The sequence below is a fragment of the Phocoena phocoena genome, chromosome 1 (assembly GCF_963924675.1).
Source record: "Phocoena phocoena chromosome 1, mPhoPho1.1, whole genome shotgun sequence".
Classification (NCBI taxonomy): Eukaryota; Metazoa; Chordata; class Mammalia; order Artiodactyla; family Phocoenidae; genus Phocoena; species Phocoena phocoena.
In genome coordinates, this window is record NC_089219.1 from 173,540,482 (window position 1) to 173,612,570 (window position 72,089).

The following is a 72,089-nucleotide window of genomic DNA, read 5'->3' on the forward strand; positions in this document are numbered from 1 at the left end:
TGCTGTGTAGAGTAGGCTTGATTGTATTTTTTTCCCTTTCATCACTTTAATTATGTCCTGCCCCTCCCTTCTGGCTTGTAGAGTTTCTGCTGAAAAATATGCTGTTAACCTTATGGTGATTCCCTTGTATGTTATTTGTTGCTTTTCCCTTGCTGCTTTTAATATTTTTTCTTTGTATTTAATTTTTGATTGTTTGATTAATATGTGTCTTCATGTGTTTCTCTTAGGTTTATTCTGTGTGATATTCTCTGTGCTTCCTGGACTTGATTGACTATTCCCTTTCCTATGTTAGGGAAGTTCTCATCTATAATCTCTTCAAATATTTTCTCAGACCCTTTCTTTTTCTCTTCTCCTTCTGGGACCCCTCTAATTCAAATATTTGTGCATTTAATGTTGTCCCAGAGGTTTCTGAGACTGTCCTCAATTCTTTTCTTTTTTTTTTTTTTTTTCTGCTCCCTGGCAGTTATTTCCACCATTTTATCTTCCAGCTCACTTATCCGTTCTTCTGCCTCAGTTATTCTGTTATTGATTCCTTGTAGAGTATTTTTAGTTTCAGTAATTGTGTTGGTCATCACTGTTGTTTGCTTTTTAGTTCTTCTAGATCATTGTTAAATGTTTCTTGTATTTTCTCCATTCTGTTTTCGAGATTTGGGATCATCTTTACTATCATTACTCTGAATTCTTTTTCACATAGGTTGCCTTTTTCTTCTTCATTTATTTGGTCTTGTAGGTTTTTACCTTGTTCCTTCATCTGTAACATATTGTTTTTTCGTTTCCTTTTTGTTTTTTTTGAAGGGTGGTGCTCTATTCCTGTCTTACTGGTTGTTTGGCCTGAGACGTCCAGCAGTGGAGTTTGCAGGCAGTTGTATAGAGCTGCATCTTGGTGCTGAGATGAGAACCTCTGGGAGGTCTCACTCTGATTGATATTCCCTGGGGTCTGAGGTTCTCTGTTAGTCCAAAGGTTTGGATTCAGAGCTCCCACCACAGGAGTCGAGCCCAACCTCCTGCATGGGAACCAAGATCACACAAGCTTTGTTACACAGTAAACAAACAAATAAATAAATAAAAAAGGAATAAAGAAAGAAAAAAAAGGAGCAGTATAATATCAAAGAATAAAAAACAAAATAAAATTAGAAAGGTAAAAAATATATTAGGAAAAATAAACCTATAATTGAAACAACTGCAACAAGGTAAAATAAAACCACAAAAGAAAAAGGGGGGGTGGGGTGGGGACAAGCTAAAAGGAGAGATCACTAAGAAATTATAAAGAGTAAAATAATATTAGAAAAATCAGAGATTTATTAGGAAAAATAAAAATATAAAAGAATCAACAACAATGAATCAACAAGGTAAGACAGAACCCCAATCTAAAAGAGGAAGAAAGAAAAGGAAAAAAAAAAAAAGCCTTTGCTCTAGGGGCAGAGTTTAAGCAAGGGGATGGAACTTAGGCAGGGGTGGCGTTTAGGGTGGGGTGGGACCTAGGCGGGTTGGGGGGTGATGTTTGAGTGTGGGGTGTTGCCTAGTCTCAGGACACACACAGCCAGAAAAGGCCTTGGGGGTGGGGCCTAGGTGGGCCTCTGCTTAGGACCTGTGGGGAAGGGGAGAGGCAGCAAGTGGAAAGGAGGGAGTCTGGAGTGTGGAGTTCCGGAGTTTGGAGGTAGGGCCCTGGGTGAGGGTGTGTGGCTGGAGGTTAGGCCCAGCGTGGTTGGAGGGGGTCTCAGAGGGGGTCTCCAAGTGTAGAGGTAGGGCCCTGGGTGGGGGTGTAGGGGTGGGGCTTGGGCTCTGTGTGGCAGGAGGGAGGCTCCGAGAGCAGAAGATTAGGCCTAAGTGGACAAGGAAAGCACTGGCTCTGTTCCCTTCTGTTCCTTTGCACCCCTCCCCAACCATCTCCCCCAGGGTCTCCCCTGTCGCCGCTGGACCCCTAACAGTGGGTGGGTCCTGCTGGGTGTAGGAACTCCTCCCCTCCCCCAGCCACCACTCAGGGGTGCCAGTCCTGGTGGCCCATCCTTTAAGGGGAGACTTTTGCTCCCCCTTCCCTCCCTCCCACTCCCTCAGGACCCATGAGGCCAGAGGGAGCCTAGGTAGGCAGAGGATCAGACCTGGGATCTCAACAGCTTCCTGGGGGCCCAAGTGGGCAGGGGAAGCCTGGCCACACTCTCTTTTGATCCTCTGCCCTCCCACTTGTTCCCATTTCCCTCTTCAGGCGTGGAATCCCTTCCCCTCCTCCAGCAACCCCCCAGGGGAGCCAGTCCCATCCTGCCTCCACTTCTCCTTCACTCCCTTCACTTCCTCCACATCCCACGTCCTACCCAGTCACTGGGGGTTCCTCCCATCCCCTTAGGTGTCCATGGTCCCCCACTGGTGCCTGGTAGGTGCCCTAGTTGTGAGGAGATGCAAATTCCACATTCTCCTAGTATGCCATCTTCTTCCTTCCTTTTTAAGGCTGGGTAATATTCCACTGTACATGCATATACCACATTTTGTTTATCCATTTTATTCACTGAAGGACATTTGCTTTCACCTTTTGGTTACGTGAATAATACTGCTCTGAACACGGGGGAGCAAATACCTGTTTGAGTTACTGCCTTTACTTCTTTTGTGTATACACCCAGAAGTGGAATTGCTGAATCATGTGACAATTCTGTTAAACTTTTTGAGGAATTGCTGTACTGTTTTCCACAGTGGCTGCACCATTTTACATTCCCCCCAAATATGCGCAAGGGTTTTAATTTCTTTACCTTATTAGGCTTTTAGTTAGGGTTCTCCTGAGAAGCAGAACTGATAGAATGTGTACACATATATCTAAATGTATATTTTTTTCTTCATTTTTTGTTTATTTTAAGGAAATGTCCCATGTAATTGTGGAGGTCGGCAAGTCCAAAATCTACAAGATAGGCCAGCAGACTGGAGACCCAGGGAAGAGTTGGTGCTGCAGTTTGAGTCCAAAGGCAACTCTGGAGGAATTCACTTTTCCTTGAGGGAGGTCAGTCTTTTTTCCGTCAAGGTCTTCAACTGATTAGATGATGTCCACCCACGTTAGGGAGGGTAATCTGCTTTAAGTCTACTGATTTAAATGTTAATATCATCTAAAAACATACCTTCAGTGAAACGTCTAGAATAATGTCTTACCAAATATCTAGGTACCATGGCCTAGCCAAATTGACACATAAAATTAACCACCATATTTGCTAACATTTGTTATGTTCTGCTTGAAGTTGTTTTCGTTTTTGATAATAGCCATCCTTATGGGTGTGAAGTGGTATCATTGTGGTTACACTGCTCCCTTTTAGTAGAGTTTACAACCAACGGACAAGAATAGACCATAACTAAGTTTATGACCCTTTCCCCGTCATTTTCACACTAATATTTATGTCGGTAACATTTATTTCTATTATAATAATTCAGGAGATATAGCTCTGCTCATTTTTAAATTGAGTTTTGTTGCTGCTGCTGTTGTTGTTTTTGTTACACTGTAGGAGTTATTTATATATTATAGAAATTAACCCCTAGTCAGATATATGATTTGCAAATATTCACTCCCATTCTATGGTTTGCCTTTTAAATTCGTGAAGTGTCTTTTTTTAAAATAAATTTATTTATTTATTTATTTATTGTTTTTTGGCTGTGTTGGTTCTTCATTGCTGCATGCAGGCTTTCTCTAGTTGTGGCAAGTGGAGCCTACTCTTCGTTGTGGTGCGCGGGCTTCTCATTGCAGTGACTTCTCTTGTTGTGGAGGATAGGCTCTAGGCACGTGGGCTTCAGTAGTTGTGGCACACAGACTTAGTTGCTCCGTGGCGTGTGGGATCTTCCCAGACCAGAGCTCAAACCCATGTCCCCTGCACTGGCAGGCAGATTCTTTTTTTTTTTTTTTTTTTCTATTATTTATTTTTTGGCTGCGTTGGGTCTTTGTTGCTGCATGCAGTTTTCTCTAGTTGCAGCAAGTGAGGGCTACTCTTCGTTGCGGTGCGTGGGCTTCTCATTGTGGTGGCTTCTCTTGTTGCAGAGCTCGACTTCTAGGCACGTGGGCTTCAGTAGTTGTGGCTCGTGGGCTCTAGAGTGCAGGCTCAGTAGTTGTGGTGCATGGGCTTAGTTGCTCCACGGCATGTGGGATCCTCCCGGACCAGAGCTCAAACCCATGTCCCCTGCATTGGCAGGCGGATTCTTAATCGCTGCACCACCACGGAAGCCCATGGCAGGCAGATTCTTAACCACGGCACCACCAGGGAAGTTCCGTGAACAGTGTCCTTTGATGCGCAAAAGTTTTAAATATTGCTGTAGGCCTATTTATCTTTGTGCTTTTGGTGTCATATCCAAGAAATCACTGCCAAATGCAACGTCATGCAACTTTTGCTCTATGTTTTCTTCTAAGAGTTTTATACTTTTAACCCTTCCATTTAGATATTTGATCCAGATATATCTATTTTAATTATTTATTTATAAATCTGTTTTCCACACCACACTCTTAGTGATGGCAGCAAAGTGGGATGCTCTTTATTTTTATATTCCCCAAGCTTGAAATGCTATGCCTGATATTTTATAAGTTCTTAATAAATGTTTGAGGACTTCAAAATAAAGGAATGATTAATAATAGAAATGAAAATAACAACTTCTTCCTGTATCAGGTACAATTCTCAGCAATTTACATGTATTCAACTTATTTAATCCTCACAAAACACCTATTACTGAAGAAACTGAAGCACCGAGATGTTAATCTACTTGGCCAAGATTACATCAATACTGGGTGACAAACCTTGGAATTCATGAGCATATATATTAAATGTTGAAGCAATTCAGAACAGTATGATCTAGATGGCAGAGTGTAGCCTAGGTTCATAAATTTGGCTTAGCATCAGAATTACTTGAAAGAGCTTTAAAAAAAAAACAGATTCTTGGACTACACCCAAGACCTACTGAGATACTGAGAACTAATGTTTTAAAAATCATCTTGGGGAGTTTTCATGCAGTCAGCCTGACATCTGCCTAAGCAAAATGCTTTGTGAATCACTGAACACTGAACTTTCCTGTTTGGGCCGATACGTGAAATGAGCAGAAAGCACTTGGAAATATATCCTTGCTGCTATTACCAGCTATTCAGACTATTTCCTGAGAATTGATGTTATTTGACTAAATAAGAAATACTTTGGGGATTTGTAGGGCTCGGTTTGCTGGACTGGGAAGCATTATTGCCATTAGGAGATAAAAATGGGTATGAAAGCAATGTAGAACCTAAGCTTGTGTAGTAAGACCTATAGTAGGTGAGTGTGTAAATTTATCTATGCAAATCATATAGAAAGGAAATGTAAAGAAGAGCATCTGCCGATGTTCTACTCCAAGTTACTCATCTATAAATAAACAACCTTCAGATAGCAGGCAAACTTTTTTTGAATGAGCAAAGGAAAAATTTGAGTGAATCAATTAATGACTAAATAAAGAACAAACAAATTAACCCTACATCTGTAAATATGACACATGTAACGTCTCAACAAGCAATGCAGTGACTCCAAATTAAACTCTCAAGTATCTTTCCTTACCAAGGATTATTCTGCCTATAAAGCCCAGAAAACTTTTCAAAATGTTGGGGAATACCAACCTTTAATTTCAGTTAGTGCAGAGAATCCATGTGTGTAACTACAACAGAAAAAACCTCTTCTCTCTAGAACTTGAACATGAAGTGGACCCCTAAGAACTGGACTTGTATTATTATAGATAATTGCACATTTAGCCGAAGTAATAGCCACCTATTTCCCAGCAATGTGCCTCATTCTTATCTCTGATAGACTCTAAAGTGCCTCATTTGAAAGCCAGGAATAGAAGAATCAAACTGACAATACTTACATACTAATAATATATCTATTGTTTTGAGTCTTTGGAGTATGAGATAGTCAGAAAGCCATTTCCTTACTTCCTCACGTGGGTTTGGATTGCACTGCTTCTGAAAATTAATATTTTTCACTGAGCAGGTGTGTGTAAGAGAGAGAGAAAAACTCAACAATTCCAATCTGGATAACTAATATGTGTGTGTATGACTACAAATCAGTAGAGAGACAGACTCAAAGATCAAAAATTCCACTCAGGGAAATCAGGAGGATGTAAAGATGAAGATGCTTGAACCACAGCAGAGGAGTGCTCTGAAAGAAGGGATACAGAACAGTATACTGCAGGACTTAGAGTGCCATGAGGGATGGTTAATGGTCCTGCTATAACATACTCTCCTTTCCCAGCTGTTGGACTTAAGGAATATATTCTAGGAGGAGAACACATGATATGGTGTGAGATGGGAGACTTAAAACAAATTTTTTTTTTATAAAAGGTGAGTAAAGCTTTGAGTATTAGAAGAAAAATTCACATTGGAAAGCAGATAAGATCTGAGGATAAAAAGTCAGATTCAAACAGAAGTGAACTCACAAAGGACCCACTTGTGAAAAATTTTAAGATTTTTTGTATTTGTCTCTGAGTATGGGGAAAGCCATATTCTTGTGCATCTTTAAGTTTCCTGCCTCTGGTATTGTGATCTATTTTATTTGATCTGTATGTCTTGTATAAAGACAGTATGTAATTCAATGAAATGTTTTGACTGGGTCATCTGAGCAACTTTAGTTCACAAACAAGATAAAACTTTTAATATATTTTAAGTTCTGACCTCAAACCCCACCAAAGATATGTAGGCAAATCTCTGAAATTGTGTCTTCTAATGTTCCATATAATATGTTATCATATTAAAATTACTATGATTACCAGAAAAAATGTATATTTTTATAGCAATAAAAAGATGGATAAAGGTGGTATTGATGCATTACATAGACGATTGATTCCTATTTATTTTTATAATAGCAAGATATTTTTTCATCCTCAAATATCGATGCAGGGATGTTAAGTATACAGAGAGTCTCCTTATCCACTGAACAATTCTACGATTGCATTACATTTGCCTTATATAAAAGAAGCTGTACACTGATAAGAGTCTATAATCTACTCACTATCTTATTTCTCTTACAATTCACCTTTAAATTTTATTATTTTAGTCTTTCTGAAAAGATACAGATGTAATCTCTGCATTAAAAATAGACATGGATGAGGGAATAATCCACCCAAACTGATTTGCTTTGGCATACTTCTTCTGTCTTGGAACCTAATATGCATATGTTGTCACTTCCATGAAAATGCTCCTGATTACTAATCAACCGTTTTTATTAATAATAAGTTAATACCTCTCCTAATTTTACATTTTAATGAAAGTGTAAATGCTAGACGGAATGCTAGACATAGGAGTTTGTGAGCCTATTGCAGAAGGCTCACTGAGTTTGCTGAAGTGAACTATTGGGAATGGTAAAACTTCAGACACAATATTATTGTTTTCTGGTTTTCTTAAGGAAAATAGTCCAGTTGACCCTTGAATAACATAGGTTTAAACTGCACAGGTCCACTTATATGGATGTTTTTCAGTAAATGTATTGGAAATTTTTTGGAGATTTGAAAAACTTGCAAAATGAACCACGAAGCCTGGAAATATTGAAAAATTAATATAAAGTTAGTTATGTCATGAATGCATAAAATGTATGTATGTGTATGTATATATATAACATACAGAATGTGTATTAATTGACTGTTTATGTTATCAGTAAGGCTTCTGATTAACAGTATGCTATTAGTAGTTAAGCTCTGGGGGAGTAAAAAGTTATATGCCAATTTTCGACTGTGGATGTTCAGCACCCCTAACCCCCCCTCATTGTTCAGGGGTCAGTGGTAATCCTGTGTATCTGTTTAACTCTGCTTTTTTAGTTCCAAGTGGTGTATTACATTTGACTGGTAATAGACTTTCCCCACAAGTAGGATGAAATGTTTCCTTAGAGTGGGATCAGAAGTCAAAGAAGAGGTTTCAGTCCTCATCATAAAAAGGCTCAGAACACTCTTTGACACTATGAGCCATGCTCTTCTATTTGAAACACTCACTTCACTAGTTTTTTCTTCTCACTCTCTGGCCTCCCTTCATTCACCATATGGACCCATCCTTCTCTACCATTAATTAGCCATTAAAGCTAGGTTTCTGTGAGACTCAATTCTAGGTATCTCCTTCTTATGTTCTCCTCTATAGGTCATTCTGTTCAAGCTCTCAACATACCAATAATTACCGAATTTGTATCTTTTGGCGAAACCTTTTTATTTTTTTTTTGAGCTTAGATATATCAACATTTCCATTTGGATTTCTCAAAAATTCCTTAATCTCAACTTGTCCAAAACTGCTCTCATAATATCCACCCCCTCCTCTCTTACCCCAGACCTGTTCATTTTCCAATGATCCATATATCAGAGAATGGAATCACCAAACTTCTAGCCACACAAGACAGAGACCTTGTTGTTTTCCATTTCCTTAAATCTTACACAGTAACTCAGTGCCAGATCTTTTCCTTATTGTTATCTTAATATCTCTTGAATTCCAACAATAATCTGTCATCACATCCCATGTCCAAATTACCATCTTTGGAATAGCCACCTAATCATTTTGCCTCTACCCGATACACTCTTTCCTCAATGCCATTCTCTATATCATATCCACAGTAATCTGTTCAAAATGAACATCTTATCATGAAATTCAATGCCCACCTCCCCACCTACCTGTCCAAACTTTTCCAATTTAAAAAATTCAATGATTCAATTGCAATATTCTATTGCGTTTTTGTTTACAAACACATTAATGTTTTAGAGCAGTTTTAGGTGTACAGCAAACTTGAGGGGAAAACACAGAGTCCCCACATGCTGCTTGTTCCCATATATGAATAGTCTCCCACATTATCAACATCTCCCACCAAAATGGTACATCTCTTACACTTGGTGGACCTAAATTGACACATAATGATCACTCAAAGTCCATAGTTTACATTAAGGTTCACTCCTGGTGTTATACATTCTATGGATTTGGACAGATGAATAATGGCATGTATCCATCATTGTGCTAGGGGAGATGAACAGGTAGAGCACATGGGATTTTCACTGCCCTGAAAATCCCATGTGCTCTACCTGTCCATCCCCCCTTCCCCACCCCCTGTCAATCACTGTTCTTTTTACTATATCAGTAGATTTGCTTTTCCAGAATGTCATAGAGTTGTCACACCATATGTAGCCTTTTTAGGTTGGCTTCTTCCACGTCATAACATGCATTTAAGCTTCCTCCATTTCTTTTTATGGCTTAATAGGTGATTTCTTTTTAGCACTGAATAATATTACATTATCTGGATGTACCACAGTTTATGTACCCATTCACCTGCTGCAGCACACCTTGGTTGCTTCCGAGATTTGACAATTATGAATAAAGATCCTATAAACATGCATGTGCAGGTTTTTGTGTGGACCTAAGTATGGATCTTGTTTGGATAAATGCCAAGGAGTGCTATTACTGGATTGTGTGGTAAGAATGTGTTTAGTTTTGTAAGAAACTGCCACACTGTCTTCCAAAGTGGCTGAACCATTTTGCATTCCCACCCGCAATGAATGAGAATGTCTATTACTCCACATCCTTTCTAGAATTTGGTGTTGTCCTTGTTCTGAATTTTGGCCATTCTAATAGGTGGATAGTGGTATCTTGTTGCTTTGCATTTCCCTGATGACATATAATATGAAGCATCTTTTTATATGCTATTTGTCATCTTTTCTGGTGAGGTGTCTGTTAAAATCTTTGGCCCAGAAGTGGAGTCAAGATGGCGGTGTGGGAAGATGCAGAGTTAGCATCTCCCCACAACTAGAGCACCTGCCAGCCGCTGGTCGGGGACTCTGACACACAAGGAGACAGGAGGAACCCTAAAGTGAACCAGTAGGATGTAGCGGGACTGAGCGGGGAGAAGTGGAGGCCAGACAGGATCGGCATCCCTGAAGCTGGGGAGATCAGGAGAGGCAGGCAGGAGGGACTCTCCAGGAAGAGTGGGAGAGAAGCGGAGGGCGATCGCCTGGTCCACTCGGGCCAGAGGGCCTGCTGAGCTCCCAGGCTGGTCCCCTGCCCTCCAAACACCCCTCCAGGACACATGGGTCCTTGGGGGCATAGGAGGGAGGCCAGAGAAATCAGGAGAGGCGGGTGGGAGGGGCCCTCCCAGACTGGAGGAGCAAGAGAGGAGAGAAGAGCGGTTGCCCCACCCACCTGAGCCCAGGAAGCCTGCTGGGCTCCCAGGTGAGGTCCCCTGCCCTCTGAGACCAGGGGTGGGGGGCAGGCCTGGGCACCTTCTGTTCCTTGAGCCTAAGCCCCACCCCCAACAGCCCACTGGGCCTTTTCCAACCCTGTGGGTCCTGAGCATTGGCCATGCCCACCATCCAAACCTCACCCATGCTTAGACCCCACACTCCACAGCCAGGGCTTCCCCCTGCCCTATTTTTTTTTTTTTCTTTTCCCTCCTCCTCTTTTTTACTCTTGTGGTACTGATGTACCTTCCAGTTGTTGATTCATCTAAATTTTTATATTCTTCCTAACATACCTAATAGTTTCCTAGTCTAATTTTATTTTTTATTTTGTTATTGATCTTTTTTTCTTTTTTTGCTGCCCCATGTGGCTTGTGGGATCTTGGTTCACAAGCCCAGGGTCAGGCTGAAGTTCCTGCAGTGGGAGCTCAGAGTCCGAACCACTGGACTAACAAAGTACCTCAGACCCCAAGGAATATTCATCAGAGTGAGGTTTCAGGGAGTACCTCATCGCTGCATCAAGACCCAGTTCTACAAAATAGCCTACAAAGTCCAGTGTTGGAAGCCTCAGGCCAAACAACCAGTAAGACAGGAACACAATCCACATAAAACAAAAAAAAGATGGCAAAAAAAAATGTCACAGATTAAGGATCAAGGTAAAACCTACAAGACCGAATAAATGAAGAGGAACTAAGAAATCTACCTGGAAAAGAATTCAGAGTAAAGATAGTAAAGATGATCCAGAATCTCAGAAATAGAATGGAGGCACGGATTGAGAAAATACAAGAAATGTTTAACAAAGATCTAGAAGAAATAAAGAATGAACAAACAGAGATGAACAGCACAATAACTGAAATGAAAAACACACTAGAGGGAATTAATAACAGAATAACTGAGGCAGAAGAACGAATAAATGAGCTGGAAGACAAAATGGTGGAAAAAACTGCCGAGGAGCTGAATAAAGAAAAAGGAATGAAAAGAATTGAAGACAATCTCAGAGACCTCTGGGACAACACTAAGTGCACTGACAGAATTATAGGAGTCCCAGAAGAAGAGAAAGTCTGAGAAAATTTTTGAAGAGATTATAGTGGAAAACTTCACTAACATGGGAAAGGAAATATTCACCAAAGTCCAGGAAGCACAGAGAGTTCCATACATGATCAACTCTAGGAAAAACACAACAAGACATACATTAATCAAATAACAGAAATTAAATTCAAAGAAAAATGACTAAAAGCAGCAAGGGAAAATCAAAAAATAACATACAAAGGAATCCCCATAGTTATCAGCTGATTTTTCAGTGGAAAATCTGCAGGCCAGATGGGAGTGGCAGGATATACTTAAAGTGATGAAAGAGAAAAACCTACAACCAAGATTACTCTACCCAGCAAGGATCTCATTCACATTCAATTGAGAAGTCAAAAGCTTTTCAGACAAGCAAAAGCTAAGAGAATTCAGCATCACCAAACCACCTTTATAACAAATGCTAAAGAAACTCCTCTAGGCAGGAAACACAAGAGGAGAAAATGACTCACAAAAACAAACCCAAAACAATTAAGAAAATGGTAATAGGAACATACATATCGATAATAACCTTGAATGTAAATGGATTAAATGTCCCAACCAAAAGACACAGAATGGCTGAATGGATACAAAAACAAGGCCCATATATATGCTGTCTATAAGAGACCCACTTCAGACCTAGGGACACATACAGACTGAAAGTGAGGGGTTGGAAAAAGATATTCCATGCAAACGGAAATCAAAAGAAAGCTGGAGTAACAATACTCCTATCAGATAAAATAGACTTTAAAATAAAGACTGTTACAAGAGATAAAGAGGGACACTACCTAATGATCAAGAGATCAATCCAAGAAGAAGATATAACAATTATAAATGTTTATGCACCCAACATAGGAGCACTCAATACATAGGGAAATGCTAACAACCATGAAAGGAGAAATCAACAGTAACACAATAATAGTAGGGGACTTTAACACCTCACTTACACCAATGGACAGATCATTCAAACAGAAAATAAATAAGGAAACACAAGCTTTAAATGGCACAATAGACCAGATAGATCTAACTGATATTTATAGAACATTCCACACAAAAGTGACAGAATACACTTTCTTCTCAAGTGCACATGGAACATTCTCCAGGATAGATCAAATCTTGGGTCACAAATGAAGCCTCGGAAAATTTAAGAAAATTGAAATTGTATCAAGCATCTTTTTGGACAGCAATGCTATGAGATTGGAAATCAGTTACAGGGAAAAAACTGTAAAAAACACAAATACATGGAGGCTAAACAGTGCTTTACTAAATAACCAAGAGATCACTGAAGAAATCAAATAAGAAATTAAAAAGTACATAGAAACAAATGACAATGAAAACATGATGACCCAAAACCTATGGGACACAGCAGCAAAAGCAGTTCTAAGAGGGAGGTTTATAGCAATACAATCTCATCTCAAGAAACAAGAAACATCTCAAATAAACAATCTAACCCTACACTTAAAACAACTAGAGAAAATAAAAAAACAACTAGAGATAGAAGAACAAAGCAAACCAAAAGTCAGTAGAAGGGAAAGAAATCATAAATATCAGAGCAGAAATAAATGAAATAGAAACAAAGAAAATAGTAGCAAGGATCAATAAAACTAATAGTTGGTTCTTTGAGAAGATAAACAAAATTTATAAACTCTTAGCCAGACTCATCAAGAAAAAAATGGAGAGGACACAAATCAATAAAATTAGAAATGAAAAAGGAGGAACCATAACTGACACTGCAGAAATACAAGGATTATAAGAGACTACTACAAACAACTATATGGAGAAACACTCCCAAATTCATTCTACAAAGCCACCATCACCTGAATACCAAAACCACAAAAAGATATCACAAAGAAAGAATAATATAGACCAATATCACTGATGAACATAGATGCAAAAATCCTCAACAAAATACTAGCAAATAGAATCTGACAGCACATTGAAAGGATCAAACACCATGATCAAGTGGGATTTATCCCAGGATTCTTCAAAATATGCAAATTAATCAATGTGATACACCACATTAACAAATTAAGGAATAAAAACCATATGATCATCTCAATAGATGCAGAAAATGCTTTTGACAAAATTCAACACCCATTTCTGATAAAAACTCTCCAGAAAATGGGCATATAGGGAACCTACCTCAACATAATAAAGGCCATATATGACAAACCCACAGCAAGCATCATACTCAATGGTGAAAAACTGAAAGCATTTCACTAAGTTCAGGAAAAAGACAAGGATGTCCACTCTCCCCACTCTTATTCAACATAGTTATGGAAGTCCTAGCCATGGCAATGAGAGAAGAAAAAGAAATAAAAGAAATCCAAATTGGAAAAGAAGAAGTAAAACTGTCAAAGAAAATCCTACGGATGCCACCAGAAAGCTACTAGAACTAATGAATGAATTTGGTAAGGTAACAGGATACAAAATTAATGCACAGTAATCGCTGGCATTCCTATACACCAACAATGAAAAATCAGAAAGGGAAATTAAGGAAACACTCCCATTTACCATTGCAACAAAAGAATAAAATATCTAGGAATAAACCTGCTTAAGGAGGCAAAAGACTTGTACTCAGAAAACTATAAAACACTGATGAAAGAAATCAAAGATAACATAAGAAGATGGAGAAATATACCATGTTCTTGGAATGAAAGAATCAGCATTGTGAAAATGACTATACTACCCAAATCAACCTACATATTCAATACAATCCCTATCAAATTACCAATGGCATTCTTCACAGAATTAGAACAAAAAAATGTACAATTCGTATGGAAACACAAAAGACCCTGAATAGCCAAAGCAATCTTGAGAAAGTAAAACAGAGTTGGAGGAATCAGTCGTCCTGACTTCAAACTATACCACAAAGCTATAGTAATCAAGACAGTATGGTACTGGCACAAAAACAGAAATATAGATCAGTGTACAGGATAAAAAGCCCAAAGATAAATCCATGCACATGTGGGCACCAAACTTATGACAAAGGAGGCGAGAACATACAATGGAGAAAATACAGCCTCTTCAATAAATGGTTTTGGGGAAACTGGACAGCTACATGTAAAAGACTGAAATTATAACAATTCCTAACACCATATACAAAAGTAAACTCCAAATAGGTTAAAGACTTAAATATAAGGCCAGACCCTATAAAACTCTTAGAGGAAAACATAGGAAAAACACACTTTGACATAAACTACAGCAAGATCTTTTTTGACCCACCTCCTAGAGTAACGGAAATAAAACCAAAAATAAACAAATGGGACTTAATGAAATTTAAAAGCTTTTGCACAGCAAAGGAAACCATAAATAAGACAAAAGGAGAACCCTCAGAATGGGAGAAAATATTTGCAAATGAAACAACAGACAAAGGATTAAGCTCCAAAATATACAAACAGCTCATGAAGCTCAATATCAAAAAAACAAACAATCCATTTAAAAAATAGGTGGAAGACGTAAGTAAACATTTCACCAAGGAAGACATACAGATGGCCAAGAGGCACATGAAAAGATGCTCAACATCACTAATTATTAGAGAAATGCAAATCAAAACTACAGTGAGGTATCACCTCACACCGGTCAGAATGGCCATTATCAAAAAATCTAGAAACGGTAAATGCTGAAAGGGTGTGGTGAAAAGGGAGCTCTCTTACACTGTTGGTGGGAATGTAAATTGATACAACCACTATGGGAAACAGTATGGAGGTTCCTTAGAAAACTAAACATAGAACTACCATATGACCCAGCAATTCCACTCCTGGTCTTATACTCTGAGAAAATCATAATTCAGAAAGAGACATGTACCACAATATTCATGCATCACTATTTACAATAGCCAGGACATGAAACCAACCTAAATGTCCATCGACAGATGAATGGATAAAGAAGATGTGGCACATGTAGACAATGGAATATTACTCAGCCAATTTCTCAATTTTAAGAAACGAAATTGAGTCATTTGTAGTGAGGTGGATGGACCTAGAGTCTGTCATACAGAGTGAAGTAAGTAAGAAAAACAAATACCGTATGCTAACACATATATATGGAATCTAAAATAAAAAACCAAAATTGTTTCTGATGAACCTAGTTGCAGGGCAGAAATAAAGAGGTAGACATAGAGAATGGGCTTGAGGACATGAGGTGGGAGGGCAAAGCTGGGGCGACGTGACTGCAATAGTGGCATATGTAAACTACCAAATAAAAATAGTTGGCTGCTTGGAAGCAGCAGCATAGCACAGAGAGATCACCTCGGTGCTTTGCGATGACCTAGAGGGATGGGATAGGAAGGATGGGAGGGAGGCTTAAGAGGGAGTGGATATGGGGACATGTGTATGCATATGGCTGATTCGCTTTGTTGTGCAACAGAAACTAATACAGTATTGTGAAGCAATTATACTCCAATAAAGATCTACTAAAACAATATAATCTTTGGCCCATTTTTCAAACGGGTTGGTTGTTTTCTTATTTTTTACTTTAATAGTTCTTTGTATATCTTATACAACAGTTTTTATCAGATAAGTCTTTGACAGATATTTTCTCCCAGTCGGTGGCTTGTCTTCTCAAACACTTGACATTGTGTTTTTCAGAGCAGATTTTTAAAATTTTAATGAAGTCCAACTTCTCAATTATTTATTTCATGGATTGTGCCTTTGGTGTTGTATCTAAAAAGTCCTTGCCATACCCATAGTAATCTAGATTTTCTCTATGTTATCATCTGAGAGTTTTATAGTTTTACATTGTACATTTAGGTTTATGATCATTTTAAGTTAATTTTTGTGAAGACTATAAGGTCTGTATCTATACTTTGGTTTTTGTTTTTTGTGTTTGTTTTTTTGAATGTAGGTGTTCAGTTGTTCCAGCACCATTTGTTGTAAAGACTATTATGCTGTATTTAGTTGCCTTTACTCCTTTGATCATGATTAATTAACTATATTTAAGGAGATCTATTTCTGGGTATTCTGTTATATTGATCTATTCTTTCACCAGTATCATGCTTCTTTAACTGCTATAGCTTTATAGTAGGTCTCAAAATGTGGTAGTTCAGTCCTCCAACTTTGTTCTTATCTTCAATATCGTATTGGCCAATCTTGGTCTTTTCCATCTTCACATCAACTGTAGAATCAGTTTGTTAGTATCCATGAAATAACTTGCTGGGATTTTGATTGGGATAGCTGAATCTATAGATCAAGTTGGGAAGAACTGACATCTTGGTGATATTTCTATTTATGAACATGAAGGAGCTCTTCATTTATATAGCTCTTTTCTGGATTTTCTTTATCAGAGGATTATAGTTTTCTTCATATAGATCATGTACATATCTTGTTAGATTTATACCTATGCGTTAACTTTTAGGGATGCTAATGTAAATAGTATTGTGTTTTTAACTTCAAATTCCACTTTTCTTTGCTGTATACTGGAAAGCAATTGACTTTTGATTATTAACCTTGTATCCTGCAACCTTGCTCTAACTGCTTATTAGTTCCAGGAGTCATTTTTTTTCAGATTTTCTACATATATGATTATATCATTTGCACACAAAGACAAAATTATTTATTTCTTCCCAATCTGTAATCTTTTATAGCTTTTTTTGTCTTACTGCATTAGCCAGTGCTAGCAGTACAATGTTGAAAAGTGGCAAGAGGGGACATCCTTGTCTGTTTTGGATCTTAGTGGGAAAGTTTCAAGCTTCTCACCATTAAGTAAGATGTTAGCTGTGGGTTTTTTGTAGATTTTTAAATCAAATTGAGGAAATTTCTCTATATTCCTCATTGAGAATTTTTATCATGAAAGGGTGTTGGATATTGTCAAAAGCTTTTTTCTCCATCTATTGAAATTATCAAGTAATTTTTCTTTTTTAGCCTTTGGATATGACATATTACATTAATAGATTTTTGGATGTTGAATCTGCCTTGCCTATCTGGGATATATCCCATTTAGTTGTGGTGTATAATTCTTCTTATACTTCGAAGGTTCAACTTGCCAATATTTTGTTGGGGATTTTTACATCTATGTTCATGTGAGATGTTGGTCTGAAGTTTTCTTTTCTTGTAATGTCTCTGTCCAGTTTTGGTATTAGGGTAATGCTAACCTCATAAAATGAGTTAGTATTCGCTTAGCTTCTATCCTCTGAAATAGATTGTAGAAAATTTATATAATTTCTTTCTTAAACGTTTGGTAGAATTCATCAGTGAATTCATTTGAGTTTGATGCTTTCTCTTTGGGAAGTCTATTATTGATTGAATTTCTTTATAGAGATAGGCCTCTTTGGGTTGTCTGTTTCTTCTTGTGTGAGTTTTGGAAGATTGTGTTTTTAAGGAATTGATCCATGTCATGTAGATTATCAAATTTGTGGTCATAGAGTTGTTCATAGTATTCATTAATTATTCTTATAATGTGCATGGGAAAGTATCTCTCCTTCACTTTTGAAGGATGATTTTGCAGAGTACAGAATTCTAGTTTGGTGTGTTGTTGTTGTTTTTCTCGCAACACTTTATTTTACACAATTCTGTTCTTGCTTGCACGTTTGTCTGAGAAACAGAAAGAACACTATTATGGCTTGAGCAGAGGGTACCAGTGAAGAGCAGTAGGAAGTATATTTAAAGAGGTTGCCCAGGGTCACACCATGTAGAGAACACCAAATTCAAATTTTATTATTATGAGAAATTATCAAAAGATAATGACCAGGGTGATGACACACTTTGTAGGTATGTATTTTGAAGAGATGACATGAGTTGTTGTATAAACTGTAGGTGAAGAGAGAAAGCAGAATAAGGCCAGGAAGTTTTGCAGTGGTCTCTAGGGAGACCAATTTGGCTTGGATTATGGAAGAAGGAAAAGAGACGGCGGACATTCCTCACAGCAGAGATGGGATGAGAAAATCCTCAGGGCTGCCTCCCATCACCTCAGCACCAGAAGTCCCAAGATAGGCAGCTGAACATCCTGGTCTATAAGCGGAGAGGGTAACTTTCATCATTGACTGTGTTTCCCTTCAACAGACTGCCTTTCCTCCAGCATTAGTGTAATGGGATCTGGGAACTCTGTGCGGGGAAATGGCAGAAAAACAGGCTGATCAATGTGAGGTCTAGCCTGTACCTATCATAATGTTTGTATGTCATAGCCTCATTCATTAGGAATCTGCAGTGCGCTTTGGAAACAAAATTTTACCAGTAATACATTACCCTGTCTTCATTTATCTGCTATGGTTGTTTGTGCATACATGAACACCAAGAAACTATTTATGGGGTCGTGGTTGATGAATGGCAGATACTTGGGTGCCACTATGTGCTCTGGTCAAAGAACATATTAATGTTATTCCTTTAACATAAAATATCCTTTTACATAATTTTTGGCCACAAAATTTATGCTATAACCTTCATATATGAATGCTGCTAATGTTTGAAAGAAGAAACTCCCAAGGTGATTGAATTATCAATCAATTGTTGAGTAACTAATGCTCTCTCCGTATAAAGTATGAAAGATAAAAGGATGTCTCACTTCAGGAAAAGGAAACAGAAGAAGTAAGTCAGTAAAGAAGTTCAAGAAGTACCATTTTTTTGGAATGTAAATTGATACAACCACTATGGAGAACAGTGTGGAGGTTCCTTAAAAAACTAAAAATAGTACTACCATACGACCCAGCAATCCCACTACTGGGCATATGCCCTGAGAAAACCATAATTCAAAAAGAGACATGTACCACAATGTTCATTACAGCACTATTTACAATAGCCAGAACATGGAAGCAACCTAAGTGTCCATCGACAGATGAATGGAGAAAGAAGGTGTGCCACATATATACAATGGAATATTACTCAGCCATAAAAAGAAACAAAATTGAGATATTTGTAGTGAGGTGGATGGACATAGAGTCTGTCATACAGAGTGGAGTAAGTCAGAAAGAGAAAAACAAATACTGTATGCTAACCCATATATATGGAATCTTAAAAAATAAAAGTTCTGAAGAACCTAGGACCAGGACAGGAATAAAGATGCAGACATAGAGAATGGACTTGAGGACAGGAGGAGGAAGGGTAAGCTGGGATGAAGTGAGAAAGTGGCATTGACATATGTACACTACCAAATGTAAAACAGGTAACTAGTGGGAAGCAGCCTCATAGCACAGGGAGATCAGCTCTGTGCTTTGTGTCCACCTAGAGGAGTGGGATAGGGAGGATGGCAGGGAGACACAAGAGGTAGGAGATATGGGGATATACGTATACGTATAGCTGATTCACTTTGTTATACAGCAGAAACTAACACAGCATTTTAAAGCAATTATACTCCAATAAAGGTGTAAACAAAAATTTTGGTCACAGAAGTGTACCTGGAAACTTGGGAGAACACTAGGTATTTCTATGCCTTAAGCCTGAATATTCTTCTACTAATTGTAGCAAAAGATAAGTTCCTAATATACAGCTTTACTTAGTAACCACCAGTATGAAATATAATTCTTAATATGTGATTGACAGCCAATTTTCAAACTCTGAGAACAGTTATTGAGTTTAATAAATATCATAGAAAGTCAGATGACATAATCTATATTTCTTACCTTCCTTTGGTCTTCATTGCTCATAGCATTAATATTATAAACTACCTTTATTCGCCAAAGAATTATCTCTTTCAAGACGTTCATCACTACCTCTGCCACATTACTTATGCATATTTTATTACTTAACAAAAAAAGAAATTAAATATCCAAAATGAAATTTGTATCATTTTAAGGATTAAATCTTTAAAACAAGGACATTCAGATCAAGGTCTGAGTTTATAGTCCCTATTTTCTGGTCTATCTAGGCACTGTCCTGAATTTCAATCATGAAATACACGATATTCTAGCTATCATACTTTAGTTTTTGACACCAAGTTACATAATTAATTATATGTAGAAAGCTTTAGAGATAACCACAGGGGGATTTTTTATTAATTTAATTAATATATTAAATTTTAACTGATAAAAGTTTCAAGTATTGTAAAAATCATATGTTTATGTATGAAAATTATTTGCAAAAGGATGCTGACTTCATCGTGAATATTTGAAAAATTATGCTGCTTGATTATGTCTTCCTAATCTTTACAGGAAAATAACCATGAAAATATAGAAGCTTGCAACAATGTATGATCCTAGTAAAGTTGTTATCATGTGATGTAGTATCAGAGAGGTGTTCCCATAAAAATGTTAATTCTTTACTTGTATCACTCAACAACCATGATGGGACAGAGTCTGTAGTGACTCTACTGCCCTTCATCTCCCATGACTCCCACAGTGCAGCTCTTCCCATGTCACTTTCCTAGACGCCCAGGGCTTTTCCTCTTTGGTTCTGTACTATAAACTTGTAAGACCCTTCTCCTTCTACCCTTCCCACTTTTACCACAATTTTGCTTTTCAAAACCACAGAAGGATGTGTACAGGTAGAGAAAAATAGGTCAATAACCATGTTAGGGGTAGTTGCAATAATGATTATTGCCTAATTCTAAACTGGGAATATTGGTGGAGTATATTTTTAATCTCTGAAGGAAATTCTGTTACCAAAGCATTTAAAAAAAAGAGAAAAACCCCAAAAAACAAAGCTTGAGATTGAATAGCAGGGCCAGATACTGAGAAACAGGGGGAGTCCAGAGAGTTTATTCATTCTCCCTCTATACCCCTACCACATTATATGGGGGTAGACAGTGCAGGTTGGGGATTGAGAACCCACTCCTACAATTTACAACATATCCTGTATAAGGTGGCCATCACCATTGGATTCTCAGTGTAACATGTTATTAACCCAGATGCTAGAAATACATATGGTCTACAATTTCCAATAATACAGCATATTTGGAGTAGAAATGTACTAGCTAAATTACAGTATAGCCCATGGCTTGAAGCTGGTAATATGAAAAGGTTTACAAGAAGGGGTGTGGGACCAAGAGGCTCTGAGAGTTAATATTGCTGAGTGAGAAGCATTATAACTGCTTATAATGATCTAAGATTAAATTATCTGCACAGACAGAGCACCAACTAGTAAAACAAGAGTATCTTTTCTCAATCCAATGGTGGTGACACTAGCTAAATAAAAGATAACAATATCAATCATTGGACTAGGGTCTGCAATTCAGCTTGCCCTGCAACTGAACATCTAAGAGGAAGAAAACTTTCTTAGGGTTTGTCTCAAGCAGGTATACAGTGGGATATCTTCAAACAATATGGAACTTTTTTTTTTTTGGACAAATCAGGGAAATATGATACCACCAAAAGGATCACAATAATCTTCCAGTAAATGAACCCATAGACATGGAGATCTCTGATTTACCATAAGAATTCAAATAGTTGCTTTAAGAAAACTCAATGAGCTATAAAAAAAAAAAGCTGGAAAAGAATAGGACTTAGAAAAGATGCCTCAACCTAAGCTATAAAAAAATTCTCCAGATTTACCAGAAAATCCCATTTATAAAATATTGGAAAAAAACAAATTTTAGAAAGTGTATATTATTTTTAGTAAAATTCAATAACATCTGGACACTGTTAACTACATGAACAAAATTTATATTATGAAGACTAATATGCAAAAAAAAATACAAGTTTGGATGCATTAAATGGGCAGTTAGTATAGATTGGAGGAGGTGACTACTTCAGATGCAAAGGTGGCAAGTCAAAATTCCAAGGAACAGGACAAATCAGGGAAATATGATACCACCAAAAGGATCACAATAATCTTCCAGTAAATGAACCCATAGACATGGAGATCTCTGATTTACCATAAGAATTCAAATAGTTGCTTTAAGAAAACTCAATGAGCTATAAAAAAAAAAAAATTCAACAAAACCAGGAAAACAATACACAAACAAAATGAGATGTCTAATAAAGAGAAATCATAAAAAAAAAAATGAACCAGATAGAAATTCTGGAGCTGAAAAGTACAATGAATGAAATGAAAAATGCAATAGAGAGCAACAGCAGACTTAATCAGGCAAAAGAAAGAACCAATGATATTGAAGACAGGAACTTTGAAATTATCCAATCAGAGAACACAAAAAATAATTTTTAAAGAAGTACAGAGTCACCTGTAATGTGATCTATAGGATAACATAAAAAGGACCAATCTGTGAATCATTGGGGTTTCAGAAGGAAAGGAGAAGGAGAAGGGAGCAAAAAGTTTTCTTAAAGAAATAATGGCTGAGAACTTCCCAAATCTGGGGAGAGGTTTCTATAGCCAAGTTCATGGATCTCATAGGTCACCACATAGAATCAAGAGATTCTCTCTAAGAGACTCTAGGACACATTATCCTAAAACTGGCAAAATTCAGAGACAAAAAAAAGAATCTTAAAAGCAGCAAGAGAGGGCTTCCCTGGTGGCCCAGTGGTTGAGAGTCCGCCTGCCGATGCAGGGGACACGGGTTCGTGCCCCGGTCCGGGAAGATACCACATGCCGCGGAGTGGCTAGGCCCGTGAACCATGGCCTCTGAGCCTACGCATCCGGAGCCTATGCTCCGCAACGGGAGAGGCCACAACAGTGAGACGCCCGAATACTGCAAAAAAAAAAAAAAAAAAAAAAGGCAGCAAGAGAATAAAAGCTTATAAGTTACGAGGAATTCCCATAAGGCTATTAGCAGATTTTTTAGCAGAAACCTTACAGGCCAGGGGAGAGTAGGACAGTATATTCAAAGTGCTGACGGAGAAACTGTCAGCCAAGAGAACTTTACCAGACAAAGCACCCTTCAGAAATGAATGGGGGAGACACTTTCCCAGACAAACTGAGGAAATTCATCACCACTACACCTGCCTTATAAGAAATGATGGGGCTTCCCTGGTGGCGCAGTGGTTGAGAGTCCGCCTGCCGATGCAGGGGACACGGGTTCGTGCCCCGGTCCATGAAGATCCCACATGCCGTGGAGCGGCTGGGCCCGTGAGCCATGGCCGCTGAGCCTGCGCGTCCGGAGCCTGTGCTCCGCAACGGGAGAGGCCACAACAGTGAGAAGCCCGCGTACCGCAAAAAAAAAAAAAAAAAAAAGAAATGATGAAAGGAGTTCTTCGAGCTGAAATGGAAGGATGCTAATTAGTAACATGAAACCATACAACACACTGGTAAAGGTACATGTGTACTCATATCTGAATCCTCTGCTGTAATATGGTGGAGAGTTAAGCACTTAACTCGAGTATAAAGGACATAGGGCAATAACATTAAAAATAATTACAGCTACAATAAGTGTTTGGTGTCCTTGGAAAATGATGCCTGATGGAAGGAATAGTAAAATCCCAGGCTACACAGGATAGATGGAATCAGATCATGGAGAACGTTGGATATTAGTTTTAGGAGCTTGGTGATTGAATACCGCTAAAGACCATTATAGTTGTGTGTAAAAGATCCATTTGGAGGACATGTGTATAGTGTATTTGATGGATTAGCTTGTGATGATTTCTTCATCATAAGCCAAGTTTTTGACAGTTAACTCAATCTCAAATGAAGAGGAAGCTACCCAGCCCTGGTGTTTAATATCAGGAAGTACTTGTTGCCCTTATTCCGACTTGGGTGATGGCCAAGAAACTTTGGCAGCCCAGTAGCTGGCTATGAATATCTAATGTTTAAATCTCAGTTTCATGAAGGGCATCTCCTGAAAATGTTCTTTACCAATAAGAGAGCTGTGGAAAAGTCATTTGAATAAACACAGTCTATTTTATAGGCTGACTTTTCATTCCTTCCTGAGAGTATGGAATGCTTTTTCATTCCCTCCTATTTCCTTTTTGCCTAGTTTCACCTAAGACTTTCAGTTCTCAAACAGTTGTCAAACAGGAGATAAACTTGGGTAAAGAGAAGTTACAGGCAAAAAAAAGTGCACTTCCTTATCTCAAAGATAGCACCAAAACAAGTAGATGCCATTTAATATTCAGGCTTGTGCAAACTCTCTGTGGACAAGGGAGCAGATTTTGTTAGAGCATTTTTTTTTTCATGAAAATAGTTTTATTCTAATTCTGAATGCATATCATGTATTGTTCACTGCATTTGATTTTTTGTTTAGTTCAATTAATCTTATGCTTAAATAAAAATTCTCTGCAAGTTCTGGTTGTGGATTTCCCCCCATGTTAACATATATTTCAACTGAAAATTGTGGAAGATTAGACCAAGGACTGTGAAGCAAACTACATCTACACAGAATATCCTATTTTTATTTGATAAAAGATGCTAATAAATTATATGACTGGCAAATATTTAACTCTGAAGAAATAATCAGGAAGATAATTTTCAGTATGATATTATTATTTATTCTTTTTTATGTAAATATTCAGAAATGATAGAATATTTTCAGTCTATTTTCCTGAGAGGCCATGTATTTTAGAAATACATAATAAAGACTGTATTGTGAGATATGGAGCCACTTAAAAAAAGACAAACTTCTCTTCCCTGCTTTTATGCTCTTGCAATGTAACGTGCTTTATTAAATGTGATATAGGCAGACACTTGAAAAGTACTTGCGCACTGGGACTTGCTGCTCTTGGAACCCTTTATTTGCTGTATAAATAAATCCAAGCTAGCCTTCTGGAAGAGGGTGCCACGTGGAGAAGAAGTGATATACCCAGCTGACAGCCAGTGGCCAAATATAACACGTGAGATGTAAGTGAGACCCATCTAGGTCATCCACCCTCCAGCTGACCTACTGGTCAACCTGACAGCTGACTACATGATTAAAAGAGCCCAGCATAGGTCAGGCCATGCTGGCCAAGGCCAGAAAAATTAGATGTACTAAGAGGAACAGATGTACTCACTCATAACTAAAATGATTTTTCTGTACATAAATTATAACATTTTAATTGAATATATGCATATAAATGAATTATAATTCTGCCCATGCCTTTGTTACTAGTGAAAATTCTCTGTGAACTGACATCTAAGATATCAATTTGAACCAACTCTATTATGACCTATATTTATGTACTTTTTTAAGTTTAGCTATTTTAGTAAAATATCAGATACTGTGTGAGGATGCAAGCATTAATTTCAAAACAATTTTAAATCTTTGCTACATGAGGTAAAATTCTATCAATACTTACTAACTCTGTGCCACAAATACTGATTGCAATGTCTACTAAGTGAAACCTCAAGTTTGGAAAACATACTTAGACATGATTGTCAAAATAGTTTGTTCCCACATTGTAAATCTTAATTAGCTTGTGTCATTTATTGGAAGGGTTACACTCAATGAAGAATTCTGGCAGTCTAGTGAATTTAACAAATGGAAATGATCATATTAGTGTTTGCATCAAATAACTGATATTGAATTCCCTATCTTATACATGTGATCCTTTGGTTATTCTTCTTCCTCACTTTTCAAAATTTCCCAAACTATGAAAGAAATGTACCCAATTTAAAATCATTCAGGCTAGGGACTTCCCTGGTGGTGCACTGGTTAAGAATCCGCCTGCCAATGCAGGGGACACGGGTTCAATCCCTGGTCCAAGAAGATCCCACATGCCGTGGAGCAACTAAGCCCATGCGCCACAACTACTGAGCCTGCGCTCTAGAGCCCGTACGTCACAACTACTGAATCCACGAGCCACAACTACTGAAGTCCGTGTGCCTAGAGCCCGTGCTCTGCAACAAGAGAAGCCACCACAATGAGAAGCCCACACATCACAACAAAGAGTAGCCCCTGCTTGCCGCAACTAGGGAAAGCCTGCATGCAGTGACGAAGACCCAATGCGGCCAAAAAAATATAAATACATCAATTAATTAATTAATTAAAAAAAAACTAAGATGAGAAAATCATTGGGAATAAATCTTTGAAAAAAAATCATTCAGGGTATATTTATACCATGCTATTGATAATTTAATCAAGTTTTTAAGTTTTTAAAGTCTATTACATTCTACACCATATAAGTATATGTCAGGTTATCTGTCATGAATACCTAATGGAAACCTGCCAGGTAAGCTTCACCACCAGACTATCTATACATCAAACCAAATGTACTCACCAATGTTTTATGATACTTCAGTAATCACAGTTATCTTTCTAGGTCCCACAGTATGAGTTTGTCCTATTGAAGAAAATGAAGCAGTATCAAATATTGAACCTCTCATATTTCTTGATAACACTCAGAGGAACTACTCAGTTCTTATCCATCATTTCTACATCTTAAAATTCTGTACATTACCTACAAAGTGATATCTAGGGTTCTGGCAAGCAGAATCTTAATGCTCTAGATATTTAGTGTGAATGTCAAAGTCTGTGATTTCCCCCATAATAAATTTCAATTGACTGGTGTCACTTACTGGAAAGGTTACACGTGATTGAATTTATGACCATTTGCTACTGAACTCAGCTTATAAATTGCTAATGATTCTGGCAGATGATTCAGTTTCTTATGCCAGTGAAATATTTGAGGTTAATTAAATAGCCTCCATTACCTCTTTTCACCAAAATGCCAATGAGCTGCTGAGAAGTTAAATAAATGTACTCCTTGGTACCCAGTGGCCAAAAATCTACCCTAAGTATGTACTTTACTGAGACTATTATAATGATCTTCTAAAACAGACATGAAGGGTTGGATCCTTAAACATTGCTAAATGGAGAAATTATTTGAAATGTAAATGTTTTTTCCAGCACCATTAGACAGAATCCCATCATATCAAAGTAAGAGTAAAATAAATTTAATAATATAGTTATTAGAAAAATGAGTTTTAAATATACAGTGATGAACAAACATAAAATCATAAATAAAATTATTTGCAGATGCAAAACATAATTTTTCAGTTCCCTTAGATGTTTTAAAATAACTTGATTATTAAACAAGTAAATAATTCATTGTTTAAAATAGTTCACATTTAACTTCAAAATTATGCTAAATTACAGTAATTCAGGTAACAAATTTTAAAAATAAAACACAATGGATTTCCTTTATGAAAGCAATATCTTTCAGCTCTTATTATCTCAGGAAATATTCCTATTTTTCCACAGGTATAGTGTTATACATATAAATACTCCTAAAGTGGCATCATTCAAAATCATTAGGATTTATGTGCACGAAATTTTTTCCCATCCTATATCTATTCTTCCTTTCTTAGTTTTTATTAGAACTCTAGTTTGTTTGTTTGTTTATTTTTTTAAGGTGACAAAATTCCTAGCTAGAGGATTACATTTGCCAGTATTCCTTATAGTCAGGAGTCAACATTGAAATGCAAGGAGTTATTGGGTAGTTTCAAGTAAAGCTCCTTTCGACTTTATCTGAGAGGTAAGTCTATTCGCTCTCCTTTCTGTTCTTTTCCTTTTAGGAATTCTCAAGTTCTGGCATCCAACCTAGATCATAGGTGACCTTGAAGTTAGTGAAGCAGAGGGTGCCTAGTGACCTTGAAGATGCCTCCAGACTTATTTTATACAAGAAAGAAGAAAGAAAGTGCTAGATTATTTAGGTCCCTTATTTGGACACTTAGTAACTGAACTTTATCCTAACTTATATAGCTATCAAATAGGTAACGCATTAGGTGGTACACCAAAATGTTTTAATAAGAATATTAGCCATTTGTTAATTGAGCAATAATTTGAAAGATACATGATCAATAATTTTTCTGTAAATTTTTGAGCTTTTCTAAATAACAGTTTACACATATTTACTTATCAGGATAAAAATAGAATGAGTTTTTTTTATTAAATGTTTATTGGTATACATATAATTTTAACCTTATCAGCTCTTGTCTACTCTGATCAAAGAATGGAGGTAAAGTGATCCTCAACCCCTGTATTCATTTGACATTGCATATCTCAAACAAGATCACCCAGTTGTAATATTTTAGGTTTTGTAAGGATGGGTCTAAAGGTCTAACGTCATAATCTCCAGGCCTGACTTTTTCATAGAGCTCCAAAATAATTTGAGTCCCTCTGTGGGGCTGGTGCTGTATGTGAACAAAACAGATTTAGTACCTGCGTTCACAAGAGTTACGAGCTTAATATACATGATAGACAAACAAGAAAATTAGAAATCAGTATATGTATATTTTGTAAAATGCTGGGAATAGCAGTTCAGGATTGTGAAATAGAGAGTGACAGAATGGAAAATAATTTGTTATTCAGGGAAAAGGTAATCGCGAAGAGTCTAGAAGGGAGTGGGGGAGGCATCTAGGAAAAGAAGAGGGAAGCATGTGAAAAGTCCCTAAAGACCTAGTAAAGAAGTCTTTACCAAAAGGATGATACATAAAGGATAGTCAGTTGGAAATCCTTGAAGTTCTTAAAGCAGGTAAATGAGGAAGCGTGACTTATTCCATTGAAAAGATCACTCATGCTACTCTGTTGAGAAAAGATACTAGATTAAGTTGGAATTAGCTCAGTAAGTTTATGAAACTAAGCCAATAGAAAAGTAATAAACATGGATATTTATATGAAAGCCGCTGTAATCAACCGATTGAAAAAAAACTTAAAATGTTTAAACGAGGAATCTTTATTGTCTTACTACAGAGAATTGCTATTCATGATGGCAAAACGCCCTTAAGAATGAAAATATATATCACGGGATGACACATATGACAGTGTTTACGCAGTGTTGGTAAGCACGTGACTTTTTTTTGAGTATTCCTGTGTTGTGTTTTACTCCATAAAATCAAGTGGTAGTATTGAACTATTATTAAGGTATGGGAAAGACATGATCTATCTAAACATTATTTTAAAACATTTCTTAATTATCAATTTGATTTTATTGCATGGATATATATACATGTTTAGCATAGAAAAGAGACTCAAATTTGGTCATAAAAGTCCAAGAATGAACTGTAATTATTTGATAGAAGTTCACTTGTTGCCACTATTACGGAAAATGTGTGCTGAGAGATTTCTATAGTTCAATAGATAGACATGATGAAATGATAGGGCTAGCAAAGGAAAAAAGGGAAATCAAATGATTTAAGAGTTAAGATTACAGTGTCTTAATATCTCCAGGATAATAGCCAGTCAAAGAATAGTAAAATGAATGTATAGCTAACAACCTAAATGATAGGGAAAATGGAATGATAAAAATTCTTGACTAATTAAAAAGAAACCAAGTAATGAGAGAGAAGGGAAATAAAAATAGTTGGAAGAAAAAACCCCACAAAGCAAAATGTAGGTGTAAACCAAAATAGATCAGTGATTACATTACATGTTGATAGAAAAATAATCTAGTTAATGTTGGATATATTAAATGTAAAAATATGCTGCTTACAAGAGAAATCACTTTAAATATAGGGATACATAAAGATTGAAATTAAAAGGATAGATAGATATGTCATACAAAACCCACAAAAGTAAAAAAGCTAATGTACATCAGGTGAAGTAGACTTTTTGTAAAAGCATTCTTTCTAGTAATAGGTAAAGGGGAATGTTCCTACCAGAAGATATAATAATTGTAAATTCATATGTAGCTACTAATATAGTTTCAATATATGTAAAGCAAAAACAGAAGGTAAAGGGAAAATAGACAAACCAATGATCAATATGACATGTTTAAGCCACCTCTCTCAGTAACTGATAGAACCACCAGAGAAAAATTAAAATATAGAAAGTCTGAACTATATGATTAACACACCCGACTGAATTGACATAAATAGAGCACCATACCCAACAATGACAGAATAAGCATTCTTTTCAAGTGTCCATGGAATGTTTACTAAAATTGAACATTTTCTGGACCCTAAAACAAGACTTAAGAAAGTTCAAATGATTGAAAGCATCCAGTGTACTCTCTGACTACAGAAGAATTAAATTAGACATTGATTCTGCAAAGACAACCAGAAAATACATGGAAAGAACCACAATCAGATGAGGTACTTGCTAATGGCAAAGGGGACACGGTATGGGCAGTGGAAGAAGCTTGTTGTAAATATCGGCTATGACCACAGGACCAAGGACTACAAATTGGCAGGAGTCTTTCTTCCTTATTTTATTATAAATGTGTTTGTGTCTGTGTGCGTGTGTGCATTAAGCAAACATCTTTTTCTTTCCACTCTTATCCCCTTATTATATAACGTAAGGTGTATTGACTTTGTATCATTGTATTTAAGTATTGTTAACTTTACATCATAGTATTTAAATTACAGAATATCAAGAACAGTGAACATTACCCAAGGCCCTTGCATTCACTTCTGGGGCAAAGGTTAGTATGTTTTGTTTAAATGCAGAATAGTTGTATCATGTTAGGCAGAAGTATGACCTTTTATTGTCTTTATTTGAAGATTATAGTTTAAGGAGATGTGTAACGGTTAGGACATGCAACACCACTACTAAGTTATAGTTAGGATAGCAGTCCTGCTTAGCTCAACCAACTTGAATGGGAAGGCTTTAGGAGCACATAATTGTTAAATGCTTGGATGTTGGTTTGAGATAAATTTCTTTACCATGTTAAGGAAGTAGTCTTCTATTCCTAGTAGAAGGAGTTATCCAGTATGAATGTCGTATTTTAACCATTATCAGATTTTTTACTTTGGTCTATTAATATATTAGCAGGTTTCCAATTATTGAATAATTGCAGCCTTTCCAGAACAAAACACATTATCTTGGATTATATTTTTAAAGGTACTGCTGAACTGTTCTTATTTATATTTGATTTAGGATTTGCAAAAGTGAGATTGACTAGTTGATTACAACCTTTGACATATTAAAAATATCAGTGTTTGTGGTTTACTCTATACCAAGGAAAACAAATGGATTGCATAGTCCTTTTCTGAATTGCCTGATCTCCTAAATAAACTGGATGAACTGATTCATCGTTTTGTTCATGTGAATGCATGACTCTGGAGTTGTTCGCAACCTTTGACATTGTTGTAAAGGTTGTTGTCAAGGTTTACCTTGACATTTCATTAATGTGATGCAGATTAATGCACGGATAATCGCAATGTAAACAGACACATCCAATTTAGAAAACTGGCAGTATCTTTTAGAGTTGAACACTTGTGTACCTTTTGAACCTACAATTCCATGCGTAGGTGTATAACCAATATAAATCCTAAATTACACACCTCAGAAGTGATATACAGCAATATTCATAGCACCCCTATTTATCAGAGACAAAGGATAGAAATACTCCACGTGTCCATCAGGTGTAGAATGCATAAATAATTTGTGGTATAATTATACAGTATAGTATTCAGTAATATTCAAATTTAGATATTAAAGCTACACAAAACATGGATAAATCTCACAAGCATAATGCTAAGAGAAAGTAGCAACATGCAGAATAGGTCATTCTGCATGGTTCCATTTATATAAATTTCAAAATCAGATAAAACTAATTAATGATATATATGTAAAATTAATGTTTATCTTTGGAAGGGGACTAGAAGTATATATGATGAAGCTTCCTGTCTGCTGATAATATGCTATTTTTCAAAATTTCTTGCTTTGTAAATTTTACCTCATGAAAATTCACGGTGTTGAACACTTCATATTTGGTCACTTTTTTATCTTTATGCTATTGATATTTGTCAATAAAGCTTTACTTGAATACTAGTATTTTATTCTAAAAAGAGAATAGAGAAATCTTTAGTGAATGTGACTATAATATGTAATATTTTATTTGCCCTTTTTCTGTGAGATGTAATTCATTTAAACAAAATTACAGATAAGATAAAATAAAAGAAAGAATCTAATGAAATATTTTAATTTCTTCTGAACAGAAAAAAGGCATATTCCATGTGCCTAAGAGGATAGAACTAATTAAGATAAAATTCAGGCACACAAAAAGAGAAATATTTATAATTGTATTTTATATTAGTCAAACATTAATGTTCTCTTTCATTCTATTAAGCAACAAGACATTAATGTGGAAATTTATTTCAGTGCTAGAACTCATTTTACCTTGTGCTTAATCTTCTATAAAATATAAGATATGTTTGAAACAATAAGATTTTTTGGCCAAGGAGAAATTTACATAGGCATAAATGATTGTGTTGCATATACTTTTTTACTATTGTACTTATAATTTTTAAGGCATTTCCAAACAGAATTACAGCCACAGGCTAAAGATTATATATACAAAGATATATTTAGTTTTATATTTCCAAAACTAAGATTTTCCTCTGCTTCCTCAGTTTGTTTTAGATTTTGGTTTGCTTATATTGAACAAACTTCATAAAACAGATAAATAAGTAAATATATAAATCTGTCATTATAAATTGTGATAAGTAAAATGTATGCAACAAACATCATTTCTGTGATACAGAAGCCAGAACATAACAGGGAATGGGCATGCTTTTGAGAGGAGCTGATGGGTGTGTGACCTCTTTGAGAAGGCGATGTGTAAGCTACTACTGGAAGGATGGAAAGGAGCGGCTGGGAGAGAAGCCAGAGGGATGACTGGGGTCACGTCCTTGAGAGGAAGGGCTAGGCTTGTTAACATTGCAAAAGGCAATGCCCATGTGAATGGGGCTCAGTCACTGGGAAAGTTAGTGTAAGTAGTAAAAAGAAGGTGGACTGAGCTGATCTCCCTGTGCTGTGTGGCTGCTTCCCACTAGCTATCTATTTTGCATTTGGTAGTGTGTATGGGTCCATGCCACTCTCTCATGTTGTCCCATCTTACCCTTAAAAGGAATGTATTTTAATCCTATTGATTGATGTTACTGTTGAAACTTTTTTTCCAATGCAATTTTGATAGTTGATCATTTAATAAAAATTAATAAAAAGCTTAAAAAAAAAGAAGGTGGAAAAATGGAGCCATATCTTGCAGAACATTGTAGGCTTTTAAGGAAGTTTGGAATTCATTCAAAGTGTATTAGGATGATAACAAAGATTTTTAAGCAAGTAACAGGTTGCAATTTAGTTTTGTTGTATTGTAGGTTCTTTAAAAGATTGTTCTAAATTTTATTTATTCATGAAATACATATAGGTGGTCAAGGGTAAAATCTTGGAGGCCAGTAAGGGTGACATTGCACTAGTCCAAGTAAGAGCTGATAGTGATTTGGATTAATGAGTGTGGAGATGCAGAACTGTGAACATATTAGAGAAACATTTAGAGGTAGAATCAAAGTGCCTTCATGATATACTAAATATGGAAAGAAGTGAGGAAGGTGAGGGAATAAAATTTAGTGTTGTTTATTGGAAGAATCACATTTTTAGAGTAATGAATGGGATTGAAGTTGTATTTTGGACTTCTTACATTTGATATAAGTATGAGACATTCAATTGGAGATTTTAAAAAGATGGTAGTTGGGCATAGTACAGGTAAAGGGCAAGGGAAGAAGTGAGATTGTGAGATAAAAAATTGGGAGTCGTAAGCATATTGATGTTTCAACCATGGGAATGAATGGAAAAAAAACTTTAATAAGAGGCAACCACTCAGCTGAGACCTCTTCATTCGCCCCACATAAGCATTAGAAATAAATTAATGGAGAGTAATTTAAATGTATTTTTAAATCAAAATGCTCTCAACATCAACTTCAACAGAAAAGTATTCCTTTATTTTTTTAACTTGAAATTTTGCATGTGTCTGCTTAATGCATCTGGCTTCTCTGCATAGAGGAATCTGAAGGTATATGCAAATGGCTACCAGAAAATCAATTCTATTAGAAAACTCCATTTCAAATGAGCAGGGTCAGATACTTCAGGTGGCCTAGATTTAATAAATTGTATTCTACCTTCTTGAGTGTACTGACCTAATCACAGCCCTGTGTTGATGTTCACACTCAATCTGAAAGCAGAAGCATAGAAGTTCACATTTTTATTAGAGACTATGATGTAATTCTGTCTTATAATGTATTGCTGAACATCGTATTCTTAGACCCAAACTACTTTACGTAATCTCTTTTCTCCGTAAAGGGAACCCCTGCAAATTTTGTACTTCAAACTTATGCTAACTGAGAATTATAAATGGGAAACTTTCAAAATAACACATTTTGATTGAACTGACATAAAAACAATAATCTGAAGTCTGTATCTCTGTCTCATTACCTCCTTTTGCTCTTTACCAGGACTATTTGACCATCGATTTATTTACTGTCTACAGTTTATACCTTTCCCACTGTATCGAACTCCTAATATAATTTTTTTGGTTGTTTTTATTTTCTTAAACTCTGTGGGAAGTTGAAAACATTTAAATGACTTAGAAATATTAAAATACTCCCTCCCCTGCATTTCATTGCTTTAAGAAGTGGCATCTTTTGAACATAAAAACAGTAGCATTAATCTGCATCACATTAATGGAATGTCAAGGAAAATACAACAATGCCAAAGGTTACTAACAACTCCAGACTCATGCATTCATATGAGCAAAATGATAGATCAGTTCATCCAGTTTATTTAGGAGATCAGGCAATTCAGAAAAAGATTACGTAATGTCTTTGCTTTCCTTTGTATACAGGAAATCACAAGCACTGATATTTTTAATATGCCAGAGGTTGTCATGAACTAGTCAATCTCAATTTTGCATAAATCCTAAATCAAATAAAAATAAGAACAGTTCCGCAGTACATTTAAAAGCATAATCCAAGGTAATGTGTGTTTGTTCTGGAAATGCTGCAATTATTTAATATTTGGAAACGTGCTAATACATTGACAGACCAAGGCAAAAAATCTGATAATTGTTACAATACAGCATTCATCCTGGATAACTCTTTCTATTATAAATAAAAGACTACTTCCTTAACACAATAAAGAGGTTTATCTCAAACCAACATTTAACAATTATGTGCTCCTGAAGTCTTCCCATTCAGGTGGGGCGAGCTAAGCAGGACTGCTATCCTCAGTAGCACATAGTGGTGGTGTTGCATGTTCTAACCATTACAATAGGAGAAGAAATAGAAATAAAAAGAGGAAAATAGCAAATAAAATTATCAATTATTATGATCGTCCTCAAGAAGCTAGAAAACCCAAGTAAGTCAACAGACTAATACTATATTAAGAGTAACAGAAGGGTTACATCTTCATTGTTTGTGTTTCCCACAACGGAATGGGTTCATAGATAGTTTTCACATTATATAAAGAATAACGCATTTCTATTACAAAATAGACAAAACGTTGAAATACGTGTTAGAAAGAAAATATTATCAGATATCTCAGTGAATTTGTGCTGTACTTGTAACATACCTGTAAGCCTGTGTAAGAATGTGAATGATTTAGCAGAAGTGGGTTACTGTCACATATTTTCCCCTTTAAGCACTTCCTGTTTTTTCCAATTCTCTTTCAGCCCCCAATCCTCCATCACTCCAGTTTTTTCCCTCCCTCAAGTCATTTCTGCAAGATTACCATTGTTAACCACCTATGTGTATTTCTTTTTTCTACATTCCCTTTCTCCAGTTATACATACATACATACACATATGTATGTATATTATATAGTATATATGGTTTAGTGGACACACACACACACATATGCCTGTGCACAGTTTTTTGCCATTGTTTGCTTAATTAAAAATTAAAGATCACATTAAATAGGGCTGTACAGCTTTCTCTTCTCACCCAGCTGTACATCATCAGTCTCTTCAACACAATTATTATAGCTCTACCTCATTCACTAGAGTAGTTTTATAATATTTCTTACGTAATTTTCTGTAGCTTGTTTAAAAATTTTAAATACGGACATTATGATCTCAGAATTTCAGTTACCATATCAATGTTGAATAAACATTCCTATACATATTTATTTACATATAACCTTTTTGTCTCTAGCTCTGCTATTTACAATCCTGACGAGCCATGGGGAACTTCTTTTCAGCATATGACTCTATATCTTTGTTCACAGAGCCAAAAGTGCTGAATAGAAATTGCCTCAATCTCCAAACACCAAGTATACAGTTGTGTTTGCTTCTGTATTATCTTTACTCTTTCCATCCTGGTAACGTGAAATGGATGTTTACTCTTCTGTTTCAGACCAATTCCTTCCCCATTGAGATGCATCCCATTCCCTTTTACATTCATCAAAATCTTCATTCCCTGTATTCTCCTTCCCATCCCAAATATTCAACTTATTTTTACTTGACACGTCCCATCAGCATTTAAGCATGTGTAAGTCTTCTTCTATTGTAAAAAACAAAACAGGTAAGCATAACCACATCTTTCTTTGACCCCGCATTCTTCTCTGGTTACCACCTGTTTCTCTCCTCTCTTTTACTGACAGACTTCTTACAGTCTCCATTTCCTTGGCCTCCTGATCAACTCTAAGCTCCTGAAATCTAGCTTCTGCCCTCACAGTGCCAAGATCCACAATATCTATTAGATTAAATTAAAAAGAGTTAGCCTTGATCTTTTCTCAGCTTTTCACTTAAACAGTAAACTAAGAATAGCTGCTGTGATGGTTAATTCTGTGTCACCTTGACTGGGCCACAAGATGCCCAGGTATTTGGTCACAAATCATTCTGGGTGTTTCTGTGAGGAAGTTTCTGGATGAGGTTACCATTTGAATCGCTAGACTGAGTAGAGCAGGTTGTTCTCCCCATCGTGGGTGGCCTCATCGAATCTGTTGTATGGCCTGGATAGAACAAAAAGGCTGATATCCTCCTGCCTGACTGCTTTGAGCTGGGACATGGGTCTTTGCTTGCCTTCAGACTCAAACTAAATTATTGGTTTTTCTTGGGTCGCCAGGCTGCTGACTTTCAGATTTGAACTTAGATCATCAGCTCTCCTCGTTCTCAGGCCTCCAGACTCAGACTGAAACTACACATTAGTTCTCCTGGGTCTCCAGCTTGCCAGCTGCAGATCTTGGACTTGTCAGCCTCCATAGTTGTGTGAGTCAATTTATTTTAATAAATCTATCTATCATCTATCTGTCTCTACCTATCATCTATTTATATAATCTCCCAAATTGTTATTAATAGCTATATCCGGGACATGAAATTGTATGCAGTTTTAATTCTCAGTATCTGTGTTTTTCCAAAATGAGTATGATTTATGTTTTTTAGAATTAAAAAGCGATGGTGGTAGTTCTTTTTTGTTTTCTATCTCAAGGAGTAGCATCTATTATTGACTGCACATTTGTGTCCTCTCAAAATTCAGATGTTGAAGCCCTAACCTCCAAGGTGATGTGTTTGGAGGTGGAGGCTTTGGGAGGTGATTAAGTGTCAGTGAGGCCTTGAGGATGGAGCCTCTGTAATGGGATCAGTGTTTTTTAGAAGAAGAGGAAGAGACTGGAGCTTTCTCTCCATCTTTGCCATGTGAGATACCCAGTGAAAAGGCTGCTTTCTACAACCAGGAAGAGAGACCCCACCAAAAGCCCACTGTGCTGGCAACCTGATCTTGGAGAACTTTGAGAAATAAATTTATATTGGGTAAGCCACCCAGTCTGTGGTATTTTGTTATGGCAGCCTGAGCCGACTAAGAAAGCATCATGTTTAAAAATTAACATTTCAGGTAATATTTAGTTTGTTTTTAAGATGAAAGACAGAATGCATAGTGGAAAGTATGTGAGATTTGGAGTGTGACAAACAGGATTTTAGTACCAGTTCTGCCAGTAGAATTTGGATCAGTCCCTCAGCCTCTGAGGGCCAAAGGACCTCAGCCCAATAACACTTATCTCAAAGTTCTGTGAGAAATTCTGAAATAATGACTTTAAGTGGTCGTAGTAGATGATCAATCGATAGAAATTATTATATTTAGGTTGCTCAAAATATATGAAACAGAATTCACTATGTGTTTCTCCCATTAGAACAAAAGCTCCATGATGGTAGATACTGTGTTTGTTTTGTTCATGTCTGATTCCCAGAAAAATACTTGGCACACGGAAAGCATTCAATAAATGTTTTTGAACAGATGCGTGAATGGATTAAAATTAGGTAGGAAAAAAATCCATCTTTATATTTATATCTTAGTCAAAACAATGTTGAGTAATGGCCATGAAAAGATTATTATTTTGGAGTATCAGTATTTTAATTGAAATGCATCTGTTAAAACAATATTAAAAGATTTTAAGGAACTCAGAAAATTGGCTATTATTTAACCTATTAAGAAGCAGTCAGACTTGTTCTTCCATTAACAGGTCAAAGCTTTAAAAAGGCTTTAAAAAGAAAAAAGGTGAAAGAAATAGGAACTAAGGTTAAGGTAATAAATTAATGCCAAAGAACCTTGTGAATACTGATTAAGTTCCTGACATTCCAACTACCCTATTATTTATTATAATTCTAAACTAAGATTTACTTAGCCCTTTCTAAAAGATGAATGACTTCAAAATTATGTCCCAAGACTTATTTCTCTTATTACCTAGCAGTTTTCTCCCTTTGGCTCACTTTGGAAAAAAGAATATCATATATATATATATATGTACATATATATATACATATATATATGTACATATATATATATATTTACATACAGTTTACATATCTATCAATTTAATGGCTGAGTTTAGTTATCAAGGTTCGGTCATCTTAAAAATACATTTTTTAAGCTGTAACTCCATAGTTAAAGCATAGCTTAATTTCTTTTCTCAACAAATAAGTTGCCCTCGGAAGTTCAAGGAGCAGAAAAAGAACATTTAACACTCAAAATTATGTCCTTCTTTAAATCACAGATTTAGAGACACTCAGGGATGGAAAGAACTTAAAAGATCTTTTTTGCCCAATCACTGAAAATAAATTTACTCAACATAAAGAATCACCTGTTACGAATTGTAATTCAGATACTATTTAACTATCTTTGGTGATGAAAGTTCCATGAGGGAATTCTTTTCTCAATGCTGTGTCCTCAAAACCTAGAAAAGGGTTTGCACAAAGTGAGGATTCAGTAAACATTTCTTGAATGAATGGAAGGATGAATGAATAATTACCTTCTGAGGCAAACCCAATTTTTGTTTTTTTTAAAGCTTCAATAGTGATGTTGTAAAAACAAAAAAAAGGAAGAAAAGAAGGTACAATGCCTACACTAGGGGAAAAATACGAATGAAAAAGCAAATACTACTACAAGAACAGTAAGTCATGGATATCTTTTCTCGTCAATAAATATAGATCAATTACATCATGTTTAATAGATACAAGGAATTCTTTGAATGTACACATCATAACTTATCTTACCAATTCTCTTTTGATGAATATTTACATTATATCACATTTTTGTTGTTGCTAATAATATTGTGATAAATATCCTGTCCTTCAATATCCTGTCCTTCTTGTCTATGTGATTTTAAAAAAGGGCTTGATATAAACTGTTAAATTGTACTCTAAAAAGCTCAGATCAATTTATCAATGTAGTCCCGCTGAAAGTGCATTAGAATGCCAACTCTGAGCATTACCTGTGTGTTTTAATCTTTGTATAGCTGATAGGTGAAAAATGGCATTTCATTGTTTGTACTTATACATGTGGTGTAACACAACTGGTCAACAGCATGGGCTTTGGAGTCGGGCTGCCTCGGCTGGAATTCACCATGCAATAGATATGGAGCCTTAGTTAACCCCTCTGAGTCTCAGCTTTTTCACCCATAAAATAGGGATGAAAATAATACATGCTGTATAGGGATCTTGTGAGATTCAAGGTGTAAACTCTTTTGCTTATAGCTTGGAACAGTGCCTGACATGTAGTTGAGTGCTTTTTTCAGGTTGTTTGGTTTTGTTTATTCTATTATTACCCTCATTGAATATAGTTTCTTCTCTTAGGAATAGTATCCTTAGCTAATATTGTGTATTTCAGTTTTTATTTTATGCATATGTATATGTATACTGTCTTTGTCTATCCATCTATCTAGCTATCTATCTATCTACCTACCTGCCTGCCTACTGATCTATCTACCTAAAATATTAGGAAGATTACAGCATACTGGAATCTTTTCCTTTGGTCATTGAACTAATTTGCTAAAGCTGCAAAGAAAATTTATTTTCTCACCGTTCTGGAGGCTGCAAGTCCAAGGTGAAAGTATTGGCAGGTTTGATTTCTCCTGAGGCCTTCTTCCTTGGTTCCCTCAGCTTCTCGCTGTATCTTCGCAAGGCCTTTCCTCTGTGCACACGCATCCCTGATATCTCTGCCTCTTTTGTTAAGGACAACAGTCAGATTGGATTAGCACCCCACCCTTATATCCCATTTGACCTTAATTACCTCTTTAAAAGCCTCATCTTCAAATGGGTTAGAGCTTCAACATATGAATTGGTGTTGGGGCAAGGTTCAGTACATAGCCGTAATTTCTACTAACTATTGTATTCCCTGTAATAGTTTTGCATTAAGGAAGTTTGTCTTAAACCTTTGAATGGAAGTTTAATACACATAAATAAGAGTTCATGAATCATAAGTATGCAGTTCAATAAATTATCAGAAATTGAATGTACCTGAGTTAACGATGCCCAGGTCAGGGAATAGATTATGAGCCGCAACACGGAAGCTCCCGCCCCCTTATCTGTCTTCCTCAACACAGTGCCTCCATTTGCCCTTGTTTTGAACTTCGCATAAATGAATCATATAGTGTGCACTTATTTGTGCCTGATATCTTTTGGTCAATAATCATATTTATGAAAGCTCTCCATGCAATTGCATGAAGTTATCTTTCATTCATTTCCATTGCCGTGTACTCTTTGTTTGAAACTTATAAAACATTTATACATATCGCTATTAATGAACTTTTATATTTCTAGTTTGGAGCTATTAAAAATAACACTGCTATAATAATTCTTATGCGTGTGTTTTGGTACGCTCTTGCACACCTCACTGTTGCGTATATACTTCAAATGAAATTGTTGGGTCAAAGGATATGTATTTGATCAAATATATAAGATCACATCAAGGAGTTTTCCAAAGTAGCTTCATGAACCTACACTCTCACTGGCAATGTCTGAGAGTTCTAATGTGTCTCCATCTGAACCGTTATCGTTGGGCCTTTTTACTTGGGCCATTCTGGTGAGGGTGCAGTGGTGTCTAATTTTGGCTTTAAGTTAATTTTTTCTCTGATTAATAATGAGTTTGAGTGATATTTTACAATATATTTGGCCATTTGAAAAATAAGTAAATTTTAAATGTTTATGTAGTTAAATGCATTTATGATTCCTAGTTTTAAAAACATCTATAAAATCCTCCCACTCTAAAGATTTCTTCTTTAAATTCACCTGTACTATCCTCTAGCATTTTTCTATCTTAATACTTTGTGTTTAAATATTTGATCTTCTTCGGATTAATTCTCTTCTAAGTTTACAGGTAAGAATCAGATTTTTGTTAGTCCATATATTTTATTGGTTGGGCTCTTCTTGGTTGGGTTAATCTTCATCTTCTCATCTACTGACTGAGATTCTGACTTGTCATTGGTGCCAGTTCTTCTTTCTGTGAGCAAATTATGAAGCATTTGCAGAAGGTTGCCATGTCCATGGGATACATGCAAAGAACTTTTCTTCTACTCCTGGAAGTATTTTTCTTGTTAAATAGGGACCGTATCTTCTGCATTGTAAGGTCATGAGTCTTTTCAAGCTAATTCAACCTTGCAGTTTATTTGATCCGTGACTTTATTTTTTCAGAGAGAATCACAGGACGAGCAGGGTGTTCTGGAAATGAGCTTCTCTAATGCCTGCCTATCATATATTAGACACACAGTTGTATCTGCAGCTCTTAAAAATTAGCTGTATTACCTTCTGGTAACACATTTTTTATCTTTCTCACTTCTAGGATCTACCTACTATTTTCTGTCTAATCTAAGTCTCCTATGTTAAAAGTAAGAAAAGCAGGGCACTAGATTTCAAATGTCTTTATGTACAAGATTCTGTAATTAGTTTTATAAATTTATATAATATTCTAGTTTCCATAATCTTAGAGAATGAAATACTTATTTAATAGTCTTACCTAGGAAATATATATATCTTTAATTAGTCATCATAATGTATAATTATGATTCTGAGGTAATGATGGGGAAAACATAGTAGGGATCAGTACATATTTTGGAATGAATGAATGGACTCAGCTTGTACTGGGAAACATACTCATGATCCTTATCAAGAAAGCCAGTAGGGCTTCCCTGGTGGCGCAGTGGTTGAGCGTCCGCCTGCCGATGCAGGGGACACGGGTTCATGCCCGAGTCCGGGAAGATCCCACATGCTGCGGAGCTGCTGGGCCCCGTGAGCCATGGCCGCTGAGCCTGCGCGTCCGGAGCCTGAGCTCCGAACGGGAGAGGCCACAGCAGTGAGAGGCCCGTGTACCGCAAAAAAAAAAAAAAGAAAGAAAAAGAAAGCCATTAATCTAGTTCATAAATATTCATAAGTTTGGTGTATTGCAGGGATTTGGACTATGAAGATAAAAAAAGAAGGAACAGTGCCAAAAACACATAGCAAAAGCCAAGATTGCAATTAGGTTCTTTGGAATGGAATCAACAGTTTAAATATATACTCTTAGACTGGAACAGGTAGTTAACAATGTATGTACCAAAAAAAAAAAAAAATCAATATTATATAAAAATCTTATTTATAGATACTTCAACAGATTCCTTTTGACACTCATTCCTGTGATCTATCTTTTGAAAGACAAAGTATTCATCTCAGCTCTGATAAGATTTCCTTTTATATCTTCTTCCTAATTCCTTTTCCCTCTCAAGCTGAGTCAGAGGTCCTTTCTCTCCTCCCCCAAACCATCTTGTGCCTGTCTCTACAGTTAAAATTACCATGACATTTTCAATACTGAGTATATGCTTTTGTGTCTGCTTTCCACAGAAATCTATGAGGGCGGGGACCACAGTATACTTCTTTGTGTTCTCAGCTCTTTGCATAATACTTGACACATTGTAAATCCACTATACATTATTGTTTAACAGAACCAGCTTTGGAATTGAAAGGCAGAGCAAAGTGACTCCAGTGTAAGTAGACTTGAGTAAAAGACTTTCCCCTTTATTCACATATGGCTCACCTATGTTCTGATGTCCTAAAGATAATTGATAATAGCTAATATTTATTTATCACTTATTATGTCCAGGCCACGTATGAGATGGGGGATTAGTTTCCTTGGGCTCCCATAGCAAACTACCACACACTCAGTGGCTTAGAACAACACAAATTTATCCTGTCACAGTTCTGGAAGCCAGAAGTCCAAAAACAGAGTGTCAGCAGGGCTTCCCTGGTGGCGCAGTGGTTGAGAGTCCGCCTGCCGATGCAGGGGACATGGGTTCGTGTCCTGGTCTGGGAGGATCCCACATGCTGCGGAGCGGCTGGGCCCGTGAGCCATGGCCGCTGGGCTTGCGCGTCCGGAGCTTGTGCTCCTGTGCTCCGCAGCGGGAGAAGCCACAACAGTGAGAGGCCCGCGTACCGGAAAAAAAAAAAAAAAAAAAGTGTCAGCAGATATTTTGGCCACATTCTATGCCTGTGCTAAAGCCTAGAAATGAAACTTTTTTTAAGTTCCCCAGATGATTCTCAATCACAGAAAATCACGCTATACCATGGAACCCTTTTCCATTAAAGAACGAGCTTGTCTCTTGAATTTTAGAGCCCAGATTCGAAAACTTTTAACTTGAGAACCCTCACCTACATTACTTAAACCATGTCTCAGCTTCTTCAAGTTTAAGATCAAGACTTTCACCTTAATTGTTTATAGTGAGGAATAAATGTGAAAACATAAAACATAGATAGTGATAATACCTACCATTTGCCAAATTCTCACCGTGTGTTCAGCATTGTATTCAAGTCTTTGCATGCATTATTGTGTACCCCTCTGGTATTACACAAGCTTTATAATTGGTTCTTCTTTTCTTTGCAGCCTGTATTCCAAATTATTGTGCAGTATAACTTGAATAAAACAAGAGGCTTTTCTCCCTAAAGTCTTTATGGAGGCATTGTCAGTAACTCAGACTGCTTTCTGAAAGGGGGAAAGAGCTGGTCAGCATATTAAGACTACAATAAAATTTAGATACCGTAGTTATTCAAAGCAGCCAAAGCCAGGGGGAGAGTGGGAAGGTGCAGGCACCTCCCTGCAAAGCCTGGCTTTGTCACTAATGTGTAATGACTTAACTGCAGTCAAAATTTTTTCTCTGCCATATGGGAGATGTTATTAAGGGGATAATGATGCTTGCCCAACATTCTTTAAAAAGTGTAAACTATATAAAAGTGCTTTAAGAAATCAAAAGTACTATAAAATGCTATTAGGAACAACAAAAAAAGCACCATTCAATGGTTAAAAAGAGAGCTAGGCTAGGGAAAGAGGAGATCTTTTTGTCAGGGTCGGGGTTCGGGGTGGTATTTTAGCATCAGTGAACAAAGTCAGAGTTGCGCTGCCCTGTATGCTTTCATTTGAGTGGTAGTTGTTGTTCATGATGTTGCTGTTTATCTTGTGTCTAAACTCTTCCCTGCTCAGTCTTCTAAATTTTCCATATCCAGGGTGGAAGGAAATTTAAATATTTCATTTAGAATGCTTTTGTGCATTTGGGTGGGAGTAAGTGAAGAAATTACTCAAAATAGCATCTCCTACCAAATACTTTTAATATGTTGTTAAAAATAGTGTTACTTATCTAACAATATTCTTACACACAGAGAAACTAATAGCATCAAAAATAATGATACTGCCAGTAACTTTTTATACAGAGAGGTTTGTCATTTAGAGATCAGAATAACTTAAATCCAGTAATAATGTGATTTCAAACAAATGTATATCAAATGTCAATTAGAATGTATTCAAAAGATTTGGCATAGAATATATTTTAAGATTTTATTATCACTTAAATTTCATTTAAGCATTTTATTGGAATTATTAACTTCAAAAATAGGCAACTTTGTACATTTATTGCCATTTGTTTGTTTTTGATCAGGTGGCTCAATAAGAGAGAAATACATGTGCTAAAGTCGGTTTCAACCTTTTCTACAAATTTTGTCTTCAGTCAAACCTTTTAGAAGTTCAAAAAAGTTAAAGCAAAGTTCCATTTTCACTACTTTTTTTTTTATTGTTGATCCCTCAGTGCTTTCAGATAATAAACAAAACGGGAGCAAAAAATATTGAAATATTGTCAACCAGGTTTTCTCATTGAATTTCCAATCTAAACAAAAATCTCGTAAAGAAACTACTTTCACAGTATCTCAAAGAAGTGTGGAGAGTTTAAATAGAAGTTCAAGGTTCGGATTATTATTTAAAACAATCCCCAAAGGGCCTGAGCTTATCTATAATGTCATTTAGTCCTTTTTTATGTTGCAAAAGAGACTGAATATAAACCATTTCCATAACTGTATGTAGTTAGTAAAATACTGATTTTGAAAACCATATTGGTAGAGCTAGTAAAGGTATTAATAAAACTTAATTGAATTGGAATTTAGTGAAAAATGTCACAATTCTCGAAGTTCTTTATTGTTTACTAACACTAGTTAGTTCCATATTCTTTAAGTTTGAGATTTCTTGTTTTTTAAGAGCTCAGGCTGCATTTTAGTTTCTTAATCTAATATCTTCATTTTTTACACAGGGACATGTATATTTTTTGCCCCATAAACATTGCATACAAGAAAAAGAGGTTTTGAATTATCCTAGCATATCTTGTTCTTGGAAATTGACCTTGAAAATGGCTTATTAAAGACTGAGAAATCCTGCAGTTATGTAGCCTCCTAAATTTATTCCACACAACATTTCACAATTTGATTTTAGCATAAAACTCTTTCCTTGCAAAAGAGTTTCTCTCCCCAAATATTAATATCATTCTTCATTAGAAAGGAATAGTTCAAGATGGAATGTTCCTTTTTCTCTCCCCTAAAACCCTGTTGAAATGTCATTGAAAAGTGCAAAAGGGTTTAAAGGCACAAGAGCAAAGAGAAGGAGGTGTGGTGTCATCAGTTTGTCAAAGGTGTACCCAGATTTGTGGAAAATGGAAAGTGGATGGAAGGGTGTTGACATATAATTAGAACTGAGGAGGAAATGGCCCAGAAGATGCTCCTATGAGAGACACAATGGACGAGGCTTTGTTTTATTTTCAGAGCCCTGGAGAGCCAGCACAGCCAGGATCCTTGGACAGGGGTTGCACAAGTACAGGGCGGACCAGAAAAAAGCTGATTAATCAAAGAACCCACAGAAAGCCTCGCTGGCTAACGGCGCTTCCTGTCTCTGAGGGCTGAGTAACTCACACGCCAGCCATTTTCCCAGAGAAACGCCGGAAGCCTGCATACATTTTATTACATTTGAGCTCTTGGTGTGATCATTGTTGCCGAGCTAACCCAGCACATTCTAGCATTTGACATGACTGTGTTGTCCTTTCTGCTCTCTAGCCATGCACTATAGAGCAGAGATCAGCAATTGAAGTGCTTGTCTGTGCTTGTCTGCCGTAGCCAATTCTCTCATAGCTGGAGGGTGAGGACTCCAGGAGAAGAAAGCTTACAAACGCGGCAACGGAAAAACACCAAACTATCTGCTAATGGGGGGCAGTTTAATCTTCATTTTCAAGTAAGTGTGGACATCCAGAGTTACAACAGATATTTGAAAACACCAGAACAAAAATGGAAGGATCTAAATGAATAAAGAACGTGACTACGTTGAGAAGAAACAGTAATCCAGAGTAGAAGAATTTCAAAAAATTTACTTAGTATTCTTTTAGAGATATAAAAATATAATACAGTGAAAGCATAGAAGTCTATCATTAAAAAAAAAGAGAAAAGGAGAGAGCTATTTCAAATTAAAATGTGATTTATTTAAAAAAAATTAAAGGTCCACTGAAAACATGAAGATAAAAAAATCAAGCTATTTTCCAAAACATTCAGCATAAAGGCAATGAGTCAGAAAATATGAAAGAGGAATAGAACTGTAAAAGAAAAGATGACAAATATGATCAATTTAAGAGGCCCAATATTCAAGAAGTTGGAATTAAAGAGACAACAGAGAACAAGAAATAAACAATTTGAAGAACATTTTCAAGAGTTAAAGATACATCTTCAAATGATGGGGTCTTTAATTGCCAAATACAAAAAATGAAAAATGACTCACACAGACTTCATAAACCTTCAGAAATACAAAAATAAAGACAGTTTCCCGAAGGCCTCACTATATAATTTATAACCTAATCCTGGACAATTTTATAGTTAAGGGGGTACTACTAAAATTACACTAGGACAATAAGGGTGACCCAAGACAATCCTGGACACAATGTGACTTCTGGTAACTGTAACTGTAAAGGAATGAAATTGAAATTGGCATCCAAATTCCCATCAGTAACACTAGATATTAGAAGACAAGACAAACATATTTTAAGTGTACTTAGAGAAAATGATTATAGGCATAGAATCTTATAGGAAGTCAGTGTAATGTCAAATATAAGGGCAATATAAATCTTCATATCTATATAGTCTCAAAATGTACTTTTATAAACTCTCCGTGAAAAAAAGTTTGTATAATAATTAGATGAAAACAGTAATCAAAAAAGAGGAATGGTTAAGATAAAAGAACCAATAGAAATAAGGAAAAGAAATCCTAGGTTAACAGCTAACTATGCAGTCAGCCCCTAGAGCAAACGTTTCTTGTTTTAGCGGAAAAGAGTAGGCCTCAAGCAAGGATATCCTTTGGAAGAATGTTGACTCCATGTAATAAATAGTTTAATTAAAAGAAATACCTATGTTAAGGATATAATAAAAGTGGGTTCTTAGGGAAAAGGCAAGGTATGATAACCTCCAAGAAAAATGTAAAAATGCTCTCCAAGAATATTTTGGTCAAAATATGAAGCCCTTAAAAATGTGGCATAACTTTGATCTATCTAGTTGCTCTTAGAATGTTCTCCTTTAAATAACACAAGCTTAGTGTCATAGGATGATAGGGTGATATTTCTTTCTTTGTATGTCCATCCTATCAAATTGCTTGGTTGTAAATTCAATTTTATTCATATAATCATAATATATTAAATGCCATTTATTGATTTTTTTTTCAAATTTTAAAATCAGCCTATAGTCATAAAAAGTTAATTACAGTTTTAGAATAAAATGTAAATATTGTAAACATTGTCAGTATAAAAACAATTTCAGAATTGGCAGAGATTTGGATATAAATAGGGGAATAGGAAGAAAGGTGTCTAGTTTAAGTGGGCAATTTTTGGTTTACACATTGGGGAATTTGAGAATACTGTCTAAAATTGACTGGTCAAGAATCAAGAGCTTAAGTCCATAATTAAAAATGTTCAGATATTTGATATGAGGTGAAACAATTACATAACTTTTATTAATTTAGAGGAAGAAATAATGCAATTTAAGGGAAATGTAAATAAGCTAATTCTTTTAAAGTAGAGATTCAATAATTATTGTCTAAACTTAATTAACCAAGAAAAAAGTTATAAACATATTAGTTAGAATTTATAAATAATAACTGTAGGTAAATGCTTGGCTTTTGTGGGGGGAAATTTAGAGTTAGGTGATGTGGCTGAGAACTTTCATGTTAAGTTCTTCTAAATTGTTTGCCTTTTTTTTTTTCTTTTAACCATATGTAACTTCATGTTTTGTAACTATAATATTTTAACCCAGAAATATAATTGTCCAAACTATACATAGTTGCATATTAGCATTAATAGAATCACACTACATATACTGTTTTACAGTTTGTTTTTTAATTGAATAACATATTTTGGTTAGTTTTATATGTCCACAAAAATAGTTCTAACATCCATTTTAAAAGCAGAATGATTTGACTGTATCGTATTTCATCAAACATTTTCCTTTCTCCTGAGAACATAGATAGTTCCCATGGATTTGGTATTATAAATGATGTGTAGTATATCTCTGCATTTATTATTACACACTTTGCAAATGTCAATATAGAGTACATTTAAGGAAAAAAAGAATTATCAGGTAAACTGGTATGAACATATATATTGCTACACAAACTTCCAAAATATATAAACCAATAAAAACACCCCAAAAGGCACATGGTAGTGCCTGTGCCGTATCCATACCAACACTAAAGCTTTAACATGCATCAGACTAAATTGGATAACTTATTAAAATACAGTCGGCTGGTCCCTTGGTAGGTGTAAGTAAACACTAAGGATTTGCATTTTTAGCAAGTTCCCAGGTGATGCTGATGTTGCAGGTCAAGGCACCCCACTTTGTGAACCACTGTATCATGGGTTAGAAAAATGCATTCTTTTTTTTTCTTTTCTTTTTCTCAAATATCACATTTATTTAACACTGTGCAACTTACCGTGAGCTTTACATACTGTAACAAGTAATGGATTATGTTTAGCTGTTAGTACAGAGACTTGACTACAGTTGCTTATATAAGCTACAGTGTTGTGTTTTTTTCTTTACATAAAAACAAGTCTCAAGATAGCCCAGGGACATCCACAAATCCATCAGCAACTTCCTCCTTTCTACTCCACCATCTTTGGCATGTAGCTTGCTTCCTTAAGGTTGCCTCACGGTCCAATATGGCTGCCAGAGTCCTTGCAATCTTGTTTGTGTTCCAGGTAGAAGGAAGGAAGGAAGAAGTAGCAAGAACCGAAAATGCATTCTTAACTGAGAACGTTCTATTTCGAATGACCATTAAACCACTTCATTTATGAAGTAAGAACTTTACAACAGCATATAATTCCATTGTCCCTCCCATTCTCTGTGCTCTTGTCATTTATTTTATTTCTCTACATAGTAAAATTCACAATATATTGTTAGTTTTGCTTCTGATAACCTTATGAAGAAATTTAGAGGGAAAGAGACTCACTACATTTAGCCACATTTCATCCTGGCCAGTGCATTTCATTCCCTGGCAGATCAGCCTGCTCCCTGGAATTATTTCTCATTAGCCCAAAGAATCTCACTTAGCATTCCTTGTAATGAGAGTCTCCTGGCGAGTAATTCTCTTAGTTTTTGTGTATTTTAAAACATCTTTATTTCATCATTCTTGAATGATATTTTCATGGGGTATGGAAGTCTAAGTCGACAGTTTTGACATTTAAAATTTTCATCTTTTTATAACTGAAAAACTTAAAATTCCTGTATCTGGAAGCTAGGGCTTATCTCTGTTGTCTTCATTCTAACTCTGCCATGACAGCACCCCCTTCTCCCCATCATACACAGTTGACTTTGGCCACAGTGATTTGTTTTCTAGTTTCCCATATACAGCCAGTGATTTCTAAACTCATTTAATTGTTCATTTTATTTAAATAATAGTCCTTCGCCTCAGCCAATATTTATGATTAATAACCAAATCCTCTTCTTTTTATAAAGCCCAGTCCAAATGTATACTTCATACTTTATGTATGAAGCATTTCATTTACAATGAACTCTGAACTCTTTTAACTCCCAACACACTTTGTCTGACCCTACCGACTGGTGTTCATCATTGCAGAATACTTATTTATATCACCATCTTCTCTCCCCTAAACTGTCAGAGTTGGTGGTAAACTGTTAGAAAGAGAGTTATGTTACTAGCCTATTCATCTTTCTCTTTCCTTAGTTTCTAACATGCTTGGTCCATAAATAACATGAATGATTTTGTATTCAAAAGTATTCCGCAGAAAATGTAATTAGCGTAACAGGTGTATTGTTGACTACAATAACTTGGCTTATGTTGCTTCGTGAATTTTAAACGACTAACATAACTCCCTCTTACATTTTTCATTTTGAATCTAAATGGAGACAGTTGACATGATTGATTCCGGCCTAGGGCAGGCCCATCTGCAGTGGACACTGTGCTGCCCGTCCTCTTTCAAGAATGAAGGACATGTTCTCCAGTTTCTGGAGACCCGATAGCAGGCAGCCCTCAGCTGTCAATCCCTTTCAGGTTCTCTGCAGAGAACCTCTGTGCTCAAGACCAGACTCTTGGGCAATCCTTAGCGTAACAACTGATCAAGAGGTTAAAAAGCTCAGCTCCTCCCCAACACAAGAGAGAACCCCGGGGAAGGTTAACAGAGACTTTACTAGGATTGTATCACAGCTTGAATTCTCCCCCTGCCCAGTTCTGTTCTTCCCTCCCACACATGTTGATTCTTGGTGCCCTGCGTAGTACACCTCCTTCCGTTTAATCTTCATTGCAGAGACTGTTTCCTGGGGAACCCGTGCTGCAGTGCAAGATTGTGATCCAAAGCAGATACTAAATATTAAGTGATGTTTCTCTTTTTTATTCATTTTTTTAAAAAATTTATTTTATATTGGAGTATAGTTGATTTACAATGTTGTGTTAGTTTCAGGTATACAGCAAAGTGATTCAGTTATACAGATACATATATCTATTCTTTTTCAGATTCTTTTCCCTTATAGCTTATTACAGAATATTGAGTATAGTTCCCTGTGCTATACAGTAGGTCCCTGTTGATTAGATATTTTATATGTAGTAGTGTGTATATGTTGATCCCAAACTCCTAACTTAGAACTCCTCCCAACCTTTCCCCTTTGATAGCCATAAGTTTGTTTTCTATGTCTGTGAGTCTGTTTCTGTTTTGTAAATAAGTTCATTTGTATCATTTTTTTTTTAGATTCCACACATAAGTGATATCATATGATATTTGTCTTTTTCTGTCTGGCTTACTTCACTTAGTATGATAATCTCTAGGTCTATCCATGTTGCTGCAAATGGCATTACCTTTCTTCTGCTAGACAATATACTTTAAAGTTCTTCCCTTCCTTCCCACACCCCTGATCAATTAGTATGTACAATAAAGATGCAAACAAAAGGCTCTATTAGTCTAATAATAACTAAAAATTTCATTTATTCTAAAAGTTACAATGAATTCTAAAGTCATATTTGTCTCATGTTATCTATATCCCACTTACTTCTCATTAGCTCATATAGTCCAGGGCATAGTAAAGAGAACATGTGTAACTCAGGTTCATTTGTGAACATCAGGGTAATAAACCCGCACAAACAAGTTAATGTAGGTGCATATGCATAGATCCAGAAATTGGCCTGAACCAGCATTTGCCAGTTAGTCTGACATTACACACTGTCAAGGAAGATAAACTATAGGTATTTATAGAACTGGTCATAAAGTCATTTTGTAAAAATGTTCCCTTTTTCACCTGCTGACTGAGGCAGTATTTGATTATTGTGGTACAGAGGAGAGATCGATCATACCTTTTTACTAGGATAAGAATAAAAACAAATTCAAGAGAGAAGGGAAAAAGCTTTTCTGTTCCCTTTAATACTTAATCAAACTGCCTAGATCCTGGGTTTTTTTTTTTTTTCTTTTTGCGGTATGCGGGCCTCTCACTGTTGTGGCCTCTCCCCTTGCGGAGCACAGGCTCCGGACGCGCAGGCTCGCCGGCCATGGCTCACGGGCCCAGTCACTCCGCGGCATGTGGGATCTTCCCGGACCGGGGCACGAACCCGTGTCCCCTGCATCGGTAGGCGGACTCGCAATCACTGCACCACCAGGGAAGCCCGATCCTGGGTTTTAAATTGAACTTGAGCATTTTCAGATTTCTGTTCCTTTCACGGGTGAGGGAAAAACCATTCTCAGGTTCAATAAAGAAAACAAAAAGTAGATACACCAGTTTAGTGTACACTAGCTTTTTAGTACATTGAGAAAATTGTTTTCTCATGACTCATATAAATTTTCTTTTCTGCTGTACAAGACTCAGTTTTACTACAAGTGAGTGCTATAAAAAATTTAAAAAGTAACTAACAAAATTCAGAGAATAGAGACAAAATGGGAACATACAAAAATCCTAAGGAGTCAAACTGTAGTTAAGCCAGGGTTGGATTAATGAGAACAAAAACCAGTGTCTTCACTGTGAATTCCTAGATATGGGAATATAGAAAGGACCAGAATGAGCCGCAGTAAAAGCATTCCCCAGAATGTGAATGAATTTTGATTCAAAAGAGTGTGGAGGTGGGTGGTCCCAGTCACCAGGAAACAGAAGGGAAACAGTAGATGTAACACTGGCAGTAGAAAAAGAGCTCCCTTGTCCACTGAATTACCACAATGGGACAGGCCCTCCATATCATTTTTGTGGAGCCCTTGTGAGGAACACAATATATCACTTCCTGAACTTGTGTATGTATATGTAAATTATATTCATGTATAAGTAAATACTACTCACAAAAATTTCATTTCAGTTTTAAACTTTCTTCAAACCTTCATCTGTTCCTCTATATTGAAGAAACTATTTCTTGGATCATTTGATTTTGCTAAAGGGCCATTCTGACTAATTAGGTAAACATGACAAAAATATTTTCTCAAAAATTCAACTTGCATGATGAAACTAAAGTGGTTCTGGTCATATTAATGAGTATTTCGTATTGATGAGATAAAGGCAAAGTTTTAGGTAGACAAGTTCATTCTGAAAAACTAAGCCGTAGGCAGCATCTTCCTTTGGGGAATTTCAATGGAATTGAAAAAAAAATGAGGGAAGAGAGAGGACAGAGGACTGAGACTCATTCATTTATTCATTCATTGGGTACTTTTTTTTTTTAAAGAAGGAGGCATATTTTATACTGCTCATTGTTTCTGTGCTTGTCTTAGTCTGTTCAGGCTGCTATAAAAAACAACCATACCTCAGTGGCTTATAAACAACAGAAACTTATTTCCCAAGTTGTACAGGTTAGAAGTCCAGGATCAGGATACCAGCATGGGAAGACCAGGTGGGGACTGCCGTCTGCTGGCTGTGTATCAAGTGGCAGAAGGGGCAAGGGAGCTCTCTGGGACCTCTTTTATAAGGGCACTAATCCTCTTCATGAGGGATCCACCCTCATGACCTGATCACCTCCCAAAGGCCCCACCTCTAAATACTATCACATTAGGGAGTAAGTTCCAACATAAACTTTTGGGGAGGACACGGGTGTTCAATCTCTGTCAGCGCTCAAAGATTTCTGAATCAGGAAACACAGCCACAGGAACAGTTAAGATGATTTGGGTGCAGTACAGACCAAATTTAAAAACAAAAACCCAGATTCGAAAGTGCACCCAAGTCTTCCCAGAGCATCAGGAAAAGCTTCAGAGAGAAGGAAGAGTTGGAGTTAGGAGTTTGTCTGGGACAGAGTCTGAGGGGATGCTGAGGGACCGTTTGGCCTATGCCTCATATTTAAGACAGACCCTTGATGTAAACTTTGTCCTTATCTTCAAATAAGGCAAATATATCAGAAACCCATATGTAAGTTTGTATGTGTATGTTTTCCAAATGTGTTATTTTGTTAAGCATAAGTATTTTAAATATACCACATTTTAAACCCTGTTGATAACTTGTTGACCTTTTTAATAGTAGTTCAGAAAATGGAAGAGATCCAGACTTTCACAGCTCCCTAAAGGCACTTGCTAGGATTTATTCATCTTAAAGACATAGGTATGAACATAGAACCAATATCACTTTTCCCTATCTCACAGACTGGGAGAAGGTTGTAATAGTTCACTATAGAGCAGGTACCATTCCTACGTATATGCACTTGTCATGCATATACTGACACCATCCTGTTCTACTCATACCTTATCATTCCACTCCTGAACCTCGACTCCCATGACATTCATCTTCTTAAAAAGTATATTCCATATAAGAAATTGTTCAGCCTAAGAGAGAGTGTATGCATCCACTCATGAGCTGAATTTTATATTAAAAATCTCTGGTATTCTTTCAACAATATTTGAATAATACCATAGGCCAGACAATATTCTAGGACATGTGATAAACAGTGAACAAGACAGGAAAAAAATCACTATCCTCGTGGAGCTTATAATTTAGAGTATAATTTTTAACCTATTATTTGTATAGTTTTATATGCATACAGACTTGGTCATTAGATGGTTCTCTGCTAATATATTTCATAAAGAAAAAAAAGAAGAAGAAGGAGCAGTAACCTTCCTGACAGCCTTCAAACAGCAAAGTTTAGAATAAGCATATGGAAATGGCTTGTGTGACAAGGTTAAGAACCTCAGAAGCAGAAAAATGGTTAGGAGAGATTTGTTTTCTTAAGTCAACTATCAAATTTCTTTGCAAAATTATTCCCTTCAGGAGGAAAATCTCTGTGAGTAATAGTGAAAAATAACATAGAGTCGAACACAATATTTCCATAGTTTTCATTTTTTGGAAATTCACTTGCAAAATATGTAACTTTTCTCCCCAGGTGGAGTTCTGCTTTCCCAAAGAGGTACTTAGACAGACTGTTGGCTTGGGTACAGGAACACTAAACAGTCAGGCTGGCTCTGGATGCTCACGTTGCCCACCAACACATTTGTTTTCTCAGAGTGTATTTAGCCCAGCAGGAGACTTTATGATACCACTGAGAGCCAAGCTGCTACCCACCAAGGCAGGGTGTTTACCACTCCTTCCTTAATTACCTAAGCTGTGCATATGGCTGAGCATTTACTGCGTGTGAAGAACCTATGATGTACAGATCATTCTATGGCAGAACCTACATTTTAATCCTTTTGTTATGAGTAAAGGAACTAGATGAAGACATGGTAGATGAGAACAAGAGAGTAGTAGGTTCACTTTAAAAAAAACAACACTTCACTCATTAAAAGGCAAAATGGATGTGTGTACATCTACATATAATGACATATAGACATTATGTAATTATTTAGCAATGCTTCTTAGCGGCATGCAGCAAAGTACTGTCTCCCGGTAGAATCCCAGCATCATCCCCCATTCCCACTCCCCCTGCTTGTTCTTGAAGGGCACATGAAAACTGGCTAGAGAGTATATTTCTCAACGTTCCTTGTACCTGCAACTGGCTGTATGACTAGGTTCTGGACAATGGGATGCAAATGGAACTGGTCTGTGCAACTTGTAGGTTTCATCCTTGTAAAGGAAGCTACTTGTCCTCGCTTTGTCTTTCCCATTCCCATGATCTGCAACATGGTGAGAATAAGGGTAAGATAGCTTTTTCCATGTGGAATAATGAAGGACAATAACTCAGGAATGGTAGAGCAAAAAGAGAGATTTGTGTATTATTACATCTGGTATATCTATATGCATGTATACAACAGGATATTAATAATTCTGTTACATGAAAAATCACCGCATTAAATATGCCCTGCACCAAATAAATTTTTTTGTTGTTAAAAGACTAAATTATCCTGTGACCATGTAACAGATGTTTCTTTTTATAAATATTCTATTAACTTCTTGATTTTGTAAGACAACAAAAATTTCCTATTAATCATTGTTTCTTGATGCAGTGTATTTTCAAAATATTGTCTGTAATAATTTACTAATGCCTTATGTTTACATCTTGTCTCCTTTGGCAAATTCAGAATTTGTCTTTTCCTAAACTAGTTAAGATCTCCTTTTTATCCCTAACCTATCTTTTAGATTTCTAGAATGGCTATAAGTAAAACAAAGATTTGCTTCTTCATCTTATTTTTTAAAGGTTAAGTGGGTGCGAGTGGAGGCAAAGCAAAAGTAATCAGGTGTTTTTGGTGTTCTGTAAATTTTAATGATTTAGAAACTATTCAGAGAATTCTTTTGCAACAGTATTTGCAGGTTAATATATATGCTTTTCAAGTTAAAAGAAACTTTCTCATATTTAAGAATAGCTACTGGTACAATAATTGTCTACAAAGTATTTGTTTCTAGATATCCAGGTTTAAACACTGTTGTCAGTCAGAGGTTATCATAATATATTTCATGAGATAAGTGAAAGGCTCTAGAGATATGTTAATATCCTCATGATTCCTTTTCCCTTCACATATCACTATCTAGCACTATAGCAACCTGAAACTAGCAATCTCCTTCCCTTGTGTGAGGAATGAAAACTCCTCTATTTTTAAGCCTCTTAAAAATTTATGTGCACCTTATACAGAACTTTAAGAAACTCCATGAGATAATCCTGATTTAATTTTGTTAATTAATAGGTCATATTTAAAAACCAAGACTGGACATTTTCCAGCAGGCAATATTATCACAGATTCAAATTCATTTTTGGATTATTAGCTCCCAGGAGCTAAATCGTTCAGATGGCTGAGTTAATTAACTTTGATGGGGCCTGCCAGGTAGCAAAACAAAAAGAACAATTATTTATACAAGCATTACATATGCTGTAGAATGCTCTGGTCGTTTTTTGCTTATTTTCAGTTTGGGTACTGGATTTTCTTTGCTGATAAACTACATTTTACTAGGAAATTTATTTTAAAATTTTGTAAGGCCTTTAACTGAAGAAAAAAAAGTAGTCCTGTTACTAACCTGAATCTTCAGGAAAAAGTAGAAGCGCAGATGGGATTCTAAAACCAATACTAGCAAAGCTCTAAGAACTCTAGAACTGCATTCTCCAATATGATAGCCACTAACCACATGTGGATATTTAAATTTAAATTTGAATTAATGAAAGTTCAGTAAAATAAAAATCCAGTTCTTCAGTTGCACTAGCCACATTTCAAGTGTTCAGTATCTGTGGGTGTCTAATAATTACCATATTAGTCTGCACAGGTAAAGCTCATATTCGTCTTTATAAAAAGTCCTATTGGCGATCACTACTCCAGAACTTCCATGGTTTTCTATGGAAGACTTGATGACAGAGGATCTCCCCTTTTAAGTTTAGAAAAGTCTACCCCATGCACCAATGGAAACTCATTTTTGAACAGAGACAGTATCCTATAGAAAACTAATATGAATACAAACCTTTCTTATCTTGTACCAACAAAGTCTTATCATTAAGCCAGAAGAAGCAGCCTTTCCAAGATCATCACATAACTGCTCCTGCAAGATCTGAAAGAGTGTGTGTGTGTGTGTGTGTGAGAGAGAGAGAGAGAGAGAGAGAGAGAGGGAGAGAAAGAGGTATCCACAGTTCCACCTCTGTGGAAAGGAGTTTATCACATTATTAACTATTGTCACCAAGAATGATCGACCCTTGAACTTTGGATCTGTGTTTTCCAATTAAAAAGATATAGTCATCATCTCTTGTTCACTGGATTTCCATGCCGTTGAGCAGCCTTCAGAATTCTCCAGATGTGGATAATCTTGGGAGACAGTAACCAAGATCCTTATCCCCTCAGCTTGACTACATTTTAGACAGGCTTCTTCCTTGACTCTAGGCCTCTTACTTTTCTTTTCTGAAAGCACTTACTTTAGAAAACTTGTAGTAATTACAAAACCTTTATGCCCCTTTGAGATGTAAATCTTTTCAAAAGCCTCCTTCCAGTTTTACATCCCAGAAATGTCTTTCTCCAGGAAGTGGGAGCCATCCCTTTCAAATATAGTCATTGAAGGAGATACAGCCCCTATCTTGCAGTCTCTGTGTTAGGGTAAGTGCCTAACTTACGTGAGCCCATTGCTCCAATTTGTAACACTACCTCTTACCACGAAAATACAAGGAAGTTTACTTTTCCTTGGGGTAAAGCCAATTAGTAAACACACATGACCTAAGGTCCCTCTAATCCAGCTCTTAAAACCTCTGCAGGCCTTTGTCTTCGCAGAGTTGAGTATCCAGACGTGACCTGTGCTCCTTCCTATTACTGGAAATAGTATCAGAATGAAATCAGTGACTCTTTGCTTGTCTTGTCTGGTGCAGTTTTCTTTAACTGTAGATAGCTTATTACTCCAAGACTCTTGGTTTAAGTGATAAAGTATACATGTATTTCAGTAAAAACCACCACTAAAAACAAAAACCCAAAGTATACAATTTTCAACCAAAAGCCTGAACTAATACTACTTTTTCAATACTTCTGCACTTTTTCTCTTTCGTGTAATACTAATCTTATCTGTTATCATAATCCCATGCTCTCTGTGATCCATTAAAGTGTACTCAAATGCTCCCTTCCAACTTTATCTTTCTACCTCTACACCCTAGTTTTTTAACTGCCGCTTAAGGAAAGAGAAAACTTCCTTGTGAGGTTTCTTTTTTTTTTTTGGACCATAACTACTGATCTGTGCCTAAGCATTGCTGAATGTCAGCTGTCACCCCTGATCCTGCTGATAAAAATTCAACCACTGTTCTTTCAGTTCTTCAGAAGGTTAATTTCCTTCTTCACATTTTTTACTTAGGCAAATACTTACATTTTTATTTCACTGTTAATTCCAACTTCCAATCTCATGAAAAGTAGACCTTGACCTCATGTCAACAAGACGTTTCTACTGAAATCAGTGTGGTCCTCTCATCAAAACATAGCTTGAGAAGAGTGGAAACGAATAGTAGGACTATCCTTTGATGTCACACTCTGTTGCTTTGCAGGGCCTATTTAACTTCACTCAGAAAATCTGCTCTCCTGAAGGTATCAAAGATTGTCACTCCTGCTGCCATCCATGATTCTTATGTTCCTGATACATTTTGTGGTCCCACAGTATTATTCCTTCTATGGGCATACATTTTTCTCTGGAAATCCAACAAACAGGTTAACAGTGATTAACCAGCACTGTTATGGACAATCACATTAACCCTTGATTTCCTTGTGGCTTGCTGAGAAAGGAAGTGTGCTATAGCAAACACTTCTTGGTGTTTCTATATGGAACAGTCCACAGTCAGGCCAATTAAAAAAAATAAATGAAGGACACTTAGCTCTCTGAAAAAATCCATCTGAACTTTGGGATATGTGGTATGTAGTCAGAGTTTGGTCACCTAGGCTCCTGGCTTCCATCTGTTATAAGGACTAATAGTCTTTTTTTTTTTTTCCTGGTAAATGCCTATATTGAAGTTGGGTGATGAATCCTCTCTAGAGTCCTAAAAGTTACTGTGTAGCCATTATCAAATAGGATGATAACTTATCCTATAACAGAAAAGCTAGCTAGTTAATTAGAGAAACATTGCACAGCTTTCTGATCAGTAAACCCAACAATGTCCTGCCGCCTGCCTTTATCAGCCCTTGGCCAGAAGAAGTACTGAAGAAGAAAAGACCCCCCCCAAAAAAACCCCACAAAAAAACAGAAGCAGCCTGAAGAAAAGACCCCCCCAAAAAAAACCCACAAAAAACAGAAGCAGCCTGAAGAAAAGACCCCCCCAAAAAAAACCCCACAAAAAACAGAAGCAGCCTGAAGAACTGTCAACTATTAGCTGACTCAGTTGCTACTAACTGATGAACATGATCAATTTCATACACTCTCGGCATCTGACCAGGAAGCTCCATGACCATCCCACTCTCATGTCTGAAAAAAGATAAAAACAGACTACGTACTACAAACACCAAACGGCACCCATTTTTTTGGTAGCAGAACAGACTCCTGCATCCTTTGACTTCCTCCCAAATGAAATCCTGGAATAATAAGCCTCTTCTAAGGTAGGGGCAAAGCCAGGATTCGAACACAGGGAGTCTGGTCCAAGAGTCCACGCTGTCAAATTCATGTTATGCTCAAATGATGTGAGGTGAGCAGAAGCTATGCCAGCCCAGCTCTATTCAAACTGCCACTATTGAAAACATGAAGCAAAATAGTTTGACACATTTACCTCAAAAAACTCTACAAAATAGGTAATCCTGTAGCTCCTATGTACCTTAGTTCAAAAGAATCCAGCAATTTCTTTAAACATTTATTATTATATAATTCATGAAATTACAACTCATTCTATTGCCTGGGGTCTAAATAAAAATTGTAAATGTAAAGGAAATCAGTTGCACAAAAATATGAATATGCTCTATCTTTCTAATCCTTTCCTCATTTATCGTCAAAGGAATATGTTACTTATAGAAGAAGTTATGTGCTAACTTAGAAATAAGAGAGTAGAAAAGGTGGAAAAGGAAATAAGAGACTGGCAAAAATGAATCTGAGTGGTGTCAAGTCAATTATTTTAGGCTCCACAGAATTATTGTGGGCTCAGGAGAAATAAGCAAAACAACTGACAAGAAGTATTTAATCTTCATTTTTATTATGAATTTCTTACTCTGTTTCATTGCCTTATATTTTATGAATTTTATTCCCTGTAACTTCTTATGATACGAAATGATTATATGATAGAACAAATAGCTTTCATCCATAGAAAACACAAAAAGTAGTGCAATCCTTAGGGTCAAGCAGTTGATTAAAATGAAAGGTAATTGTGGATATGCTATAAAATGCATACTTGCTTTTAAACGTTTTTTCTTTGAGCAAATTATAGCTCTTTTGCTATAGCTTCTGGGCTCATTGACAGGGCAATCAGTAATCTGAACTGTCAAATCCATTTGGAGATAATGGAGCTTATCAGTTCTTGTGTTATAATTGCTTTTCCGAGGCCCCTCCCTCTGCCTGCCTTTTCCCCCATCACTTCCCCAATATACTTAATCCTGTTTAAATAGCAACATGTCAAACACTTCTGCTAATCAACTGGCTGGCATCCCCATGGAGATTTCTGCAGTTTTAAGCACTGCATTTCACTGTGTAAGGATTTTTCCCAAATGTTGACTTTTAGTTTTCAAGGTTACTGATCATGTGCTCTGGCAAATTAATCATTCTAACCACCTTAACAAAGAAGCTCCTTAAAAAGACAAATACATTTATCAAGCAAATCATCAAGTAGATTATATACTTTCCACCCATAATAGATTATAGCTGAATAAATGACTTGGGTATTTTATAATTAAATATGCAGAACACTTAATATTGTAATACTCAGAACCTCATTGAGGAATGGGGTGGACTGGGTTTTATAGCATATAATTAATAATAGCACAATTTAGTTGCAATTATGTGAGTTAAAATTAGACATAGTACTTTGAAGATACAAATTAATATTTTGATATTGTGATAAAGCATCAAATACAGAGACATCTGAAGTTCAAATGATTGGAAGTTTAATTTCTATAGAATAACACTGTAGTTTGTATTTCCAGTATCTAACAAATACATCATTTCTACCTTAGAAATAAGGCTTTAGGTTGGGAAGACACAGATGTCTAGTCCTTTGCCCTCAGGCTACACTGTGACTGGAGTGATTATGTCTCTTGTCAGCCAAATAATGCTTTAAAAGCTTGGAAAAGGCCTAAAGGGCCAGTTTTCTCCTAGGTTGCAATCTTATCTCCTGCTAAGTCTCCCACCAACCTACCTCTCACAAATCTAAGTTTTATCTGGAGAAGTTTGCTTTTCTATCTCTGGATCTCCAAGTTAATGGACCATAGATAACCCTGAAATGCAGCCCTCAGGCAGAAAGGATCTCTCTTAACAAATCCATATTTCCTTATTTCTCTGTTTTTAGTTTCAAAGTAAGTATATTGCTTTCTAGTAGAACCTTACAAAAATATGTACAAAATAGCTAACAGGATTTTAATAATCCTAAGAACATTGCTATCAAATCTCAATGAATCCCAAAGGATAATAGGATGCAGTTTCATTAAAATTTATGTGACCATTTAACAAGCCTTTGCCTACTTCAGTGACTGGTGTCAACAAAATTGCACCAAGGTTGAGAAGATGAGAAAGACATTATTCAATGCTGTTGCAATAGTGGAGAGAGCAGAAGTAAGTCTGAGCTCAACCTGGTCAAAACAAAGGGAAGTAGAGTTTTTAAGGGCTTGGGAAGAAGGGAGAGTGTCTTAGGCCATCTGTGTTTGCTAATTGGCTTTACCCAAAGGAAAAGTAAACTTTCTTGTGTCTTCATGATAAGAGGTAATGCTCTAACTTGAAGCAAGGGGCCCATCAAAGTTAGGCTTAACCCTAACGCAGAGTTTGGGAGAGAGGGGCCTCTAAGTCCTTCAGGGACTACATTTGAAAGGGACGGCTCCCAGGTCCTTGAGAAAGACATTCCTGGGTTGTAAAACTGGAAAGAGTCTTTCAAAAAGATTTATATCTCAGAGGGGCAGAGCAAGAATTTATAATTACAAGTTTTCTAAAGTAAATGTTCTTGGGGGCTTAGAGTAAGGAAGAAGCCTATCTAAAAGCAGAGTGGACTATTAGGGCCCTTTTGGTCTCTGGGTAAGTTGGTATTTATTGCCTCTACCCTACTGCTCCACCTAGCTCCATTTTAGGGTCTGCTTCTTATGAATACATTTATTGTATCAAATTCTGTCTCAAAATTCTTTATGGCAATTAAGAAACCTCAACCTAGGTTGGTTTAAACAATGAATTGATTGGGGGGAATTAAAGACTCAATCAACTAAAACTTGCAAAGATAGGCAGCTTCAGGCTTACCGAATCTGTGCTCTTCTATGTGCTAAGCTGCATTCTGCGGCCCACGTCCCGCATGATAGAAAGAGTGTTTTAACGGCAACAGCACTATGTGTTCACATTCAAGGAGAGAAATAGAGAGAGGTCTTTTTCACAACTGTCAAATAAAAATCTTGAGCTTTACACTGACTAGACCACCCTTGAATCAGAGCTTGTGGCCAGAGTACCCAACGTACTAGCATTTCCCTGTTCAGTCACTGTGGTAATGAAGGTGGAATTTTTATGACAAAGTAGGGGAGGGGCAGAGTTAATCCCTCCAAGCCTCTTGTTAGCTACACAGTGGAGAAGAGAAGTGAGTCCTTGAGGAGCAGGGTTGGGGGAGAATTATCAAGTCTACTGCACTGTAGCTCCCAATATCCTTCTTAAATCTTGAACAGTCCTACAACCCACCAACAAATAAGATTTTTTCTACGTGATAATATGTTTCTACCCTAAATATGACTTATCCCAAACTGAGCTCATTCTCCCCCAACTCATTGCCCTTCCTAAGTGTCCCACTTTGCTTTAGGGTCACTCTGAGGTATACTTTAAATCTAAGATCTATGTATTACTACTTGTGTGATTCACAGTAATTTACTAAACTCAATTGTTCTACTATAAAATAGGAATTAAACTTTCTCCCTGATAAGGTGTCATGGGAATTCAAAGAATCATCATTTGTAATGTGTCTTACTCCCTGCCTGGCTCCAGGAAGAAGTTCATTTAAAGTCAGTTCTTGTCCCTCCCTTCCCATTGTCCACCACAACAGGTTTAGCCTTTCTGTCTGGATTTTCAGTTGCTTCATTGTCTCTATTAACCTATTCACTTATCACTTTATTTAGTGGAATCAAAATAATTTTTTGCCTGCTCTTAGTAAATGTCATGTTCTCTCTTAAGCTTTTGCTCACTCTTCCTAAACCACCTGGGAAGCCCTCTCTCCATCTCCATCCACTCATATCTCTCTGATATGCCAAAGCACTGATGACAAGCCCTAGCTTCTCTCTGTCTGCTCTTAGAAGACTACGTGCTCTTAAAAGACCAAGCTATTGTCTCTGATTCCATTTCAGTTCCAATGAGGAAGAAAATGCAGCCATCAGTGGTGGGCCTAGGGTCAGACAGGCCTGAAATGGGCTTTCACTTATAATGTGTATGATTAATGCAACTCCATGTTTCTAAGTTTTGGTTTAAGCTGCTGAAAGGAAAGAAATGAGTACCTATCTCATGGGTTGTCAAAATTAAAGATACACTCTAGGGCTTAGACTACTACTAATACCAAAAAGTGCTGTAATTACCATTACTGTTCCAGACATTGTATACCTAGGGCTCTGGGAGCAAGTCTTCTCACTGCATCTATATGGACAATCAACTAAAATTGTTTAAGCACTCTTACTTTTTAAATCACTTCATTATTAACTTATATGAAAATTCCCTGAGAATATTTTAACATTATAAAGAAGAATTGTAAAGCTTTGATGAATTCTTCTTACATATTTTTTCCCAAGTTAGATGGGAATAGATAAGAAATCTCTCTTTCATCACCTTTCAGATATGACCAAATAAATTAACACATTCAGAAGAACAAATTTAAGAAATCATTTCAGCTGGCTTCTCAGAATAAAGAAACTCCATAAAATCACATCATTCTGATTAGAAATTCATTCTTGCTGTCCAAAAATTTGAGTCACAGAGGACCACCTCTCAAAAGAAAAAACCCTTTTCCTTGTCCTGTTTCTGAACAATTTGAGAAACAAAAGAGCAATTGATGGGAAACCAATACATTATTTTTATTACTCCATATTGAAGGACATGATTTAAGACAATTTTAGTGAAATGAGCAAGCTTATATTGAGCCTTCAATTTAGACAGACTTAATCCACTTCCTCCTGAGAGTAAATCCAGGCAACACTGAAGACTTCTCCCTAAGAGTGAAAACTAGCCCCCAGGGTAGCAAAATAGCATAGCTATTCCTCTGATGCTAATGGCCCCTCTGAAAAAGAGCCACCACAGAAGAGCAGGCAACCCTCCCAACGGGGCAGAAATCCCTAAGGCCGAGCCTGCTCCCAGGAGGAAAGAGGGAGAAACAGCACTGCACATGCCCAGTTCTTTCTAACAAGCTCGCAGCTAGGTAAGGTTCTTCACCTTCCTTATGGTGGAGGAAGAGGTAAGGCAGAGAGAGTCTGGAGCCTGTTTATGGAAAACCTCCCTTCATGTAAACCAGAGGAATGGGGCAGTGATGTGCCTGTTTACTGCAATTGTAGCCAAGGAGATGGTCAGATATTTTACCCTTTCCAAAAGAATACACAAATGAGATCCCATTCTCAGATCTGATTAACACATACACAGATAATTTTATTGTTGATAAAGTACTTCTTGGCCTTAAATTAAGTGACGTCAAGACAGTTTGTCTTAGTTTTTATTTTCTTATTTAAGATTTTATGATCATTGCTTCCTTTTTGGTTGAATACTTTTGTTTCCATTTTATTTCTTTTTACAGTTTGTATTTAGGAGAATTTTTGCTTGTTTCCCATTCGTTTCAGTGTTAGAAAATTTTCCTTTTATTAAAAAATAAAATTATGAGTTAATTTACTTTATCAAATGAACTATGGTACAGGGCTGTATATACATACAGTAAAAATTGTGAAGTCAGGAACTGGAAAACTAAAATTTCAGAAATATTGGTCTCAAGGACCAATGATTGTAATACTCCCCCTAGATATAAACTAGTAGAGTCAAAACCAGGTCCATGATAGCTGAAACGATGATCGCTGATGTTCTTCTCTGAAAGCACTTGTTACTAAATGGGCACACGCATGACAAACAAGGCACCAATTTTGAAGGGCTTGCATATATAGCCACAGGTATCTCTGTTATCAGAGTCTTCTTTTCGTCCTGCCTTTTGCTGTGAAAGTGCTTTAAAATTGATGAGCATTCTCAGGAAACATCCACTGTCAGGTTGTGGCAGATGTTTCAGCAGCTGCTCTCACATCGTAAAGTGCCTTCTACAGAACACGGCCCAACGCATGGAAAGCAGCATTCAGAGTAGACAAGGCAGCAGCTGTGGCTGCAGCAGACCTTCCAGTGATGGAGCCCGTGGAGGAGTCGACATGGTTCCAAAAGACCACGAAGCTGGGCTGATGGAAATCTAATCACCATCCTCTATCTACTGTCATGCCATGAACAGGGAGAAGGAGATGGGCCAGCTGCTACCCTTGGGGTTAGGAAGCCTTTCATTCTGCAATGAATATCCTTGGGTGTTTTCTTTCCCTAAAATCTCATCAGCTTGTTGTCCCTGCTCCTCCATAGTTCTAAGATCAATATTTATTCACTTAACTAATACTTATTGAGCTTCTGATGTGACAGGCACTGTGAGATCCTAGGAATTCAATAAAAAACAAGAGAACATTTTTCCTCTCAAGGAGCCTAAGACTTATGGGGAAAGTAATACATACGTTAAAATCTACATTCCATAATGAAGGGCTATGTTATTGGCAAACGATGGGCATTCAGAAGAGAGATTCCTAACCAAGAGGTTGTACAGGACAGAGCCTGGTAAAGCATCTGCAAAGAGAAAATGGATTTTATTCTAAGGACAAAGGGAAACAAAGGTTTGAAACAGGAGGAGAAGATCAACTCTGTCTTTAAAACAAAAAAGTCATTGGAAGGAGGCACCTCTACTAGCTTTTTCCTGAGGCAACTCATCCCAATATGTCCAGCATTTACAGGCACTTTATTTAAAACATACAAGGGAGCCAAACCTGATTCCATGGAGGCTTAAGCAGCCCTGGAACCAGGAGCCAGGAGCAGGTCCCCTGAAAAAAGATAATGGTGAGGAAATAATTACTGGTTCCGGCTGGCAGCCTCCAGCTCTGGAGCTCCCAGGGGCTGCTGGTGGTCATGCTGAGGCAGATGGCCTTTCTAGGCCCAGCTGTACACTCAGGCCTACCCTGTGATTCATCCCTTAATTTCTAGTCTGTCTGTGACTGAGAAGGTCAGAGTTTATTGCTGTTTTTAGGGGATCAGATAAAATAGTGACATCATTCTAGTCTTAAGATGCAACTCAAATATAGAAAAGACTGAATTTCAAGGACAGCCTTCTCTCACCCTCTCTCCTCCCCCACATACCCGCTCTTTGTTTCAAGTCCTCCCACAACTATCACCTAGATTCCGGGCATGCTCATGGGCATAAGAACAGAGCAGTAACCCAGGGCAGATGCTCAGAAATGTGTCTCACACTTGGGTTTGAAGCTGCCTTGAAATCTTAATAACTTGATCTCTGAATTTGTGTTTTTTAAGTTAAGTCAAATAGGACTCCTGATCAGGCAACCATGGACTTGGAGTCTCACCTTAAGTGCTGTCTCCCCTCCCACTGTCACCTTGTGTCCTCAGGATGGGCTCTCAGCTGGCCACTTTCCTGGCCTTGCCCACCAACGGTTCTGTTCAGCGATCAGGGCCTGAGGCACAGAGAAGGTCAGGTTCAGACACACACCAAACAGCAAGTCGCTGTGCAGGGCCTCAGGCGACTGAGGTTCAGCTCAAACCCTGCTAATAAATATTTCTTTGTCTCAAGGAGTACAGCACTAAATTGCAATTAAAAGCACTATAAAAACGCCAGTCAGGAGAGAAATCATAGAAAAAAAAGGAAAATGCTTCTTTTCTGCTTTTTGAATAGGAGACTACATTTTCATTTTGCTCTGGTACCCACAGCCTACGTAGATGTAGATGGTCCTACTTAGAGCTAAGTAGCAAGTGTGCTCCTGGGATGCGCCAGGAGATCTCAGATTTAATAGGATCCTGCTGTCATGCACCATGTCCTAAACCCTGAGAAGGGTGTTAGCAGGATTGCTTTTGTTCCTTTCGGTTGGCCTCACTTTCTGATAGTTTATGGTTTGATTTTAGGAACTTTATAGTATGGGCCTGCCAGGCATATTTTCTGGAAGAGCTGTAGTCTGAGGGAAATAATAAATACCAAGTGGAAGGCAGGCCTTGGTGGGGAAATCCATCAGAGAGAAAGCATGGGGTAAGGCTCTGAGTATTGACCAAGAAAACTGCACATAGGTCCCTACTTTTCTAAACTGAACATTCGAAATTAAGTTGTACATAATGATTAAGATCTTTCTTAAGACCAACTTATGCCTCTCGGACTTACAGCAGCAGTGTTATTTTGCCCTGTGTGACCAAATAATTCTACATTTTTACCCTGCAATTAACACACTTGAATTCGAAGAAACTAATTTTGAAATACAATTTGCACATTCTGATTAACTTTTAAAGGACTAGTGGTTTTTCAAGTCACACTTTGTGTGTATAATATGTTTGTGGAAATATTTGAGAGAGGAAATTAAAAGGATTTCTCACAAAGAGGGAGACACAATTGAGAACAAAGCTATAAATAAAGATTAAGTGCCATTTTTACAAGTGGGCTGGTTGCCAGAATAACAAAGAATTCTTTAAAGTGTTTTATCAGTTGCTTGATTTTGTGTGAAGGAAATCACTATTGAGGTGATGTAATGAAGTGTCTTCAGATGTGAAACTCAGAAATTGGGATGGGTTCTATCGTGTACACTGAATCAATTGAATCATTAAAAAGATTATGATGATAATGATGGGGTCTCTACATACTGATAAGAGAAAAATCTGAGCTTAATTTGAAAGCAGTGCCTTATATAAATTAGGCCTGTTCAACTCTTAACAGGATGATTTAAATTATTTCAGTCTTTCATAAGAGAAAAAATAGACCTTATGTTTTAAATAAGTAAATGAAAACACCTTTATATTGAATCAAAATTCAACCAGTTTCTTTTGACTTGTAAAAAATTACATTTTAAGCTTAATTTGCTTGGAATATGTGTAGATGATTGTTTCTGACCTTTTGCACGAAAATGTCATATTCACATTTTATAAGTAATGAACTTAGGCAAGTTCCATCTGTGGCCATAAAAATCAGAAACTCAGAGTTTCTTCATTTTAGTGTCAGTCCCTTAAGGAAAGAGTGCTGTGTGCAGCTCTTTCTGGATCCCAGAAGGGTTCACGGGAGTCCTGACCGCTGGGCAAGGCTTTAATAAAGTCACAATATTGTATGTTGTCCTCAGGGCAGGTGTTCTCTGCTCCTGGGACCAGCACAGATGGAAAACAGCAGAATAAGCACTCTATTTACTTCCAGATTTAAATCCCCAGTGAGCACATCACCAAGGTGAATTTGGTGTTCAATTCTGTGGCCCATCTCAGAAGGATATATTTTCTCCCTTCTGCATTACGTTATCATCTCCCTGAACTGTCTTGTAATTCAATGATATGTATTGCCTAAACTATTATATGAATAAAGTAATTTTGTAACTTATAATTGTAATTTTAAGAACCATTGTTAAGTGCCTATCAGATGCCAGGCCATGTGTGGCACTGGAGCTACAGGGTAGATACTGTCATTGCCCTTTGGACAGGAACAAGGGGATGGCACACTATAAAAAAGAAACTCCAAGCATTAGTGAAAAAGCAAGGAAGCTGGCATAATACTGGGAAACCAGAAAGCAGTGGGAGACAATCGCTCTGTATAGTAAAGCAGAGGTTTCAATACAAAACTATTTTAAAAGAAAAAAAAGAGCCAATATGATTAATAATATAAAAGTCCAGATTTGCTAAAAGGTACTTTAACAAAGAAGTTTACCCTTGCCTTGTAAGAGAAATGAGTATTAGATTGTAATAAAGCTGTAGAAGTATATAAGCAAGGTATATATATAAGATATACACAAATATACAAGATAGGTAAAATTTCAAATCATGTTTTGGTAAATATACTGCAGAATTCTAACTTAAACTCTATTCTTTCAAGATCCAATTGAAGTTAGTCCCACACATACTTACACATGCATATTGAGTGCCTACCATGTTTCATGCACTGTGGTTGGCACTGAAGAGAAGAATAAAGGAAACACATATGATTATACTATAATGATAAGATGCGCTGAAATGTCACTGCAATGTTGGGTGTTAAGACAAAGGACAGATTATTTTGATCTCTGAGTATTTGGAGATTTTCTTCCTAATCTTGCTTGTTTAAGCTAAAATACTTTGTAACAAAAAATACTACTTTTGTTGGTTTATAAAGATTGATAATTTACAAATATCCTTTCCTTCACTAACAATGTTGTAGACTTGGCTAAGTAACTCTATTTGGTGGATGAAGTGATTAATTTTGTAGAGTTGGACACTTTTTTACTCAAAAAAAAATATCTCAAACTAAAGCACATCATTATCTCCCCTCCCCAGCATTAACTAACGGCACAAAATGATCATAACTGGTTTATTTTAACAATTGGCTAATTGTAAACAAAAGTTAATTCTGATTTTCATTGTATTTTATAACTAAATCTTATTTTATTAAAATTTCCTCAGGCCTTTCCTACTTGTAATGAATAAACTACAAATCATATTTTCCATTTGGGATAGTTCTTATCCCCTAGGAAAAAATCAATACATCAAAATTTCAAAACTGCATTAACAACATCTTTGAAGTCAGGTATACTAATAGTCTGTGAGTGGAAACCAGATTATGGAGTTATTATATGTGGATAATATAATTATTTTTACCACCTTTTACTTTATAAGATACAACAAAAAAGGAACTAAATCTAGTGTAAGGATTCAGTTAGAAAATGGAAATCTGTTTATATCATCTTAACATCACTGAATTTAATGATTTCATGTGAGCATTAGTTTTAACTTGCAGAATTTTAATTGAAGGGTGGATATTAAAAAGCTTTAGCAAAATAGCAAAACTAGAGAAAATATAAATTATTGGATTTAAGCAATTGCCCTCTAGAACAGTACACTAACTCCTTAAAGACTTGAAAGTATTATTTAATAGGATAGGAGAGCTGGAAGAAATTTTAGAAATCGATGAATCCAATCACATTCCTTTTGAAGAAAATGAGACCCATAACAGTGAAATGATAGATATGAGTCTCAATTTCATCTCATAAGAAGTATTCTCATATAACCTCCTTTTTCTCCATCTACTTTCCCTCATGTATTGCTCTCAGTATTTGGGGCCTAACTTCTTGGGAGATGTTATCACTTGTGATGCCTAGTTATGGTCATCATACCCCCTGCTCCATGAGGGCAAGCATTTGTGTCTGTTCTGTTCTGATGAGTCCCTTGGTACATCCTTCTTTGTGTAGCTAAGGGAGTCTCAAAGCAGGTAGATGGATTTGGAGAATTGGGAACACATAGTGGACTCATTGTCAGGGCCTAAAAACTGTCTGACATCACTGTGTAAGATAAGCCATCATGATTTTGACCAGCCATTTAGTTCTTTGAAGATTGTACTGTCCTTAGTTCTTTGAAGACTATATTATTTTTCCTTAATATGATGTGGCAGAGACTGCTAATTGAATTCCTCATGTCCATTTTCCCTTCTTCATTCAATCACAACATCCCCCCCCCCCCATTTGCCAGGGCACATGATTGCTTAGTTAGAGATTGCATTTGCCCCTCTACCTGCAGCTAGATGTGTCCATGTAATGAAGCCAGTAAGATCGGGGTGTGGAGCAGTTTGCATAGTCTGTCCCCAAAGCTTAAAAGGAAGCAACCTATGTGCCACCTCCTCTTTCTCTCTTCTCACTGGCTGAAATGTGGACACAGTGAAAGTGAATTGGCCCTAATTGTGAAGAGAAAGACCGTACTCAGTGATGGGGGGAATTCGAAAAACAAAAAACAGGTGGAATCAGGGTTCCTGGGTAGCCTCCTGGTGTACAGTTTCCCTTTCCCCCGACCTGCCTACTAGCTTTAACTAAAAGTCAAATAAACTTTCAGTCTGGTTTAAGCCACTATTTATTGTTTTCTGATAAAGACCTTCAAACCTGAGGGCCTATAACCTACAAAATAGATAAGAATAAATGTATGTATCCTTGGGAAAGGGAAGTTGTGTGTGGTGTGTGAGTGGGCACATTTGGAAAAGATTAACTACAAAATAAATAAATACAGTACAATATGGGTCTGTGCACAGAAGAACCTACCGAACAACAGAGAGAATCTTGAACTCCTACGTGCCAGGAATTTGAAGAGAGTCTTCACAAAATAGATGTCAAGATTGCCTTTCCTTACTTGTCAGTTGCCTTCGATTTTTCTAGATTCTTCAAAGCCTGCCATCTTT